The following is a 72,089-nucleotide window of genomic DNA, read 5'->3' as shown; positions in this document are numbered from 1 at the left end:
GAGAAGAAGTATTTTTCTTTAAACGCAAAGGCTATGAATGCCTTATTTTGCGCTTTGGACAAAAATGAGTTCAATCGGGTTTCTTTGTGCGAAACGGCTTTCGATATTTGGCGCACTCTTGAAATCATGCACGAGGGAACTAGTAGAGTCAAAGACTCGAAAGTTAATATTTTACTGCATGATTTCGAGCTTTTTCATATGAAACCAAGCGAAACCATTGTTGACATGTACACCCGTTTTACGGATGTCGTCAATGGTTTAAATTCACTTGGTAAAAGCTTTTCGGATTTTGAACTCGTTAACAAAGTTTTGCGCTCACTTTCTAAAACTTGGGATTCAAAAGTAACTGCTATTCAAGAATCGAAAAACTTGAACCAATTTCCACTTGAAGAACTAATTGGTTCATTGATCACATATGAAATGACGTGCAATGCACGTGAAGAACTTGAGAACCACCTTCCAAAGAACAGGAAGGATTTGGGACATAGAACATTTGAAGACCACTCGAGCATAAGCTCAAGTGATGGTGAACTAAACTACAAATGAAACAAAAATTAAAAAGCAAAAAGAATCGAACTACTTGCTTTAAACGCAAGAAGAAGAATAAAAATTGGGATGAATCGAGCTCCTCTGAAGAAGAGAAAGTCAACAAAAGCAAGGCGGCAAACTACGCCTTAACAGCCTACAATGATGAGGTAATCGAAATCCCCCTAATTTATTTTGAAATTACTTGATACTTTCATGATGTATTTTTCTCTTTTAGTTTAGAATTAATTTTCTTAAAAATTACATGTTAAAAAAAAAAATTATTATGATCATACTAAGTAATTTCGAAAATGATAATATTGCATATTTTATGATAAACAAATAAAATGATCTTGATTGAAAATATGAAATCATGGTTAAGAAGTAATAATGTGTATTACGTTGATTTCCATTGTTATTTCTCGATTTTGATTAAAGATCATGTTTGATTTGAAGAAATGCATAATGATGAAATTAAATATTTTGATTAACAATTTTATGCATGAGATTTTAAGCCGATGATAAGCATGTGTTATTCTCATGAGTATATTTGAAAAACTATGGCAAAAATGTGCTCGAATGCATGAACGTGTTAAGATTATTTTTCGGACATTCTTGATTCAATGTTCAAAACACTTAATTGCCATGATGATTTTACACTATAACATGTTGGAAATTATATGTTTTGGATACATAAATTTTTATGATCATGAGCATGTTTTATCTTCATAATTGAACTTGAAAATCTATAGCAAAATCTTATCCGAATGCATGAAAGTACTAATTTCATTTTCGGATTCACTTAACAATTGGTATCCTAACAATCGGATTTTCTCATACACTTTTGAAAAATATTTTTCTAAAATGGATTTGATGAAATGATTCCTGCTTATAAATTCCATCTTGAAATATGAATGATAGTGTCTTTGCTTGCAAAGATTTGTTTCACATACATATCTCCTATGATTCATGTGCAGAAAAAGAATTTATAAATCATAATACAATGAGATTTCTTATGCAAAAATAAAGTGCTTTTGTGATTCTTTGCTAAAGAGAATACTTATTAAAATCATGATCTTGATAATTATAACATGAAGCTCTTTATAAATCAAGATCGTTCATTATGCTCCCTACATTTATCAAAAAGGAGTTCTTCAAATGAAATGCAACTTGTCTTTTGATTTCATGATATTTTATGAATTTCGAAATTAATTTTAATGACTTGACTATGAGTTTCAAGTTGACGATTTGATTTGAATAAGTTATGTCTAAATCATAATCATGATCTTGTAAAATTGAAATCACAAATAATATCTTTTGGTATTCATGAATTGATACTCACAATATGAAAGTATTGGTATTCATGACTTGATTTTGATTGAAACATTACATGCTTAAATTAATCATTCTTTTATATTTCAAAAATTCTTTAAATGCCTTATGTGATGACTAAAAATTAATTTGCTTTATGATGAATCACGAATCATGACTTGATCTATGATATTGAAATATTTTAATCATGATTCTTGGTTATATAATTCCTTTGCCCTATTAAAAGGATTTGTTGAATGGATCATGTCCTTCTTGAACTTTCTTGATATCATGACAAGATTTTGTAATATGGCCTATATAATAATTAAAAAAAATTTGGCCATTGATTTCTCCCTTCTTTTCGACAAAAATAAAGGGGAGAAAGCTTTTGCTAGTTAAAACATGCAAAGAAAAGCAAGTGCAATCTTGCACATGAAGCAAGTGTTGAATTGCCATGATTGAACCTAAGAATCTTGCTATGCTTTTGTGCTTATATGTTGTGATGAAAATATAGCTTCATGTTATAAAAACTTGCATATATTTTAAAATAGCTAGAGCTACTTCTCCTTTTGTTGATGATAAAGGGGGAGAAATATATGAATTGATACTATAAGTGCCATATTTGAATTTTCATCATGTTAAGATATCAAGAACTTGCATCGTAATTCTACTTGATGATATCTTGCCATGTGATGAAATGCTACGATTTGTTGCTAAAATGATGCATGCAATACTTATGCTTTCTACGTAATGTATTGCATATGATATGAACCTTGATTAAAATTGCCTTGATTTGAATTCAAGGTTTATCTCAATTATGGAATTTTGAAATAAGAATGATTACTCACCTTTGTCATGATTTAGAAATTGACAGAAAGGGTTTTCCCTTCTTTTTGAGAATGACTAAGGAGGAGATAACTTGCATGCACAATTCAAGAAGAAAGCAAATTTTCACTTCTCAAAAGAGAAGAAATTGCTATCTTGAACATCTTAAGAAACAAAAAGAACAAAGGTGCTATCTTGCCTATCTCAAGAAGCAAAACATGCTAACTTGCGCATCTAGCAAAGTGGACAAAATTTTCATATTTCAAGAAGCAAGAGTTGCCTTCTTGAACATCTCTAATTTGCTAGCTTGCATGATGTAGAACTGGCTTTCTTGAACATCTCTAAATTGCTAGCTTGCATGTTCTAAAAGTGCTATCTTGTATACTGTAAAACTTGCATATCTAAAACTTGATAGCTTGAATGTTCTAAGCATGATGTAACATTTGCTAAATTTTCTGGCTTCAAAACTGCATGATGATAAAACTTGATATTATGTTTTTCATGCAATGAGTTGAACCAATATCACAAACACTTGATTGTGATACTTCTCCTTTTTGTTGATGACAAAGGGGGAGAAGTATGTTGATGAAAGTATGTTGATGACATTACATGTTATGCATAAGTTTATGCATAAGTTCATGATGATATGTTGCAAGTATTCATGATGAATATTGCAATGACTTGAATTCAGTTTGAATTCAATGTTCTATCAATATGGCATATTGATAGGGGGAGTTTGTTTAAACTCCAGGAGTTAAGTTTAACTCCGTCATCAAGTGTTGTCATCATCAAAAAGGGGGAGATTGTTGAATCTCGTATTTTGATGATGAAACTACTTGATATATGTTTATGATTTAATCTACGTTTTGAGTGACGCAGGATGCTTCGGTCAGGATGAGACAATTAAAGCAGGAACATCATGTTGTGCCGGAGGAACATGTTAGAAGATTGGACGTCGGGCCGGTGGATCGGTCGACGTATCGACAGAAGGCTTCGGGCCGTGGTCTTGGGCATCGGGCCAAGAAGAGCGGTTATTGTGCCAAGGATATCGGAGTTGCGGAGTCCACTGGCCGATTGGGCAATAGGCCGCAGAAGAGGACGATGCGCCGAAGAATCAGACGAAGCGTCGAGGGACCAATGACATGCCGGACAACTTGGTTAATTGCCTAGAATTAATTGTCTCGATCGAAGTTTTGTTTTAATTGTGCAGGATTAACTATGATAACGATGAAGACATAAAGCGAAACAAAGTGTCGGAGTCAAGCGCAAAGGATTTGTTGCGAGTTTGAGAGTTCGACGGAAGTCCGAAGGTTCGTCGGGAATGCTACCGGAACTAGCCGAGATTGAGTTGGGAGCTTGCCGAAGGGTTTTTCGGAAGCTCGCCGGAAGGTTCATTGGGAGTTCGCGGAGCTCGCCGAGAAAGATCGGAGCTTGCCGAAGAAGCTCGTTGGAACTCGCTAAGAACAAATTGTGAAGTCTAGGAGCTTGCCGGGAGTCCGCAGAATGGTTTCCGAGAGTTCATCGGAAGACCGCCGGAAGTTTACCGGAAGCTCACCAGAAGAAGTCTTGACTTGCGGACTTTGTAATAGCTTAGAAAATGTCTTTAAAATCATAGTTAGCACATTAATTAGGGTTAGGATTAGGTGTTAATCCTATCACCCAAGTAGGGGCCAATTAGGCCCAAGTTCGGACTAGTTTGGGCCAAGTTTGGAGCCAAACCAAGTGAGCTGAAATAGTGAAAGAGGTGGCACCGCCCATGCCAGGAGGTGGCACCGCCTGGGCTAAGCCTCCCAGCGAGACTGGGCGGTGCAACCTCCCTGACAGAGAGGTGGCACCGCCTGAGCTCAGTCTTCGAGCAAGACTGGGCAGTGCAACCTCCCTGACAGAGAGGTGGCACCGCCTGAGCTCGGTCTTCGAGCTCTGGCAGAGAGGTGCAACCGCCTCAGTCAAGAGGTGGCATCGCCTGGGCTCAGTCTTCGAGCTCTGCCAGGCGGTACAACCTCTCCAGTCAAGAGGTGCAACCACCTGATCCCGGAATTACGGGATTTGATCGTTTTGAGCTCCAAATTTGAATTGGGTTGGGGCCTATAAATACCCCACCCATTCAGCACTGAAGAGATACAGATCCACACCGAATTCTTGATCTTTTTAGTGATTCTAAGAGCTCAAATTTGTGTAAAGTCCAAAAGTTCTCCTCTTTTCTGTTCTTCAAGTCTTGAGTTGTAAAGAGAGGAGAGAAAGGATCTGTAAGGGTTGTCTCCTGAGCCCGTCAAAAGGAGAGAAACTGTAAAAGGGCAGTTGGCCTTCGCCCATTGAAGGAAGGCCCCTAGTTGACGTCAGTGACCTCGCCGGTGGAGGAAGCCAAAAGTGGAGTAGGTCAAGACGGACCGAACCACTCTAAATCTCTGGTTTGCGTTTATTTTGAGCACTTTATCATTACTGTAAACCTCCTACATAGCTACTGCTCTCTGCGCTTTTACGAACAAGCTTCTAAGTTCTAATCTTTCCGAATCTGCATTCAGACGTCAAAAGGTGTTTTCGTACGATCTTTACATTGCAGCTTACATTTACGTCTTGAATCTGTTTATAACTGCGAACTGTCTTCTGCGCTTTTACGAACGAGTTTATTTGCAGTTTACATTTACATTTTGATTCTATTTATAACTGCAATCTATCTTCTACAATTTTACCAACGAGTTTCAACATTTAGACGTAAAACTGCATTTAGACGTAAATCGGCTTTCCTCGCACAATCATCATATTTCAGTTTACGTTTATGTCTTGATTTCAATTGCATACTGCCTTCTGCGAATATACAAACGAGTTTCAAAGTTCAGACGTAAATCTACGTTTAAGACGTAAATCTGCGTTTAGACGTAAATCTGCGTTTAGACGTAAATTTGCGTTTAGACGTAAATCTGCTTTGTGCATATTACTCTTTGAGCTGTACAATAGCAGCACATTGTCTTTATACTTCTGCTTAAACTGTGCTTAGACGCAAACTGTGTTTAGACGCAAAATGCGCTTAGACGCAATCTGCGCTTAGACGCAAACTACGCTTAGACGCAATCTGAGTTTAGACGCAATCTGCATTTAGACGCAAACTGCGTTTAGACGCTAACTGTGTTTAAACGTAAACTGCACTTAATCATAAGTAATCTTAGAATTAGCTTTTGCATCAAAATAGTTTTTATCGAACGAACGCAGCTTTCGTTTTTAATCGCTGAAAGATTTCCGCTGCACTAATTCACCCCCCCCCCCCCTCTTAGTGCTCTCGATCCTAACATTGAGCGCCTTCTTCTTTGATGTTCTCTTCTTGGCTTGGGGATAATCATCGACATCCACTAGAGGTCTTCCTTCAATAGGCGAAGGCCAACCACCTTTTTACAGTTTCACTCCTTTTGATGGGCTTAGGAGACAACCCTTACAGAATTTTCTTTCCTCTCTTGACAGATCAAAACTTGGAAGAAAAGAGGAAGGAGAACTTTTAACTCATACAACACTTTTGAGCTCTAAAAATCACAGAGTAAGATTAAGATTTCAGTGGTTTTTGGTTGCTCTTTCATTGTTGAAAGAGTGGGGTATTTATAGGCCCCAACCCAGTTTGAATTCCGAGCTCAAAACTATCAATTCTTGGAATTCCGGGGTCTGGCGGTTGCACCGCCTAACTGGGGCGGTTGCACCTCTGTCAGAGACGGTTGCACCGCCCAGCCAGAGCTCGGAGACTGAGCCCTAGGCAGTGCCACCGCCGACCCAAGCGGTGCCACCTCTGGCCAAGTAATTTGGGTCCGAATGGGCTGATCCATTCGGCCCAATTTGAGTCTGTCAAGGGCCCAATTGCCCCAAGATTAAGTTAATGGGATCACCTCTCATTTCTAACTTAATCATCATGCTAACTATGAATTTCTTAAGACATTTACTGTAACTTGCTCTAGTGCGTCAATCGCTTCTTCCGGCGAGCTTCTGTCGATCATCCGATGAACCTTCGGTGATGCTCCTGCGGACTTCCGACAAACTCCTAGACTTGCAACGATCCACTTGGCAAGTTCCGATGAGCTTCTTTGGTAAGCTCTTGGACTTCTCAGATTTGTTCCCGCAAAACCTCCGACGACTGTCCGAACTTCCGTTGAATTCTCAAACCCCCAACGTGATCATAGTCTTGACTCCGGCGCAACTCCTGCTGCATGTCTTACTTTCATCGTAGTTAATCCTGCACACTTATCTCAACATATGGATTAGATAACAAATGACAATTGATGTCATCATCAAAATCCGAGATTCAATAGTCAGCACGTGAATTAGTGCAACGGTAAAATCGTTGGTTTAATAAAAATTCTTCTACGATTAAAATCGATTCCAGAAATATGCTTAGATTGAAAGCATGTTCATAAGCATATTGATGCCAATTTGGAGTTAATGTAAATTGCAAGAAATAAATGCAAACCATATTTTATAGTGGTTCGGTCGCGTGACCTACATCCACTCTGCTGATTCCTCTTCCGTCGAGTCCACCGGCATCCACTATCGGTCTTCCTTCAATAGGCTATTGAATCTCGAGTTTTGATGATAAAACCAACTGATAGTATTTATGTTTTGATATGTATTTTGAGTGATACAGGATGCTTCGATCAGGATGAGATAATTAAAGTATGAAGAATCGTGTTGGGCCGGAGGAAAATATATCAGAAGATTGGGTGTCGGGCCGGAGGATCGGTCGACATATCGACAGAAGGCTTCGGGCCATGGATTCAGGCATCGGGCCGAAAAGAGCAGATATTGTGCCAAAGATATCAGAGTTGCGGAGTCAACTAGCCGATTGGGCAATAGGCAGTAAGAGAGGACGATGCGCCGAAGAATCGGATGAAGCGTCGAGGGACCAATGACATGCCGGACAACATGATTAATGCTTAGTATTAATTTTCTAGATCAAAGTGTGTTTTACATGTGCATGATTAACTATGATAGCAAAGCATGAAGCAAAATGAAGTTCCGGAGTCAAGGATGCGATTTCTTTGGGAGTTCGAGAGTTCATCAGAAGTCCGGACGTTCGTCGGAAGTTCTATCAGAACCAGCCAAGAAGTCTCGGAGCTTGCTAGAGAAGCTCATCGGAACTCACCAAGAAGATCATCATGAAGTCCAGGAGCTTGCCGAGAGTCAGCTGGAACATTACCGAGAGTTCATCGGAAGTTCACCGAAAGATCGTCGGAAGCTCGCCGGAAGAAAACAAGGCATAGGGACTTGTTTAGCTTAGCAAATGTCTTAGAAATCATAGTTAGCACGTAATTGGGTTTGGATTTGGGACAACCCAATTAGGGGTCAGCTAGGCCCATGTAAGAACTATGTTGGGCCCAATAAGAGGCCCAAGCAGTATCCCAAGAAGTCTCACCGTCATGGCACAGTCTCCAAGACTGTGTCAGGCGGTAGTACCGCCAGTCTGGGCAGTTGTACCGCTCTTAACAGGGTGCCAGGCGGTGGTACCGCCAATCTAGGCAATGGTACCGCCCAGCACAGCACCCCAAGCAGAGGTATCGCCCAATGCAGTGTTAGTGTCAGACTAACACTGGGCGGTGGTACCACACAGCGTAGGCGGTGGTACCACCCGTGCCCAGGAAACCCGGGATGAGATGTTTTTAGTCTCCAAGTTTAGATCAACTTGAAGCCTATAAATACCGCTCTCATCCCTAGTTAAAGTACACAAGCACAGAGAGTTTAAAAGTGAAGAAACGCTGCTGCAATTGTTAGGATCGGGGTCGGCACTAAGAGGGGGGGTGAATTAGTGCAGCGGTAAAATCACGTCTTCAAAAACTTTTGTACGATAAAATCTATTTACGTTGAAAACTGATTTCAGAAACTTAACTTGAAACACATGTTCATAAATATATAGAAGGCGGTAAGCTATTAAAGAGGTTTACAATAAAGATAAATTGCTTGAAGTAAAATGCAAACCAGATTTTAGAGTGGTTCAGTCGTCGTGACCTACATCCACTTCATTGATTCCTCTTCTGTCGAGGCCACCGACATCCACTATCAATCTTCCTTTATAGGCGAAGATCAACCTCCTTCTTACACCCTTCTTCTCTTTTTATCGGGTTTAGGAGACAACCCTTACAAGCACTCAATCTCCTCTCTAAACATAAATCTAAGTTTAAGCTAGAGGAGGGATTTCTCAAGTGATTTCTATAGCATTTCTTCACTTTTAAACTCTCTGTGCTTGTATGCTTTAACGAGGGATGAGAGAGGTATTTATAGGCTTCAAGTTGATTCAAACTTGGAGCCTAAAACTTTCCCACCCCGGGTTCCCCAAGCCACCGCCCAGGTCTGGCGGTACCACCACTTGAGGGGCAGTGCTGGGCAGTACCATTGCCCAAACTAGTGGTACCACCGCCTGGCACCCTGCCAGGGATGGTACAACTGCCTAGACTAGTGGTACCACCGCCTGACATAGTCTCGAAGATTGTGCCATAATGGTGAGACTTCTTGGGGCACTATTTGGGCCTCTTATTGGGCCCAACATAATCCTTACATGGGCCTAGTTGGCCCCTAATTAGGTTGGCCTAAATCCAAACCCAATTACGTGCTAACTACGAAATCTAAGACATAATCTGAGCTAAACAAGTCCGTAAGTCTATTCTTCCAGCGAGCTTCCGGCGATCTTCTGATAAACTTCCGACAATCTCTCGGCAATGTTCCGACGGACTCCCAGCAAGCTCTTGGACTTCACAATGATCTTCTTGGCAAGTTTCGATGAGCTTCTCTAGCAAGCTCCAAGACTTCTCGGCTGGTTTCGCCAGAACTTCCGACGAACATCTGAACTTCCGATGAACTCTCGAACTCTCAACGAAATCGCGTCCTTGACTCCGGGACTTCATTTTACTACATGCCTTGCTATAATAGTTAATCCTGCACATGTAAAACATACTTCGATCTAGACAATTAATACTAAGTATTAATCAAGTTGTCCGGCATATCATTGGTCCCTCGACGCTTCGTCCGATTCTTCGACGCATCGTCCTCTCTTGCGGCCAATTGCCCAATTGGCCAGTTGACTCCGTAACTCCGATATCCTTAGTGCAATATCTGCTCTTCTTGGCCTGATGCCCAAATCCACGGCCCGAAGCCTTCTGTCGATATGTAGACCGATCCACCGATCCGACGTCCAATCTTCTGACATATTTTCCTCCTACCCAACATGATTCTTCCTGCTTTAATTATCTCATCCTGATTGAAGCATCCTGCGTCACTCAAAATATAGATTAAAACATAAACACTTATCAATTGGTTTTATCATCAAAATCCGAGATTCAACAATCTTCCCCTTTTTTATGATGACAACCAATTGATGATGGAGTTAAAACAAACTCTCGGTGTTTAAACAAACTCCCCCTATCAATATGCCATATTGATAGAACATTGAATTCAAGCTGAATTCAAGTCCTTGCAAATATTCATCATGAATATTTGCAACACTTCATTATGCATAATATGATCATACTTCTATCAATAAAAAGGAGAAGTACCAACTATCAAATGTTTGGAAATACAAGTTCAAACATTGCATCATAAATCTCCAGTTTTATAATCATGCAAGCTAGCAAAAATTTTGAGCTTTGCAAGTTTATAAATTTTGCTAGATATGCAAGTTCAGCATGTTTATTTTGTAATGTTCAAGCTAGCAAGTGTTTGTAAAAGAAAGCAAGTTTTGTAACATACAAGCTAACAATAATTTAGAGTTGTGCAAGTTTGCAAATTTACTTTTCTTTACGATGTGCAAGATAGTATATTTTTCCATCTTCTTGAGATTTCAAGCTAGCAATTCTTGGTGAGTTCAAGTTAGCAGTTTTTTCTCTTTCGAGAAGTGCAATTATTTTTGCTTCCTTTGCAAAAACACAAGCTAACAAAATGTTACATTATTTTATAACATGGAAGCTAACAATTTGAGATGTTCAAGAAGCAAGTTCTTTCTTCTCTTTTAAGAAGTACAATTTTTTGTTTTTTTCTTGAATTGTGCGAGCTAGCATCTTTTATCTCCCCCTTTGTCATTGTCAAAAAGAAGGGAAGACCCTTTATATCAATTTTTAGATTATGACAAAGATAAGTATCAATCTTATTTGTGCATCATTATATATTCAAATTAAAACTTGTACAATTTCAAAACCATACATTTCATTTTTTATGCATGATACCGAAAAATAAATCAATCATCATTATGAGCATATCATACATGATACTAAAATATTAAAATTTTGAAGCATTTATCAATATTTTGATCATGATACCAAACATTCATCATTTAAAGCATTCATGATACGTCATTTTGGTAACAAATTATAGCATTTCAAATCATGATAGTATTAATTTTGTCAAATTATATCCTACCATGCATGATCAAAACTTCTCCCCATTTTATCATTGTAAATAAGAAAGAAGAGGGGAAGAACATGATGGTGTAAAATATTTCAATCATTCAAGACATACGAGCCATAAATACAAAAAATCATGTCATGAAGGATAAGACCAATTAAATACCAAAAAACATGATTCATATAGTAAATCTCTTCTTTAAATAAAATATCAAGAAAAATTTGTAGGTGTATAAAGAAGAGATCTTGATAAAAAAAAAATCTCAAGTAATAAATCCAAGAACTCACAAGAAAAAAATCAAGATTCATTTAGAAAATCTCCTCTTATGAAGATAACAAGTATAATCGTAGGAGAATGATTAATAAAAAATGTTGATTCGTAACAAATCTTTCAAGTTATAATCAATTCATGAATACCAAAAGAACATTCATGACTCATTTGGATTTTTTTTCTCTTTTGTAAATGACAAAAGAAAACATGGGAGTTCAAAAAATAATATCTTGATTCATAAACAATTTCAAGTTATAAATCACGAGAAATCAAGATCATGATTTCGATAAAAAAATTTCAAATTTAAATCATCAAAATTATTTTCAAAGTCCAAGAGATTCGTAAAAATGATACAAATGGATTCATTAATCTCCTTTATGGATAAATCGATAAAGTAGAGAAATTTTCCACGAGAAAGCTTTCCTCTTTTTAGTTTGTTTCATACAAGCATGCATAATTTTGATATATCATTAATCGTTTAGGATCGAAAAATAAATTTCATCATAAAAATCATAAAGATCAATAAACCATAAATTACTTAAAAATCATCATGCATAATTTTGAAATTTATTAAGCATGATCATTATGCATGACATCAAAACATGGTTTCAAAATATTTAATATTTTCGTTACATAATTACATCATTATGCATCATCGAGATTGATTTCATAAAGCATTTTCGTTTTTAGGTGAATCAACTTTTCATGCTTAGTTTTCCATACAAAAGCCATTCATCATCATTAAGCATGATATCAAACTTCTTAATATTTTCATTAAGACATCAAGCATGGTTTCACTCAAATTCGGAAATCATCAAGATACACATTATTTATTCTTGAAAAAACATACATATGATCATTAGATTTAAATCCAACATTTTGTTCATTTAACATAACACATGCAATTTTCATGATTATTTTTAAAATTACTAGCATGATAAACATGATTCCTAATATTTTTACATTTTCATATCATTATTAAACATGTAATTTTCAAGAAAAATAATTTTTTTAACTAAATAAATAAAAAAAAAAGTATCATGAAAAGCATCATGTAATTTTAAAATAAATTAAGGGGGTTTCGATTCCTCATCGTTGAAAATCGTTAAGGCGTAGTTTGCCACCTCGCCTTTGTTGATTTTCTCCTCGTCTTCGAAGGAGCTCGATTCATCCTAATTTGTGTTCTTCTTCTTGTGTTCAAAGCAAGTAGTTACGTTCTTTTTGCTTTTTAATTTTTGTTTCATGAACTTTTTAAATTTCATTTGTGGTTCAAGTTCACCATCACTTAAGCTTATGCTCGAGTGGTCTTCAATTGTTCTATGTCTCAAATCTTTCCTATTCTTTGGAAGGTGGTTCTTAAGTTCTTCACGTGTATTGCACGTCATTTCATATATGATCAATGAACCAATTAGTTCTTCAATCAAAAAATGGTTCAAGTACTTTGATTCTTGTATTGCCATTATTTTTGAATCCCAATTTTTTGAAAGCGATCGTAAAATCTTGTTAATGAATTCAAAATCTAAAAACCTTCTACTAAGTGCTTTTAAACCATTGAAGACATCCATAAAACGAGTGTATATGTCTCTAATGGTTTCGCTTGGTTTCATTCGAAAAAGTTTAAAATTATATATTAAAAAATTGATTTTTGAATATTTTAATCTACTTGTGCCTTCATGAATAGTTTCAAGAATATGCCAAATGTCGAATGCCGTTTCACATATAGAAACCCGATTAAACTCGTTTTTGTCTAAGGCGCAAAATAAGGCATTCATAGCCTTTGCATTTAGAGAAAATGTCTTCTTCTCCAAATCATTTCAATTGTTCATTAGAAGAGAAGACATTTCAAATCCATTTTTGACTATGTACCATAAATCAAAATTTAATGAAAGCAAGAAAACTCACATTTGAGTTTTCCAATAAGTGTAGTCCGTCCCAATGAAAAAGGAAGGACGAATGAGAGAGTGACCCTCTTGAAAGCCGAAAAGAGTCATTTCTCTTGGGTGTTAATCCAAGTGAGAAATAACGAGACTCTGATACCAATTGTTAGGATCGGGGTCGGCACTAAGAGGGGGGGTGAATTAGTGCAGCAGTAAAATCACGTCTTCAAAAACTTTCCTACGATAAAATCTGTTTACGATGAAAATCGATTTTGGAAACTTAACTTGAAACATGTGTTCGTAAATGTATAGAAGGCAGTAAGCTATTAAAGAGGTTTGCAATAAAGATAAATTGCTCAAAGTAAAATACAAACCAGATTTTAGAGTGGTTCGGTCGTCGTGACCTACATCCACTTCATCGATTCCTCTTCCGTCGAGGCCACTAGTATCCACTATCGATCTTCCTTTATAGGCAAAGATCAACCTCCTTCTTACACCCCTCTTCTCCTTTTATCGGGTTTATGAGACAACTCTTACAAGCACTCACTCTCATCTCTAAACAGAAATCTAAGTTTAAGCTAGAGGAGGGATTTCTCAAGTGATTTCTATAGCGTTTCTTCACTTTTAAACTCTCTGTGCTTGTATACTTTAACAAGGGATGAGAGGGGTATTTATAGGCTTCAAGTTGATTCAAACTTGGAGCATAAAACTTTCCCATCCTGGGTTCCCCGAGCATGGGCGGTACCACCGCCTGCGTTAGGCGGTACCACTACCTAGTGTCAGTCTGACAATAACACTGCCTTGGGCAGTACCACCACCCAGGTCTAGCGGTACCACCACCTAGGGGGCAGTGCTGGGTGGTACCACTTCCTAGACTGGCGGTACCATCGCCTAGCACCCTACCAAGGGCGGGACAACCGCCCAGACTAGCGGTACCACCGCTTGACATAGTCTCGAAGACTATGCCACGACGGTGAGACTTCATGGGGTATTGTTTGGTTCTCGTATTGGTCCTAACATAGTCCTTACATGGGCTTAGCTGGCCCCTAATTGGGTTAGCCCAAATCCAAACTCAATTACATGCTAATTACAAAATCTAAGACATAATTTGAGCTAAACAAGCCTGTAAGTCTATTCTTCCAGCGAGCTTCTGGCGATCATCCGGTGAACTTCCGATGATCTCTCGGCAATGTTCTGGCGGACTCCCGGCAAGCTCCTGGACTTCACGATGATTTTCTTGGCAAGTTCCGACAAGCTTCTCTAGCAAGCTTCAAGACTTCTCGGCTGGTTCCACCAAAACTTTCGACGAACATCCGGACTTCCGATGAACTCTCGAACTCCCAACGAAATCACGTCCATGACTCCGGGGCTTCATTTTGCTACATCCTTTGCTATCATAGTTAATCATGTACATGTAAAATATACTTCGATCTAGACAATTAATACTAAGCATTAATCAAGTCATCCGGCATGTCATTGGTCCCTCGACGCTTCGTCCGATTCTTTGGCGCATCGTCCTCTCTTGCGGCCTATTGCCCAATCGGCCAGTTGACTCTGCAACTCCAATATCCTTGGCACAATATCCACTCTTCTTGGCCCGATACCCGAATCCCTAGCCCAAAGCCTTCTGTCGATACCTCGACCGATCCACCGGTTTGACATCTAATCTTCTGACATGTTTTCCTCCGACCCAACATAATTCTTCCTGCTTTAATTGTCTTATCCTGATCGAAGCATCCTACGTCACTCAAAATGTAGATTAAAACATAAATACTTATCAATTTGTTTCATCATCAAAATCCAAGATTTAACAGCAATCTCTTTAGAAAATCCCTCCTCCACTCTAAGTTTAGAATTCTATAAGAGAAGAGTGAGTGCTTGTAAGGATTGTCTCCTAAACCTATAAAAAGAAGAAGAGGGGTGTAAGAAGGTGGTTGATCTTCGCCTATAAAGGAAGATCGATAGTGCATGCCGGTGGCCTCGACGGAGGAGGAATCGGTGGAGTGGATGTAGGTCACGACGACCGAACCACTATAAAATTAGCGTGTTCTCTTATTTGCATTTACTTCCTGCCATTTACATACTGCAAACTGAATCTTTACTTGCCTACTGCATTCACTTTATAAACGTACGCTTTCAAAGTTAAGTTTTCGAAATTAGTTTTCATCGGAATCGGTTTTAATCGAAATGAAAAATTTTGAGGACGTGATTTTACCGCTGTACTAATTCACCCCCCTCCTAGTGCCGACCCCGATCCTAACATAGGTGAAGACCAACCACCTTTTACAACTCAATTCTCCTTTTACCAGATTTAGGAGATAACCCTTACACCCCTACTCACTCCTCTCTCGAACTATTCTAACACTTAGAACTTTGAGTGGAGTTCACACAAGATTACAGTAGCGTTTCTTTCTTTTTCACTCTCAAGTCTTGTGTGTATCTTAACTAGGGATGAGAGGGGTATTTATAAGCTTCAAGTTGATTCAAACTTGGAGCCTAAAAATTGTTGAATCTCGTATTTTGATGATGAAACTACTTGATATATGTTTATGATTTAATCTGTGTTTTAAGTGACGCAGGATGCTTCGATCAGGATGAGACAATTAAAGCAGGAAAATCATGTTGTGCCGGAAGAACATGTCAGAAGATTGGATGTCGGGCCGGTGGATCGGTCGACGTATCGACAGAAAGCTTCGGGTCGTGGACTCGGGCATCGGGCCAAGAAGAGCAGGTATTGTGCCAAGGATATCGGAGTTGCGGAGTCAACTGGTCGATTGGGCAATAGGCTGCAGGAGAGGACGATGCGCCGAAGAATCGGACGAAGCGTCGAGGGACCAATGACATGCCGGACAACTTGGTAAATTACTTAGGATTCATTGTCTCAATCGAAGTTTTGTTTTAAGTGTGCAGGATTAACTACGATGGAAGAAAGACATGCAGTAGGAGTTGCACCGTAGTCAAGACAATGATCACGTTGGGAGTTCGAGAGTTCGACGGAAGTTCGGACAATTATAGGAGGTTCTGCGGGAACAAATCTGAGAAGTCCATGAGTTTGCCAAAGAAGCTTGTCGGAACTCGCCAAGTGGATCGTCGCAAGTCCAGGAGTTTGTCGGAAGTCCGCAGGAGCATCACCGAGGGTTCATCGGATGATCGACGGAAGTTCGCCGGAAGCTTGCCGGAAGAAGCGATTGACGCACCGGAGCAAGTTACAGTAAATGTCTTAGGGAATATCGTAGTTAGCACAATGATTAAGTTGGAAATGGGAGGTGATCCCATTAACTTAATCTTGGGGCAATTGGGCCCTTGAAAAACCCAAATTGGGCCGAATGGATCAACCCATTCGGACCCTGATTTCTGTTGGGAGGTGCAACCGCCCAAGCCAGGAGGTAGCACCGCCTGGGCTAAGTCTCCGAGCGAGACTAGGTGGTGCAACCGCCCGAGCCAGGAGGTGGCACCGCCTGGGCTCAATCTCCGAGCGAGACTGGGCGGTGCAACATCCCCTGACAGGAGGTGGCACCGCCTGGGCTCGGTCTCCGAGCACTGGTTGAGCGGTGCAACCGCCTTAGTCAGGAGGTTGCACTGCCTGAGCTTGGTCTTCGAGCTCTGGCAGGAGGTGCAACCGCCCCTGACAGGAGGTGGCACCGCCCAGAGGCTTAGTCTTCGAGCTCTGCCAGGCGGTACAACCCCTCCAATCAGGAGGTGCAACCGCCTGATCCCGGAATTCCGGGAATTGACAGTTTTAAGCTCCAAATTTGAACTGGGTTGGGGCCTATAAATACCCCACCCATTCAGCACTGAAAGGGTATGAACTTACACCGGAATCTTGATCTTTTTCTGTGATTCTTAGAGCTCAAAATTGTTGTAAAGGCTAAAAGTTCTTCTCCCTCTTTTCTTCCAAGTTCTGAGTTGTAAAGAGAGGAGAGAAAATTCTGTAAGGGTTGTCTCCTAAGCCCGTCAAAAGGAGTGAAATTGTAAAAGGGTGGTTGGCCTTCGCCTATTGAAGGAAGGCCTCTAGTTGACGTCGGTGACCTCGTCGGTGGAGGAAGCCAAAAGTGGAGTAGGTCAAGATTGACCGAACCACTCTAAATCTCGGTTTGCATTTACTTTGAGCATCTTATCTTTACTGCAAACCTCAATAGCTTACTGCCTTCTTTGTTTTTACGAACGTGTTTCAAAGTTCAGTACTTTCCGAATCGGGGTTTAAGACGCAAATCAGTTTTATCGTACGAACGTCGTATTTCAGTTTGCACTTACGTTCTGATTTCCACTATAACTGCAAACTGCCTTTATATCTTTGCCTTAATTGCATCTCGCCTTATCTCAAGTTAAAGTGGTTTACGAATCAGCTTTTATACCGAAATCGCTTTTATCGTACGAACATCGTATTTCAGTTTGCGCTTATATTCTAATTTCCATCATAACTGCAAACTGCGTTCATATCTTTGCTGCATCTCTCCTAGTCAAAAGTTGAAGTGATTTACGAATTGGCTTTCTTACCGAAATCACTTTTAACGAACGAACGCAGTTTTTATCGTAGAAGGTTTTCCGCTGCACTAATTCACCCCCCCCCCCCCCCCCCTCTTAGTGCTCTTGATCCTACCAATTGGTATCAAAGCCCGGTATTTCTCATTTCGGATTTACACCCGAGAGAAATGGCTCTTCATGGCTTTCAAGAGGGCTTATCAGTTGTTCGTCCACCGTTGTTTAACGGATTGGACTACACTTATTGGAAATCTCGAATGAGAGTTTTCTTGATTTCTATGAATTTGGATTTATGGAATATCGTTGAAAACGGTTTTCAACTTCCCTCTAAACCGATGAACGAATGGTCGGATTTGGAGAAGTATTTTTCTTTAAACGCAAAGGCTATGAATGCCTTATTTTGCGCTTTGGACAAAAATGAGTTCAATCGGATTTCTATGTGCGACACGGTTTTTGACATTTGGCGAGCACTTGAAATCACACACGAGGGAACTAGTAGAGTCAAAGACTCGAAAGTTAACATTTTATTGCATGATTTTGAGCTTTTTCTAATGCAACCAAGCAAGACTATAGGCGACATGTACACCCGTTTCACGGATGTCGTCAATAGTTTAATAGCTCTTGGAAAATATTTTTTGGATTTTGAACTCGTAAACAAGATTTTGCGTTCTCTTTCTAAGAAGTGGGATTCAAAAATAACTGCAATACAAGAAGCTGAAAACCTAAACAACTTACCACTTGAAGAACTAATTGGTTCATTGATGACATATGAAATTATGCACAATGCACATGATGAACATGATGAACAAAATCACCTTCCAAAGAACAGGAAGGATTTGAAACTCCGGACAAATGAATACCACTTGAGCGATGACTCAAGTGATGAGAACAATGATGAACTTGAACTTCGAACACTAAATCTTAATAAGTTGATAAAACAAAAATCTAAAATAAACAATAAACTTGAACGAAGGAAGAGGCCAAAGAAGAAGAACACAAAGTGGGATGAATCGAGCTCCTCCGAAGACGAGGAGAAAATCAAGAAAGGCAAGGTGGCAAACTACGCCTTAACCACTTTCAATGATGAGGTAATCGAAATCCCCCTAATTTATTTTGAAATTACTTGATGCTTTCATGATGTATTTTCTTTTTTAGTTTAGAATTAATTTTTTTTAAAAAAAATATTACGATCATGTTAGTAATTTCGAAAATGATAATATTGCATATTTTATGATAAACAAACAAAATGATTTTGATTGAAAATATGAAATCATGCTTGATGATATAATGATGTTTTGATACCATGATTTTATTCTATGCATGAGATTTTGAAAATCATGTTTATTGGTTTTATAATTATGGATGATGAATCTTGCGATTTTCGATTTTCACGTTAATGAAAGTGCCTTATTGATCTTTTGCATAATAAAACTTGCACTTTCGATTTTAAAACATACTACATGTTTGGCATAGATGAAATAAAATCATATGAATTAAAACAACAAAAAAGAGAAAAGTATTTTTCTTGAAAATTTATTTTTCTCTACCTTATTGACTTTTTCACTAAGAGATTAATAAAATTATCTATGCCATTTTGAATCTCTTGAAAGTAATGTTGAGATTTTGATAATTTGAATTTAATGGGTTTTATCGAAATTATGATCTTAATTTCCCATGATTTATAACTTGAAATCATTTATGAATCAAGATCACCTACCTTGTGTTCTTATTGAAATTTATTGAAATGAATCGTGATTTCTTGGAATTATAACTTGAGAATTCTTTTTATAAATCAAAATAACTTACTATGATTCTTTCTTTTTGCTATTTGAGTTATCTAAAAAGAATCATAATATGTCTCTTAATATTCATAATTTGTCTACATGATTCGTAAATCTCATTACCAATTCTTCTTGATATTCCTTATGTGATGATATGAATACATGAAATATTCATTAATTTATTTTGATGTATACAAATGAAAAGTTATGATCATGCATGGTAGGATATAATTTGACAAAATTGATACCATCATGATATGAAGCATTTATGATTTGCAATGATGCATGCAATACTTGAGCTTTTTAATTATGATGTGATGTATTGCATATTATGTAAATCATGATTTAAAATGCTATGAGTTGTTACTAAAATGATGTATTATAAATGTTGATTTAATGTCATGAATACTCTAAATGATGAATGTTTGGTATCATGATCAAAATATTGATAAATAGTTAAAAATTTAAGTATCATGTATAATATGCTCATAATATTGATTGATTTATTCAGTATCATGCATAAATGAAATATAAGGTTTTTGAAATTGTACATGTTTGAATTTGAAAATATAATGATGCACAAATAAGATTGAAACCTACCTTTGTCATGATTTAGAAATTAATGTAAAGGGTCTTCCCTTCTTTTTGCCAATGACATAGGGGGAGAAAGAGTTGCTAATATGCATATCTCAAAGAGAAAATTGCTAGCTTGCGTGTCTTAAAATGTTAAAAAAATTTTGCTAGCTTGTATATTGTAAACTTGCTATCGTACTACCATGATGATGAGTATGTCTTATCTTCATGATTGTATTTGAAAAACTATGGCAAAAATATGTCCGAATGATTGAACTTGTTAAAATTAATTTTCGGACTTTCTTGATTGAATGATCAAATCACTCGATTGCCATGATGATTTTACACAATTACATGCCCTAATAACAGGTTGGAAATTATGTGCTTTGGATACAAAAATTTCCATTATAATAAGCATGTTTTGTCCTCATGATTGTATTTGAAAATCAATAGCACAGCCTTGTTCGAATGCATGAAAGTGTTAATTTCATTTTTGGATTCTCTTAACTATTGGTATCCTAACAATTGGATTTTCGAATTATCCTCTTCCAGACTTAATAAGAATATGTCATATCAAGTTTAATTCATATCATTGATTTTTGACATATGGAATCAACTAGCAAATACATCTCTCATACACTTATTATGTGAACAATATTTTGTTTTGAGAAATGGATTTGATGAAATGATTCCTGCTTATAAATTCCTTCTTGAAAAAGGAAGTCATTTTTACGTACAAGGATTTGATTCGCATACATATCTTGATACTTGTAAAAATGAAGCGTGCTTTAATATCTTATCAATTTTAACTTCATTCGAGTAAGCTCAGAAATAACTTTCCTCCTTCATGTAAAAAGAAAATAACAAATAAAATGGAAGAAGTTTTCAAAGCTATCTCCATGTCATGTTTTCCTTGAGATGTTTGAATATTTGGTATCTTATCACTCTTTGTTGAAAAATGACATGAACCTGCTTATGGCATCGCACTTATATTTAAAATTTGCTTATATCGTTCTCCTTTTTGTTGACAACAAAGGGGGAGAAATATATGAATTGATGCTATGATTGCCATATTTGCTCTATGCCATGGTTGCATTATAATAATATATCAAGAACTAGCATCGCAACTTTACTTATTGATATCTTGCCATGTGATGAAATGCTACAATTGATAAACACTTGAAATGTTTGCGTTACGATATCAAAAGCTTACATTGCTATCTTACATGTTGATATCATACCATTTGATAATAGCAAACTTGCATGATGGTAAAAATGGATATTATGTTTTTCATGCAATAAGTTAAACTAATATTCCAAACACAAGAATAGTTGGACTTCTCCTTTTTATTGATGACAAAGGGGGAGAAATATGTTGATGACATGACATGTTATGCATAAGTTCATGATGACGTGTTGCAAGTATTCATGATGAATATTGCAATGACTTGAATTCAGTTTGAATTCAAGGTTCTATTAATATGGCATATTGATAGGGGGAGTTTGTTTAAATTCCGGGAGTTAAGTTTAACTCCGTCATCAAGTGGTTGTCATCATCAAGAAGGGAGAGATTGTTGAATCTCATATTTTAATGATGAAACTACTTGATATATGTTTATGATTTAATCTATGTTTTAAGTGACGCAGGATGCTTCAATCAGGATGAGACAATTAAAGCAGGAAAATCATGTTGTGCCGGAGGAACATGTCAGAAGATTGGACGCCAGGCCGGTGGATCGGTCGATGTATCGACAGAAAGCTTCGGGCCGTAGACTCGGGCATCGGGCCAAAAAGAGCGGGTATTGTGCCAAGGATATCAGAGTTGCGGAGTCAACTGGCTGATTGGGCAATAGGCTATAGGAGAGGACGATGCGCCGAAGAATCGGACGAAGCGTCGAGGGACCAATGACATGTCGGACAACTTGGTTAATTGCTTAGGATTAATTGTCTCAATCGAAGTTTTGTTTTAAGTGTGCAGGATTAACTATGAAGGAAGAAAGAAATGCAGCAGGAGTTGCGCCGTAGTCAAGATAATGATCACGTTGGGAGTTCGAGAGTTCGACGGAAGTTCAGACAATCGTCGGAGGTTCTGCGGGAACAAATCTGAGAAGTCCATGAGCTTGCCAAAGAAGCTTGTCGGAACTCGCCAAGTGGATCATCGCAAGTCCAGGAGTTTGCCGGAAGTCCGCAGGAGCATCACCGAGGGTTCATCGGATGATCGACGGAAGTTCGTCGGAAGCTCGCCGGAAGAAGCGATTGACGCACCGGAGCAAGTTACAGTAAATGTCTTAGGGAATATCGTAGTTAGCACAATGATTAAGTTGGAAATGAGAGGTGATCCCATTAACTTAATCTTGGGGCAATTGGGCCCCTGAAAAACCCAAATTGGGCTGAATGGATCAACCCATTCAGACCCTGATTTCTGTTAGGAGGTGCAACCGCCCAAGCCAGGAGGTAGCACCGCCTGGGCTAAGTCTCCGAGCGAGACTGGGTGGTGCAACCACCCCAGCCAAGAGGTGGCACCGTCTGGGCTCAGTCTCCGAGCGAGACTGGGCGGTGCAACCTCCCCTGACAGGAGGTGGCACCGCCTGGGCTCGGTCTCCGAGCACTAGCTGAGCGGTGCAACCGCCTCAGTCAGGAGGTTGCACTGCCTGAGCTCGATCTTCGAGCTCTGGCAGGAGGTGCAACCGCCCCTGACAGGAGGTGGCACCGCCCAGAGGCTCAGTCTTCGAGCTCTGCCAAGCGGTGCAAACGCTCCAGTCAGGAGGTGCAACCGCCTGATCCCGGAATTCCGGGAATTGACAGTTTTGAGCTCCAAATTTGAACTGGGTTGGGGCCTATAAATACCCCACCCATTCAGCACTGAAAGGGTATGAACTTACACCGAAATCTTGATATTTTTCTGTGATTCTTAGAGCTCAAAATTGTTGTAAAGGCCAAAAGTTCTTCTCCCTCTTTTCTTCCAAGTTCTGAGTTGTAAAGAGAGGAGAGAAAATTCCGTAAGGGTTGTCTCCTAAGCCCGTCAAAAGGAGTGAAACTGTAAAAGGGTGGTTGGCCTTCGCTTATTGAAGGAAGGCCTCTAGTTGACGTCGGTGACCTCGTCGGTGGAGGAAGCCAAAAGTGGAGTAGGTCAAGATTGACCGAACCACTCTAAATCTCGGTTTGCATTTACTTTGAGCATTTTATCTTTACTGTAAACCTCCTTAATAGCTTACTACCTTCTGTGTTTTTACGAACGTGTTTCAAAGTTCAGTACTTTCCGAATCGGGGTTTAAGACGCAAATCAGTTTTATCGTACGAACGTCGTATTTTAGTTTGCGCTTACGTTCTGATTTCCACTATAACTGCAAACTGCCTTTATATCTTTGCCTTAACTGCATCTCGCCTTATCTCAAGTTAAAGTGGTTTAAGAATCAGCTTTTATACCGAAATCGCTTTTATCGTACGAACGTCGTATTTCAGTTTGTGCTTATATTCTGATTTCCATCATAACTGCAAACTGTGTTCATATCTTTGTTGCATCTCTCCTAGTCAAAAGTTGATCCGATTTATGAATCGGCTTTCTTACCGAAATCACTTTTAACAAACGAACGCAGTTTTTATCGTAGAAGGTTTTCCGCTGCACTAATTCACCCCCCCCCCCCCCTCTTAGTGCTCTTGATCCTAACAAAAATATCTCATCTCGGGTTTCCTAGGTACGGGCGATACCACCACCTGTATTGGGCGGTACCACTACCAGTGTCAGTTTGACACTGGGTGGTACCACCACCTGACAGGGGCGGTGCTACCTCCTGGCACCCTACCATTGGGCGGTACCACCGCCCAGACCGACGGTACCACTACCTGACACAGTCTCGGAGATTGGGCCACAATGGTGCCACCTCTTGGGTCACTGTTTGGGCATTTTCATTGGGCCCAACACAATTCATACATGAGCCCAACTGACCCTTAATTTGGTTAGCCCAATTCCAATTTCAATTATGTGCTAACTACGAATTCTAAGACAACTAAGCTAAACAAGTTCGTAAGTCTAGTTTCTTCCGGCGAGCTTCCGACGATCTTCTAACTCTCGACAATATTCCAACGGACTCCTGGCAAGCTCCTGGACTTCACGACGATCTTCTTGGCGAGTTCCGACGAGCTTCTTTGGCAAGCTCCTGGACTTCTCGGTCAATTCCGGTAGAACTTCCGACGAACGTCTGGATTTCCGACGAACTCTCGAACTCCCAACGAAATCACGTTCTTGACTCCGGGACTTCATTTTGCTTTATTCCTTGCTATCATAGTTACTTCTACATACATAAAACACACTTCGATCTAGACAATTATTACTAAGCATAAATCATGTTGTCCGGCATGTCATTGGTCCATCGACGCTTCGTCCAATTCTTCGGCGCATCCTCCTCTCTTGTGGTCTATTGCCCAATCGGCCAGTTGACCTTCACAACTCCGATATCCTTAGTGCAATATCCACTCTTCTTGGCCCGAAGCCTTCTATCGATACGTCGACCGATCCTTCAGCGCGATGTCTAATCTTCCAACATGTTTCTCCGGCCCAACATGATTCTTTCTGCTTTAAATGTCTCTCCCTGATCGAAGCATCTGCGTCACTTAAAATGAATATCAAATCATAAACACTTATCAATTAGTTTCATCATCAAAATACGAGATTCAACAAAACAATCCCAACTCAAGCCCAATGGGCCCCTAATTGAATTAACATTGTTTCACCCCAAAATGACTCAATTGGACGTAAACTAACTCGATCTAGACACACGATTACAAGCATGAATCTTATATTGTCTGGCATATTATTGGTTCATCTGGCACTTCGTCCGATCCTTTGACGTATCATCCTCTCTTTCGACGTATTGGTCAATCAGCATGTTGACTCCCGTAACTTTCGATCTCCTTGGCATAATGTCTAATCCTTCAGCTCGATGCCCAAACTCATGGCACAAAGTCTTTCTAGCACGTTGACCATTCCTTCGATCCGACATCTAATCTTTTGACATTTTCTACGCCCAATATATGATTCTTCCTGCTTTATTTAAATTATCTTTCCTTGATCGAGGTTAGTCCTGCATCGCTCAAACGCACATTAGAACTTAACTTCATCAATTAATTTCATCGTGAAATCTGAAATTCACACATTAGAGGAAGGATCATATCGACTATAGTGAGGATTGTAGGTAGAATAAGGGTTCATCGTGAAATCTGAAATTCACACATTAGAGGAAGGATCATATCGACTATAGTGAGGATTGTAGGTAGAATAAGGGTTGGATCAGATTTACCTGCAATGTGTGAAAGTGGCCTGCTAGATTAGACTTGTCACCATCGTGATGTTGTGTAATGAGGGAACCTGCTAGAGAAGGAAGCAGTTGGGAGGCTACTAGTGATGGGAGTGGGAAGGTAGGCTAGAAGTAGTCACCAGTAGTGGGGTAATGGGTCGCTCAAAGGGAATAGGTTGGCCAATAGAGAATCGCTCATTAAGGAAGAAGTGAAAACGCTAGTATGGGATTATGACATAACCAACTTTTCAGTGCACACACCATGTGTAAATGGGTGGAATCTATAGACACCAGAGAAGAAGATGAACCTATCGATGCCTTGATCGATAATGAGGAGTAGGGTGTCAGTTGTGAAGTGATATCAGGATCGCTTCTTAATGCAATTGGAATGAACAACTAACTGAGAGAAGTATGTGGGGATGGCTGGTATTTGCCCGTAGCATGTGAGGAAGATCGCCAAGAAGATCACTAAGAAGAATGTATCTAAAAGAGCTAGTGGAATACTGCTAGTTGAGTAATTACTGTGGTAGATCAAAGGGATTGCTATCATCGAACAACAAAAAAATGGGAGAATCTTGCTTTGGTACCGTGAATAATTTTTCATGAAAGAGAATTATTTTATTTATTAAGGTAATACATACTTATATTAAACTGATAAGAACAGATACTACCAAAAGGCATAAACTTATGCATAAACTTATAGCAACATATCATCATGAACTTATGCATAAACTTATGCATAACATGTAATTCCACTGTTAGGCGATGACACTGTAGCGGCGGCCAGATCTAGGGTGACCACTGTAGCGGCGACGACACTGTAGCGGCGGCCAGATCTCCCTAGGGCGATCTGACTCCTGCAGCGGCGACGACACTGTAGCGGCGACCAGATCTAGGGCGACCACTGTAGCGGCGACGACACTATAGCGGCGAACAGATCTAGGGCGACCACTGTAGCGGCGGCCAGATCTCCCTAGGGCGATCTGACTCCTGCAGCGTCGGCTTTCTCCCACGGGCGACAGGCGACGACACTGTAGCGGCGATCTGATTTCCTGCAGCGTCGGCTGTTTCCCAAGGGCGACGTACTGTAGCGGCGGCGACGACACTGTAGCGGCGACGGTACTGTAGCGGCGACGACACTGTAGCGGCGACGAGATCTCCCTAGGGCGATCTGACTCCTGCAGCGTTGGCTTTCTCCCACGGGCGACGATACTATAGCAACGATCTGATCTCCCTTACTGTAGTGGTGATCGGATCTCCTGCAGCGTCGGCTTCTCCCCAAGGGCGACGATACTATAGCGGCGACCAGATCTCCATAGGGCGACGGTACTGTAGCGGCGATCTGATATACTGCGACGGTGGTTTTTCCCTATGGAGATGATTCTATAGCCGCGACCAGAAGAGGGATCAAACATGGCAGCGACGGCCCCTAGGGCTGGCGACGGTGGCGGGAGAGTTGATACGATGGTAAGACTCCCTACCGTTACCCCTCAATTGGCTCCTCCTCCATATCCTCTCCAGAGAGAAACTCCTTCGACGAAACAGCATCGAAGTAGATCGCACTCTAGATCACGGCAGCCTGCCCTCATTTCCAGTGACCCTAGGCCTTGGACTAGCCTCTTCAAGGCTCCGGTTGGAAGTCCGGATCTAAGCTTGGAATTCTTTACTCTAGAAGTTCAGGCTGATAAGAAGATTGCTGTATACGAGACTACTGATTCAGCAGAGCTTATTGAGACATGGTCTATGGCGATTGTTGGCTATGTGGTAGGTCTCAAAACATCTTATTTCCCACTATCCTCATTTATCAAAACTCGATGGGGAATATCGTCATTTGATCTTCATATGCTGGAGAACGGATTCTTTGTTTGCAAGCTATACTCTGAAGAAGATTTACAACGAGTCCTCGAAGGATTCTGGACTATTCGCGGCCATCCAATGATTCTACGACGCTGGTCTCCTGATGTCCGTTTGGAGTTAGATAGCCTACAGTCTATTCCATTATGGGTATCCTTTCAAGGTCTTCCTCTACATCTTTGGAGTCGACGTTTTATTGCAAAGTTATGCAGCACTCTGGGACAGCCACTCTACATCGACAAAGCAACAACTGCTCAGACGAGATTAGCATTTGCACGAGCATGTGTACTGGTTTCTTCTGACGAAGATCTTCCAAATGAGGTTTTCTATCGTGATCTTGACGGGAACACTCGGAAGGTACATGTCTCATATTCTTGGAAGCCACAACGATGTCAGCATTGCTTATCTTTTGGTCATGCAAATGGAGCTTGTCAGCAAACTCCAAAACAAATCACAAAGGTCTATCGACCACGTCAAGCGCCTCCGCAACAAAGCGAGTCTTCTCTAATGGCAGTAGTACCGATGGTGGCGAAGACTATTGAGCATTCCGACTCACAAGGACAGCACCGCGGACAGAAGGACAAATCCAAAATTATATCTCTTCCTATAATGTCGGAGCCTTCCACAACAGAGGTTTCCCTTGGTACTAGTGGACAGGAGAAACATAAGTCAGGAACTTCATCTCTTCCAATATCATTGGATCCGTCCACAATAACTCAACTATTGAATCTCGTATTTTGATGATGAAACTACTTAATATATGTTTATGATTTAATATGCATTTTGAGTGACGCAGGATGCTTTGATCAGGATGAGACAATTAAAGCAGGAACATCATGTTGTGCCGGAGGAACATGTCAGAAGATTGGACGTCGGGCCGGTGGATCGGTCGACGTATCGATAGAAGGCTTCGGGTCGTGGACTCGGGCATCGGGCCAAGAAGAGCGGGTATTGTGCCAAGGATATCGGAGTTGCGGAGCCAACAGGCCGATTGGGCAATAGGCTGCAGGAAAGGATGATGCGCCGAAGAATCGGACGAAGCATCGAGGGACCAATGACATGCCGGACAACTTGGTTAATTGCTTAGGATTAATTGTCTCGATCAAAGTTTTTGTTTTAAGTGTGCAGGATTAACTACGATGAAAGTTAGACAAGCAGCAGGAGTTGCGCCGGAGTCAAGTTCATGATCACGTTGGAAGTTCGAGAGTTCGACGGAAGTTCGGACGGTCATCGGAGGTTCTGTGAGAACAGATCCGAGAAGTCCAGAAGCTTGCCAAGCGAAGCTCGTCGGAACTTGCCAAGTGGATCGTCGCAAAGTCCAGGAGTTTGCCAGAAGTCCGCAGGAGCATCACCGAGGGTTCATCGGATGATCGACGGAAGTTCGCCGGAAACTCGCCGGAAGAAGCGATTGACGCACCGAAGCAAAGCTGCAGAAATTGTCTTAGAACTAATCGTAGTTAGCACATTGATTAAGTTGGAAAATGGGAGGTGATCCCATTAACTTAATCTTGGGCCAATTGGGCCCGAATTCGGACTGGTTTGGGCCAAGTTTGGAGCCCAACCAGTGATCTGGAATAGTGCCAGGAGGTGCAACCGCCTAGGCCAGGAGGTGGCACTGCCTGGGCTAAGCCTCCCAGCGAGACTGGGCGGTGCAACCTCTCCAGCCGGGAGGTGGCACCGCCTGAGCTCAGTCTTCGAGCAAGACTGGGCGGTGCAACCTCCTTGACAGAGAGGTGGCACCGCCTGAGCTCAGTCTTCGAGCAAGACTGGACGGTGCAACCTCCCTGGCAGAGAGGTGGCACCGCCTGAGCTCGGTCTTCAAGCTCTGCTAGGCGGTGCAACCTCTCCAGTCAGGAGGTGCAACCGTCTGATCCCGAAATTCCGGGATTTGATCGTTTTGAGCTCCAAATTTGAATTGGGTTGGGGCCTATAAATACCCCACCCATTCAGCACTGAGATACAAAGAACTTACCTGAAATCTTGATCTTTTCAGTGGTTCTTAGAGCTCAAAACTGCTAGTTTTCCTCCTCCTTCTGTTCTTCAAGTTTGAGTTGTAAAGAGAGGAGAGAAAACATCTGTAAGGGTTGTCTCCTAAGCCCGTCAAAAGGAGTGAATCTGTAAGAGGGTAGTTGGCCTTCGCCTATTGAAGGAAGGCCTCTAGTTGACGTCGGTAACCTCATCGGTGGAGGAAGCCAAAAGTGGAGTAGGTCAAGACTGACCGAACCACTCTAAATCTCTGGTTTGCGTTTATTTTGAGCACTTTATCATTACTGCAAACCTCCTACATAGCTACTGCTCTCTGCGCTTTTACGAACGAGTTCTGTGCAGTTTACGTTCACGTCTTAATTCCATTTACAAACTGCAAACTGCTCTCTGCGCTTTTACGAACGAATTCTGTGCAGTTTACGTTTACGTCTTGATTCCATCTACAAACTGCAAACTGTCTCTCTGCGCTTTTACGAATGAGTTCTGTGCAGTTTACGTTTACGTCTTGATTTCACTTACAACTGCAAACTATCTTCTGCGCTTTTTTTTACGGACAAGGTTCTGTGCAGTTTACGTTCACGTCTTGATTTCATTTACAACTGCAAACTGTCTTCTGCGCTTTTACGAACAAGGTTCTGTGCAGTTTACGTTTACGTCTTGATTTCATTTAGAACTGTAAACTGTCATCTGCATTTAGACGCAAACTGCGTTTAGACACAAACTGCGTTTAGACGTAAACTGCGCTTAGACGTAAACTACGTTTAGACGCAAACTGCATTTAGACGTAAACTGCGTTTAGACGTAAACTGCGCTTAGATGCAAACTGTGTTTAGATGCAAACTGCGCTTAGATGCAAACTGCGTTTAGACGTAAATCTGCGTTTAGACGTAAATCTGCGTTTAGACGTAAATCTGCGTTTTAGACGTAAAACTGCATTTAGACGTAAACTACGTTTAAACGTAAAACTGTGTTTTAGACGTAAACTGAGTTTGGACGTAAATCTGCGTTTAGACGTAAATCTGCGTTTAGACGTAAATCTGCGTTTAGACGTAAAACTGCGTTTAGACGCAAACTGCATTTAAACGTAAATTGTGTTTAGACGTAAACTACGTTTAGACGTAAACTGCACTTAGTCATAAGTTATCTTTGAGTCGGCTTTTGCTTCAAAACTGATTTTTATCGAACGAACGCAGCTTTTGTTTTTAATCGCTAAAAGATATCCGCTGCACTAATTCACCCCCCCCTCTTAGTGCTCTCGATGCTAACATCAACAAACTCAGGCCCAAACAAATCTCGCCAGCAAGGATATTCTTCCTCAACAAACTCAAGCCACAACAAACATCGCCAACAAGGATATTCTGTCTCAACAAACTCATGCCCCAACAAACCTCTCTAGCCAAGCTACTCCAACAAGTACTATCCAGGAAATTGTGCTGCAACAATCTTATCATGCTTCAACAAACCCTGCCAATCAAGACCACATGATTCAAGGTATTTTAAAGTTTAAAAATCTGCAAGCTGTAGATGAAGTGGATAAATATAGAAATAAAGTCATAAAAGGTAAGGATATTGTGCGGGAGGAAAATACAAAAACGAAGGATAAGAAAAAGGATGGTACAGTCCATCCAAAGTCGTAGGATGAATACCTTACCACCTTTTCATTTCTTTATTACTGATGAAGATAACATGTTGGAATGTTCGCGGACTTAATAAGCCGGAGAAATGTCGGGAGCTCAATAGAATAATCAAGTCTGCCGCATGTGATATTGTTATTCTAGTAGAAACGAAAATTAAACAATCGCGCGTTCAAGCTCAAAAGAATTTAATATGGTCGGACGCAGAACTGTTTACCAATGACTCAAATGAAACTTTTGGTAGAATATGGGTCTTATGGCATCCTAACTCTATTAATGCTTGGTTTATTTCTGCTACTAATCAATTCATTCAACTTAAGGTAGAGGACAAAAACAATGACTGTCAATTCAATTTCATTGGTATATATGCTTCAAATAGTATGCAAGAAAGAAATACTCTTTGGTCTGACCTGACTAATATTGCAAATGGCTGTCTCAATGTACCTTGGATTGTTCTTGGAGACTTTAATACTGTTCGGTACACAAATGAAAAAGAGGGGGGTAGACAACTTTCAGAAAGCCAGCTTCAAAGTTTTAATGATTACATTGACACTGCAGCTTTGTTTGATATGAAATCTGTGGGTAATTGGCTCTCCTGGAGTAATCAAGGTGCTGCTAACAGAAAAATAATGGCTCGACTTGATAGGTGTTTGATTAATCATGAATGGTTAATAGTTTACCCAGATTCACTTCTTGAGTATGGTGCTCCTTTGTTTTCTGACCATTCTTTAATGTATATACACGCAGACAAAGCGACACCAAGAGACAAGAAACCGTTTAGATTCTTTAACATGTGGAGTACTCATCCTCAATTTCTTGATGTTATCAGATCTGCTTGGAATGTTAATGTGCATGGATCTCCCCCTTACATCTTATGTCAAAAGCTCAAAGCCTGTAAAGCAGCACTAAAGGAGTGGAATACAAATACCTTTGGCAATATTACCACCACAGTTCAATTTTGCAGGAAGGAACTAATGTCATTGCAACATGAGCTGCAACTTCAGCCAAATGATGAGAATATTATCTACAAAGAGACAGAAGCCAGAAATAACTTCATGCAAGCCTTAAAACAGGAGGAAAGTTTTGTAAAGCAGAAGTCTCGACAGCATTGTCTTACACTAGGAGATTCCAATACTAAATTTTTCTATGCTTCAATTGCTACTCGAAGGGCTGTTAACCGTATCAGCAAATGCAGAGACAAAGATGATAATCTTATTGAGAATTTAGAAGAGGTTAAAGCACACACAGAGTAATTTTTTTATTCCTTACTCAATCAAGCTGGGAAAACTAATAACATTCATGTGGAGCCGACTAGAAAACTTGATTCGGAAGCTATTTCAATCCTCAATGCCCCAATTACTGACGACGAAATTGTATGTGTTGTCTTTTAGTCACCAAAGCACAAAAGCCTAGGTCCAGATGGATTTCCAGCTGAATTTTACCAAACTGCTTGGTCTATTATTGGAAATGATGTGATCAAGGCTTGCCAATATTTTTTCTCTTCAGGTCATATTCTTAGAGAGATGAATTGCACCTTTATTTCTTTAATTCCGAAGAATGCAGGGGCTGATTCACTAGAGAACTATCGACCCATATCATTATGCAACTTTATTTACAAGATCATCTCCAAAGTATTAGCAAATAGAATGCAAAAGGTAATACACAAGATCATTAGCCCAAATCAAGCTGCTTTCATCAAAGGGAGAAGTATACATCATAACATTTTGCTTGCTAATGACTTGGTCAAAGATTTGCATTCAAAAGCAAGAGGGACAAAAATATGTTTTAAAGTTGATTTACGGAAAGCCTTTGATTCAGTTAATAGGAAATTTATCTATAAGATGCTCCTCGATATGAACTTCCCACAGCAATGGGTTAATTGGATTCAATCTTGCCTGGAAACTCTAAAGTTTTCGATACTCTTTAATGGCTCACCTATTGGTTTTTTTGGGAGCACGAATGGCATCCGACAAGGTGATCCACTCTCTCCGTATCTCTTTACTATTGCGATGGAAGGACTTAGCTGTATGTTGGAACATGCAGTCTTAAATGGCAGCATAAAGGTACCCAATGCTGGCTCTATTCATATATCACATATAACATTTGCAGATGATTTACTTATCTTTCTCCAAAATGATCCAACTTCAGTAAAGAACCTGGCTACTATTATGAATGACTTTGGTATGGTTTCTGGACTTCAGTTAAATCATGCGAAAAGTAAAGTATATATGAGCCCTTACGTTGAGAATAAGGTCTTTATTGCACAAACTTTGGGGGTTAGTGAGGGAAGCCTGCCAGTTCCTTATTTGGGTCTCCCGCTCATATCCACAGGCATTCACAAAACCCACTGTCAGCCTATCCTACAAAAAATAAAGAATAGAATTTCTTCTTGGAAAAATAGGCTTCTATCAAAAGCAGGACGACTCGAACTCATCCGTTCTGTATTGCACTCCTACTCTATATATTGGTGTAATGCATTTCTTCTGCCTGCTGGACTTCTCCAAGATATTGAACGGTTATTAATGAACTTCTTCTGGAATGGCACAAATGATAAGGCAATGCATATGGTAAATTGGGATAGCATTTGCAAACCGAAAGATGAAGGGGGGCTAAACTTGAGAAATACTAGAGATTGGAATCAAGCATGCCTGGTACAACAATTGTGGGATCTTTTGCAAAACAAATGTTCCTTATGGTCACAATGGGTTTCTGCTAGGTATCTTTCAAAGGAATCAATCTGGGAAATTTCAACAAGAACATACCACTCTTCAGCTTGGAAAGGAATTTTAAAGGCAAGGAATTGGCTAATCAAACACATTTCTTATGCAATCTCTTCTGGAACTAGTACTAATATGTGGTACGATCCTTGGGTGAATGGGAAGAGTATATTTCAATTATATGACGACAGAATACGAAAAGATCTTGGGGCTCCCAAAGTTTGGAAGGTTTCCGAGTTCATTGCTAACGGTACCTGGTGTCTCCCTAATCCTATTTCTCCCGAAATGTTATCACTTTGGCCGACTATCATAGCTATTCCAATCAGGAACAACTCTTCAGATATACTTATTTGGCCTCATGACAATGGCAAATTTAGTGCCACATCCGTATGAAATCAAATTAGACAAAGAAATAACAAGTGGGTCCCAAGTAGTTGGACATGGGATCGACCGGGATCACAAAGACACTCCTTATGTACATGGCAGGCCCTTCTCAATAAACTACCTACAATAGACAATATGAAAAGAAGAGGTATCTATCATGTTAACCGATGCTCCCTTTGTTTGCAACAAGAAGAAACTGTTGACCACCTTTATTTTGCTTGTAATTATACAAAATGGATATGGAAGGAGATTCTCCAGCGATTTGAACTCAATAGACTGCCGCAACCAAACTGCTCAGCTCTTGAAAGAGATTATTAGAGACTCAAGATCCTGGAGCATGATCTCAAAATCGAGCACTTCACCCGAAAAGAAAAAGATATTTTTATCAAATTTAATTTTGCTATTAGTTAAAGATCTTGGGAATGATGTCAAATAATATACCCACAGGTAGTTATAGTCTACAGCATGTGTAGTCATAACTATCGCATTCGCACTCTATGAGTTAATTGGCTTTGTCTATGACTTGTATAGATAAAGCTATTTGTAGAATCTTTACACATAATCAATTTACTTTTACTTACCAAAAAAAAATACATACTTATAATATTTGAGGTAGAGATTTTTCTCAATCAAATACTCAAATTATACATATATATTATTATGATTAATTCTTAAATTATAAATTATATATATATAGATATTATAAATTAATTATAAATTAATTAAAAATATAAAATTATCATTTCATATTTATTTCTATGATGATCTTCTACCGGTACTTATGTTTTACCACTTACACTAAAAGTCCTTTCTTGTTTAATATTCTAAAACTAAAAAGACTCTTACTTACATTCATCAATAATAAAATAAATAAATAAATAAATAAGATAAAATTTACGTGATTCAATACTCCATCTTACGTCCATGAATTCTCTAAACTAGAATAATAAAAAGCATTGAATAAAACATTCTTTGAAATTAACCAAAAGAATTTTTTGTTGCCGGTGTTTATAGATCTAGATCTACTAAGAAAAATATGAAGTAGAATTTTTCTTCAATGCCTTTCCTAGCTAAGACCGTGAGATATATAATGTATTTATATGAAAAACACATCTTAAATCCCAAGAATTTTTTAAATATTCTAAATAGTTATTTTTCAAAATAAATAAAACATTATTATAACTCTAAGAACACAATGTGGTGTTAAGGAAACGAGTCTAAGTCATCAAATTGGGTGATGACTAATTTAAAGGTGGTGGTGGTTCACCTAATGACACAAGAGAAGCTGCCATACAAGAAACCAAGTGTTTAGATCACACATGATTGCTTTATAGTTCAAAGAGAAAATCAATTGAGTCCTCTCTAAGTTTGATGCAAGCATCATTTGATGCAAACACAATATCCACATGAAGACCAACATGCAAAAACACAGTTTAGACCTCAATCAATGGACCTACTCATAACAACAGGTGTTAAAATACTGTTTATGAGATTGCATCTCATGGTGTATAGCTCACTTCAATACCAGTAAAATACTGCCTGATGGATAGTATTCTCTTTCACTGCCGTGGCTCATTCTTGATCATCGTTTGCTTCAATTTGATGTCTCACCACGATGGAATGTGACCACCAAATCCAAAAAAAAGAAAAAGGGGTATTATGTATCCTAATCATAATTATTTAGAACTCAACCGACATAAATATAATCAAATCTCGAATCACTAAAATATTGATTGCAGCAATGGGTTAATTGATCGGATCATAATTTTAATATTTTTATTAAAAATATAAAATATATGAATAATATTATAAAAAATAATTCTTATAATTTGGTGAAAGATAGTCATAGGCTTTCTTACCTTACCTTAGATTCTTGTAATAATTTTAAGTAATAAATAAAATGTTAAGAAAAGTGAATAAGATCAAGCGATGGGCTGGATTCGGTTCCTGATTTTTTTCGATCCGAACCAAATGGATCGATTTGATCCAGATTTTATAACTAAATTATAATTATAGTTATGTAACAAATTTAGATCTCAATGTTCTTTGCCTTCCTAAAGAAAAAGATTGAAGGCTTTAATGGTTGTTGTTGGCATTGCACTCCATGAAATTATATGCCTTCGGTGGGAGGGAAGTGGTATGTCCAACTTTATTCAATCCCATCTCATTAAATACATTATATATATATATACAAGAAAATCAAGCAAATTAAAAAAGGTAGATTAATTATTTATCTTTTTTTTTTTCCTTTTCGACAATCAAAATAATAGGAAGGAGAGGTAGAAAAATATATATCATGCAGACCACATCTGCTGCCATATCAGTTCGGCGTGATGGACGGTCCAGCTTGCAAGATTTCGGCCTCTCCTCGCGTCCCTCCGTATGCTGAGCGGCGCAGAGGGAAACCCGCGCCAAAGCTGTGTTCCCCTTGCTCGCGTCTCTGCCATTGATAGCATTCCCCCCGAACGAGACCACCTATTCTTGACGCAGAGGATAGGATTTAGCAGATGTTCTGGGTGGTGGATAAGTAATAAGAAGGCGAGGGACTCGGTTCTTCGCAGCAGAAGAGAAGGAAGAGCAGAGGATTCCAAGCAGCGATCCCGACTGGTCACTCTGCCTTCTAATCTTCCTGCAGCAGAGATCAAATGGAGGAGCTCGGTGGCGGCGGCAATGGCTCACCTCCGAGGTTTGTCCGTCTTTGCTTCTCGAGACTTTCTTCTTGTCCTACTGAAAAATCCCTTCTTGCTTTCGTTCGCAGGGTGTCCGCAGGGAAACCCCCGAGGCATGGAGGAACGGTGCATTCCGCCCGCGACAGGCACTCGGCCATGTCGGTTCCCGCCTTCGCCTCTGCTCAAGGTGGTGTGGAACCTCAGGTTTGCCGTCTTTTGATCGTGTCCATGCTAATGTTCTGCATCTGATCCGTAGATCTGCGGTGCCTCGACCTGGAGAAGGAGGCCGGCGAGGTCCTCGCGGAATGCTCGCCCCGGGGTGTCCTCGACGACGGTCTGAGGTGTTTGGACTCGGAAACGACCTCCAAGGCCAGCACTTCCTACACGGAGACCCAAATGATTCGAAGCAGCTTCGCGCTGTGGCACGGCTTCTTTCGGCTGTGGAAGCACAAGTCCATGAGGCGCCTCTCGAGCTTCCCCCCCATCGGGTTCCGGAAGCGGTCGAGGAGGAGGAGGAGCAACAGGGACTCTCGTGTCCCCATGCCGGACTCCACCTCGGCTGCCGATAACGAGTCCTCCTTTAAGCCCACTTGGAGGAACTTCACCATTTCGGAGCTTGAAAAGGCCACCAACAATTTCAACTCTGGTGAGTTTTGGCATCCGTCGAGCGCTTCTTCTCTACCATCAACAACTCTTGTGCTGTTCGATGCTCTGTTCCAGCTCCTTGATCCAGCCAAGTTACTTGTTGTGAACCAAATCCATCAAATCTAGCAATCATTTGCAGGGTTTTTGTTGTTGAAGAAGCTATAGACATCAAATTTAGCTGCCACTCTTCTTGTTGCAGAGAACATGATAGGGAAGGGTGGCTCTGCCGAGATCTACAGAGGATGTCTGGAAAATGGCCAGCTTGTAGCAGTCAAAAAGATCACCAGAGGAACAACAGAAGAAAAAACTCACAATTTCCTCTCCGAGATGGGAGTTCTTGTCCATGTAGACCACCCAAACACTGCCAGATTGATCGGAGTCGGAGTCGAAGGAGGCATGCACCTTGTTCTTGTCCTCTCACCTCATGGAAGCTTAGCAAACCTTCTTCACGGTAGCATCGGTAGACACTGCACTGACTTGTTCTCACCCTCATCGAGATTCTTATGGCTCAGCTGTGACAGATTCGAAAGACAAACTTGCGTGGGGAATACGATACAAGGTCGCCGTAGGGACAGCCAACGGACTCGAGTACCTCCACGAGAGGTGCCACAAGCGCATCATTCATCGAGATATCAAGGCTGCGAATATACTGCTCACCGAGGACTTCGAGCCACAGGTATCATCAGAATCAGCATCACTTATAGTCGTCCTACCGCATCAAATTGACGATGGATGCTCTTGCAATCCAGATATGTGATTTCGGCCTCGCGAAGTGGCTGCCTGACGAAGTGACGCATCACACATTGCCAAGCTTCGAAGGCACATTTGGGTGTGTATAGCTTCAACTCTCAGTTCATGCATGATTCATGATTCACGCTTCTCATGCTTTGCTCTAATGTGTCGTCCATCTTCTCGATCGGGCAGATACCTTGCTCCCGAATACTGCATGCACGGCGTGGTCGATGAGAAGACCGATGTGTTTGCTTTCGGAATCCTGCTGCTTGAGCTCATCAGCGGACGCAGGGCAGTGAACTCTTCGCAGCAAAGCTTGCTGATGTGGGTACGTACATACGTCCATGACACTGACCTCGATCGCTCTCTTCTTCTTGAGCTTCTTCCCTTTCTCTTATGATGCCTCAGGCGAAGCCATTGCTCGAGCAGAACCGCATCAGGGACCTCGTCGATCCGTCTCTCGGTGACTCTTACGACTCCAAGCAGATGGATCGAGCAGCAAAGACGGCGTACATATGCATTCAGCACTCATCAGTTCTGCGACCTCGCATGAGTGAGGCATGCCTACTAACGCCTTCACTCCCCTAAAACAGGCAGAGGATGATTGAGTCAAGTTCTTTGCTGGGTTCAGGTTCTAAAGCTATTGAGTGGAGGAGACGAAGGCCGAGCTGAGAACGGAAGAGCGCTTCACAGGTCGTTCTTGAGGAGGACATACTCCGAGGAGATCTTCGATGCAGAAGAGTATAATGCGACGAGATACCTGAGCGACATTAGTCGGCACAAGCAGATTGCTTTCGATTTCTAGGGGGAGGAGGACACCTGCCCCTGTGCAGGGCCTGAGGCCATGTTCATCCATGTCGATTGCATGCTGGGCTTGAGCAACTGTGTATATATAAGAGCACTTATCGAAGGTTAAAAGTAGGATGGCAAAGAGATCAGCGTTTTATGATTGTTGTTGTACTTTTACGAATCACCTCAAATACTTCGTCTCCGATGAGAATGAGCATTCAAAGACATGTCAACTGGTTTAGTCGGTAAAGATATCAATTCGTAAATAATAAGATCGTGAGATCGAATTTTCGATCTTTGCGACATACTTTTATAAGAAAAAAAAAGTCTAAATAAATATAATTATCTAAACAAGCGTTTGTAAAAACTATTTTTTTTTTTTATAGATAATTAAAGGATGTTTGAGGTAATTTAGTAAAAGGGAAAATAATAGCTCCTACGGCAAAAGACCTGCCGCGACCGAAGCCGATCAAATCCTTTTGCGGCTGAGGGAGCGAGTCGTAGGTCTCCTCTTCCCCGATCCACTGAGTTGGACGACAGCATGCTTATCCGAAGGATCACCTGCGCCCGCGCGCTTCCTCTCTCCATCCCTATGGCCACTTCCCCTCTCTTCTCCCACCTCAAACCCCCCTCCCCTTCCTCCCCGCTTCCTCCCCGCGTCCTCTCCTCTTCCCGTTCTTTCCCTTTCTCGTCTCTCGCCTCCGCCTCTCCCAGCAAGCCCTCCTCTAAGAGGGCCAACCCGCCGATCGCAGCTCTCGTCGAGGTTGGCGGCGTCAAGATCGCCAAAGATGGTACGTTTTCTTTTCTCTCTCCATTCTTGAGTAGCGTCCCCTTTCGCATGACGTATTTAGGTTTCGTTTTCTTCGGTGGATGGGCCAGATGTGGTGCGGGAGAGCGATCCCACGAACAACGTGCCCGACAATATATTTTCCAAGATTGGCTTGCAGCTGCACCGGAGGGATAACCATCCAATTGGGATTTTGAAGAATGCCATTTATGATTACTTCGATACCAGTTACTCCTCCAAGTTCGTCAAGTTTGACGACCTTTGTCCCATTGTTTCAGTCCAGCAGGTAATTCTTCGACATATTATTTCTTTTTTGTTTCTTTTCGGGGACTTTAGTGTTGTGGCGTCTGCAAATGTTAAGCTCAATGCTGTATTTAAGTACATGGTGATGAAAAGTTCGTGTTTTGTGCCATATATTGGGTTTTGGTTTTGATAACAAGCATCTCTTAGATATAAGGGTTCAGTTTCTTACATCTTTTTCTGTCTCCTAATATTTGGCAAGTAGATTCCTTACTTGTCATCTATCTGTTCCGCGTCATGTTTGATTCTAATATTTGTCCTGATCTCCACAGTCCTGTAGTCACTCTTATCTTCCACTAATATGAATGGGTAATTAGGATAGCATCTGCTGATGGAGCTTCATAACCAAACCACACCATGGACCATCAAACCTTAGTCTTGGCTCACATCTATACTTACTAGTAAGCATAAATTTTTTTGATTCTTCCTACTGTAAACACAATTTTACAACATTAAGAGTTGCCACCAGACAGACCATTCCTTTAAGCTTGGATAATCAAGTTGGCAGACACCAATATAGTGGATTTCAATTATGTTTTCAGAATGTTGGAAAGGATTCACATGCTTTACTGTGTGCTTTGAAGTTTACAAGGCACCACAGTTTTTCTTGAAGCTTGATGAAACCATATTGCCAAGAATCCAAGTTTGGAGCTTATTTATCGGAACATAGTTGGAACTCTTTGTGCACTTGAAAGACCAAATGGTAGTTTCTTGTCGGTTAATACAGCCATCAAAATAGCATCAAACTGTCACAGGATATTGTATCAATCAAAGAACATTATTTTAAACAGCTTCACAGCGCATGGTTAACATGTTATCACTTGTGCATGGTCATGTTAACACTTGTGCATGGTCAAAACCCAATTCACTGACTATGCTTTTATTATAAACTTTCAATTGATAATTCCATATTTGTATGAAAACTTTGCACAAGGAAGTTGGCTCTTGTTGTGATAATTTAGGTTTCATCCTCTTGTGGCTTCTTTTAGGCATCTTGTTAGAACCTATTATATATTTTTTTCATACGATATTTTACTTTTACCTTCAACTGAGCCTATAGTCTTTAGCTCTTGTAAAACTATTTCTGCATGCCGAAAATTTAGTTCATATTCATCCAATGTTATCATGAACGTCACCAAAACTATTTCTGCATGCTGAAAATTTATTCATATTCATCCAATGTTATCATGGATGTCACCAAGGCAGTGCCTATGTCATTTAGCTCGGCAGCTTTTTATTTTCAGATCAATCAACAGCCCAAATGTCTTCATGAGGCTTAGGAAGCTATATGCGTGACATATCACTTTTTATTGAGAACTTATAGATTGTTAGAAGTGGTTGCACTTAATCTTTATATGCATGACAACTTTTTATATGACACATGTACTTGGAAGTTTGTCAAATTGAATTGTGTGCAGTTGAATGAGTAAGAAAAGAAGGCTGTTCTAAATGTTATAGAAGGAATTTATTTTAATTTTGTTGTGACATTTTGTGATGAACAGCAGTTCGATATTCTTTAAGAGGCGAAAAGAGAAGAAGCAAAAACAAGTACATTAATTGAATCACAAAGAAGAAGGAGCAATGGGAGAAGGAAAAATGAGAGAACTTATCCCTTGTGGACTATTCTTCCCCTCCACAGGTTCAATTTGATTGGATCAAGTAGAGGCAGGGTTCCTACATCTTCACCTTGTCGTGAAATAGAGAAAAAGAGGATTGTGCAGTCATGGTATGATGTGAGAGATAATAGCATCACACTTCTTTTTATTCTTCTTTCCTTCATCCATAGTGATCATTGTTCTCGTACACTAAAAATTACTAGGTTGGTCAATTCCCCTTCGAAAGGCTGAAAGCCCATACATTTTATTACTAAAATTCATCATACATAGTACAATGTTGTCTTTGACAGCATTGAAGGTGTTGTAGAAGTTGTCAGGGTTGGCAATTGATACTCGGACATGTAGGAAAGTCCAACTAATTATTCTCATGGCTCATTATGCTTCCTTTAATGGAGAAGCCCCATAATATGAAGGATGTGGCTGATGTTCAGACTTTTGCTGTGGTGGATAAAACCATGGCTTTATTTTATAGATCTTATAGACATTAAGGATGATGCCAATTGTTGGCTGTCATGGTACATCAATCCCACTTTGGGAACAATTATTTCAAGACTGATGTCTTTGACAAGCTTTTCTTTAATATGAGGACAAAATGCTACTTAAGCATATTAATTAAACTAATTTCATTATGCATAAAATAAAAAGATATTCAAGCATGAGCCTCCTGGTTTACAATCCTCTCATATGTATAGGGTTGTTGGAGAAAAGTTAGTCTCATTGCCCTGTTAATACTTACTAAAAGAGGCATTCAGACTCTCAAAATACAGGTCCTTATTGTAAAATAGATTCTTTAACCTGTATTATAGTCATATTAAGATTTTAGGACATGAATTTGACTCAAAACATGACTTTTTTACCCATGAAATAAGTTACTTTGTATAGTGACGAAAATCAGTCCGAAAATAACAGTAAAATTCGGAAAAACACCCCTTTTATTGCTAGAATCTGATGAGGAGATTCAGTTAACCCATTTGTTTTCTAACTTGATTAGGAGAGTTTTGAGGAAGAAAAAGGGTTTCTCCACTCTAGTCCAACCAGAATTGTACGGTCCACTCTCTTGCAAAGCTGGATATTTGTCCTTTCAGTATCTAAAACAAAGTAGGACGTTCTTAGGCTGAGGGATTGCTGTACCAGGTTCTGAATATACTTCACATCAAGCTTGATTGCACTCCTTTATGCTAAAACATGGTGGATCAACTTATTAAAAAACTGTATTGATTTGTCCTGAGCTGAACCAACCTTTATTTGAGCTCTCTTAATCATCAAGAAGGCTATTCTATAGCTATGTCTGGCCTGGCTATGCCTTGGGCTAATGGGAGGGGGTCAATGAGTCTGCCACATTGTAAAATTCATTTATATGCTTAATATTCTGTCAACTGCAAACAAGAAGCTTGATTTTTATATTGTTTACATCATATTGGAACAGTTCCAATCTTTGTAATAGATGTGCTATCTACCATGAGACCTTAGAGCTTACTGTTTTTTTAATTAAATTGCTATTCTCTTTCCCTTTTGTTGTTTGTTTCGTTAAAACTTTCTGTTCAAATTCTTGGAATATATTCCTTTTGTAATTCACAGAGTTTCGTGCATCATATGCTCATGGTTGACTGTAAATCTGCTTGTTGCAGAATTTTGATGAGGTGTTGGTTCCTGCTGATCATGTAAGCAGGAGTTATAATGATACATACTATGTTAATGCAGACACTGTTTTAAGGTGTCATACAAGTGCTCATCAGGCAGAGCTATTGAGGGATGGACACAGCTATTTTCTTGTAACAGGGGATGTCTATCGTCGAGATTCCATTGATTCAACTCACTATCCTGTGTTTCATCAGGTTTTTGCCTGTCAGTTTAAAAGCATAGAGTTTAAGTGGATATTTGCAAATTCTTATCTTTAAATACCCAGCATGCAGATGGAAGGGGTTCGTGTCTTCTCTCCAGATGAATGGGAAGGTAGTGGTGCTGATGCACCATCTTATGCAGCCATGGACCTAAAGAAGTGTCTTGAGGGGTTGGCAAGGCATCTTTTTGGTATTTTGGAAGCGATAGCATTTCTCTTTTTTATTTCTAAATGGAAGATGCTAGTTACCGCCATACAATGCTAATACCAATTTTGGAGCCTATAATCTGGTGTCCAATGTCTAATGTACATAAATGTGCAGGTGCTGTGGAAATGCGGTGGGTTGATACTTATTTTCCCTTCACCAACCCATCATTTGAGTTAGAGATTTATTTTCAGGTCTGCTGCTTGTTCCAAAACCTTCTTGATGGATCCTGCCCTTATCTTCTTTTTTTTTGTATTTTCTTATTAAAGCTATAACATACTGTTAATTGGATCATTAAAATATGCTTTAGATATTTAAAAATCTGATCTCATTAATTTTTGGACAGGATTCCTTAAATTATTTACATATTTGTATTTGTGTTTCTGATCATGTGCACAGGAAAGATGGATGGAAGTGTTGGGATGTGGAGTGACTGAACAGGAGATTCTTAGTAGAAACGGTAGAAAGGATTGTGTTGCATGGGCCTTCGGGCTTGGATTAGAAAGACTTGCAATGGTTCTCTTCGATATACCAGATATTCGGCTTTTCTGGTCCACTAATCAGCGATTTACTTCACAAGTATGTCTTATTCTGGCTTTGCTGCTGATAGAACTGATGCTAATTTTTTTGTAGAACTATCTGCCTTGATTTGGACTATATTGTTACCTTAGCTCCATATTCGTTAAAGATGACAACAAAAGATATATTTCTCCAATTATTAAATGAGATACATCAATGGATCTTTCAATTAAGATTTAGAGGTTATCTGATACTGAAAATCCTTCTTTCGCTATAATCAATACAAACTGAAGTCCTAATAATGTTGAATCCATTATCATTGATTTCTTCTGTTGATGATGTATGAAATATGAATGTTTATCATTGCAAATATATTCTCAGCATCTTATATGTTTACGTTTAATATTATTCATTGATATAAGATTCTGGTACAAGTGCTCGTATCTAGAACTTATTGCTCTAGCTACTCTTCACTATCAACCATCATACCAAAATGAGAGATGAAGAGAGTTAAGGCTTTGAATTAAACACTTTCGGTCCCTTTCATTGTTGTGCAAGTGATAAATAGCTGAACTGGATGAACTCTATGTATTCCTGCAACCACATACAGTATATGCAAGTTGCATATGTGGCCGACCACATATTTATGCTGCATATAGCCAGTGCGGTGTGAATTAGTGTGGATTTATTGCCAAACCATATGAGTGGCCTTCTAAACCACATATTAAAACCTTGATCATCATGTTCTTTTGTTTTTCTAAGTAACTGAATGACTTTTTTTTAATTACATGATGCTCGCTTTTGGTCACCATTTTGGAATAAACTTCCATATTATCGAAAACAATCTACCTCACAAATTAAAATACTACTTACCTGAGTGCACCTGTCTCGATGATCAATGTATAAATATCTGCTAAATTGGCTTCTATCTTTAGTTAAATTTTAAGCTTTATGATCTTTATTTATAAATTCTAACCTCCTTTGAACAGTTCTCAGAGGGCAAGCTTGGTGTCAAGTTCAAACCTTTTTCAAAGGTACTGCTTGAACTTAATAGCTCAATTAACTCTTTCTAATCAGCTGATGGAACAAAAATATAGACAAATTTTTGGTAATGTTATTCATCCCAGGTCATTGAACATACATCTAAAGGCATTTCTACCGTTTTTGAAAAATATCATTGGAGAATTGAGATTCTGGACTAAACCACCTTCACATGTGAAAGATGAAAAACAAAAGAAATTGAGAATAAAAAATTGCTTTATTAAATAAATACTTGGGGTCATAAAGGAGACATTTCATCGTTTAGAAATGTGCTGTTATCGAAGCTCATTAAATCTTGGTGTTCTTTTTCCAACTCCATGGTGATATTTTTTGCAGTTTCCTCCCTGCTATAAGGATATCAGTTTTTGGATCACCGACTCCTTTACGGAGAACAATTTATGTGAAGTCGTTAGAGGAATTGCTGGGGATCTTGCAGAGGAGGTGTGGCTCTTGGTGACATTCATTGGAAAAGATTATTGTCGTTGACTTTATATTTTCTTTTCTTTTTCTCCTAATTTTTATATTTCATAAGCTGCATTTCTATATGCATATTTGTTTCTTTGGAGATTCTTATGCCTACAAAACTTGCCATTGAGCTAAATAATGTTGCTGCAGGTGAAGTTGATCGACAATTTCACTAATAAAAAGGGCATGACCAGCCATTGTTATAGAATAGCATTCAGATCGATGGAACGCTCACTTACAGATGACGAGATAAACCAGTTGCAGGTTTCAAGAGAGTTTTGAAGTAGTCTTTCTTTTGGAATCCAAACTTATTGATGTCAACTGATATATCCACACTATTTTCTTGCAGTGGAATGTTAGAGAAGCAGTGCAGAACAAGTTACATGTCACACTAAGATAAGAGCCAAGTCTAATAGCCCAATGTTCTTATTTTATATGAAGTTGCATGATCGAGTTGAATTTTGATATTATTAAGCTCATTACAAAGTATTTTTCATTCAATAATGCTTGTAAGGACTGTGTTTAAATGTAATACCCCCTATTATTTTTTAGTGACAATGATGTTAAGACAATTTGCATGATTATGATAATGATTTCTATTTGAAGTAGAGACATGGTATAAAGATTAAGACTGATTTATAATGATTTGATGGACATTATTATTAACTTCATCTTAGTTCTAGAGTCATTAGTTTATGCTCAACGATGTTATCTCATCAATTGATATCAGAATCGATTGGACATGATAAAAGACTTGGAGAAAGGATTATTGGTGGTGTAAAAAAGGTCATAACATTCTAATTTAGTCTCACGTCTAAAATAGACAAAGGCTGAGATTGATAAGTTTATTATTATTAATTTTAATTTTAATATTTTGAACAAACTCAACAAAATTAATAAACATAATATAATTTATATAATTATTAAATTAATAAACTCAACGAAATTAATAAATCAATAGTTCAAGCTTAACGGGATAAGATGGAGATTGGTATCAAAACTGAGCATGATGAAATGTTGAAATGTTTGAGTAAGAAAAAACTACTTATGGGCAAAATTAAAAAGTACATTACTGGCATAAGAGAAATTATTAATTAATTGAACAATCACCAAAATCGAATTTTGATTTAATAAATATACTATTGTTAATTTTAACTTAAGTATTTTGATCTAATAATTCAAATTCAACAAAATTAGTTTGGTTGGTTATCCATCGGATCACCACGACTAAAATAAGTCTGCATTTTGGGTGTAATTTGGATGTAGACTCATTAACTTAGCAGAAATAGTGTCAGCAATAAGAATGGATTTAGTAGAGCCAATGGGCATATATATCTTGAGATTAATAAAAAGTTAGGAAATTATAACAGTTACATCCATACATATGTATCAGATGAATGTCCAAATTCAATTTGACTTGCATGATGCACATATGCAGAAACAAATACAAGGATACTACAAACTTTCCTCAACACTCTACTCATCTAAAACACAGTTCAAAACAAGGTATATAATACCATACCGTACCGATGTTTCAATATTGACTCGATACGATATGATACCGTGTATCGCTCGATACACCAAGGTATATCGAACGATACACCAGGACGTACCGAATGATTTTAAATATTTCTTCCTTTTACTGTAGTATTGTAACAATGCTACAATATAAAACTATAACACTGTAATACATTCCGTCCGGTAACGAGCGATCTATATACCGATATGTTGTCGGATCGATACATATCACCAATACCGAACGATACTATTCAAAATTACATACCATAGTTCAAAATTCAAATAAAGGGATAATTGCCCACCAGCTAGCTCCTAAAACACAGTTCAAATTACACGCACACATCATTTACATGGCACTGACTGGATCCAGCATGCATTAAGAATGAAGTGATTTATTCATAAACCATATTTCTCCATGATCCACGGTTCCTTGGAGTTGGTAGTAAACTAAAGCGGCAGGGAATGTGACCATCCTCTTGCTATGTTGCTTAGTCTTTCTGTACGACACAAGAACATCTCAAGATATGCCTGATCTGAAGCAGAATGAAGCTTCTCCGGAGCAATCTCGACTTGTTACCAGGCACTTGAATCCAAAATTGCATAGGCAACAAAGAAAAGATGGGAAGAGTGATCATCCTGGGGGCTAATTGGAGAAATGTAATTAATGCTCAGAAAAAGTATCATCAATCTGGCTTATTTTTACCTCGAGATTGGGTTTTCAATGAAAAAGGCAATATGATCAACATACAGTATTCAACTCGAGGCCAATAGGTTTATTAAGAGCAAACTGGACTCCAGGCCTTGTACAACAACAGTGGGAATATATTTTTGCCTCCATTGCAGAAAATGAGGAACCATCATACATGATATTATGAAACATAGTAAAGAATTTGATTGAAACAGGCAGATACACCATAAAACTTAGCTGTCTCGTGTTGCTGCATTGGACTGCAATTATCTGAGGAATAGAGAATACAGAATATTTTTGTTTGGTTAAAATATATCACCTACAATTTTAAGGCATTTCAAATAATCTTTAAATATGCTCATTTTCAATAGTAATCATGCTCTAGTTTTAAAACTAGCATGAATTATCCCTAATGAAGGGCTATATATAATTAGGAAAACTAACCATTTCATGTGTATTTCTTCACAATTTCATGGATCAAGTTCTCAGGGGCTGCAAAACGAAAAAAAAAAGAAAACAAGCAAGGCAAACCAAATTATTCAAGGACTCCTACAAACATATAAAGTTTGTCAAGTTATGATAATAAAGTTTACCTGCCAGATTTGTGAACAGTTCAAATTGTCCCATTGCTTGCCTTATGAACATCTCAAGTCCGCTAACAACAGTGGCTCCAGATTCTTCTGCTTCCCTCAAAAGTCTAGTCACTTTGGGGGTGTAGACGGCATCAAAAACCACAGCATAAGCCCCAAGAGCTTGCTGTAAATTTAGGAACACATTTAATCATGGACCATGAATTGGATCCATCAGAATTTCGTATTTATAGTCACATTCTAGCAGCTAAAAATTGTAGAGTAACTTTCAAGTTTAATATGTTCAGTGTTCTATTTCGTCATATTACAAAAGATAGACAAGAAATATTGTTTCCAGCCTTCCAGATGCATCAAACTTGAAGGTGCTACATATCCCTTTAGAATATCTATATGAAGGTTTTATGTGATGGGAAGACAGAAAGAGATCAGATCCAGCTATATTAAAATGAACAAGGTCATTTCAAATAACAGAATATTTAAGATGATGATTTAATTGACACATGCTGATTATATATCTAAGGTCACAGACTTCATTGGAGGCCATCTCCCTGAATGATATACTGAAGGGCACACATAATTTATTGCAAAAATTTGGAAGAAATGGTTGAACTGTTGAAAATCCTAGTAGCCAACTTGAGAAGAAAATATTACAAACCTTCTTGAGGGGGGTCTCATCAACATTTGGCTGCATTCCGATCGATGTTGTGTTTGCAAGAATCATTCCATCTTCTGGATGGAACTTTTCCAATTCAGAAAGTGTCAATGCATGACCCCCGATCAAGTTTGCAAGCTCTCTAGCTCGTTCTGACAATCATACAAGTTTAAATAATTCATGTGCACGCAACCACAGAAATTCATTTTATAAAAGAGATTTACAGCTGATTCAAGTCAGAATTAAACAAATTATAACCAACATCGTAAAAATAACCAGAAGGATGTACAAATATATGGTAACTGTGAACTATAGAATTAAAATTCTTTATGATCAGAAGGATTACAGCAGAACCATATTAGTGGATTTTATACATATGCTTTTGACAGATTCACTTCATAGAAAAAAATAATGATTAAAGATTTCAATGTCAGAATGCAAATTTGCACTTGAAAATGATGGGAACTATAAAAAATATATTCCCAATTTCACAAGGAAAATCTCTTATTAAGGTATCCAAACTTAATCAACCAGATCTAATCAGCTATTTCGAAAGGCAAAAATATATATACAGAAAATAATTTTTTAGTGGAGATGATGCCATTGAATCAAACAGGCATGGACCTACATAAGTCATATATTGTAAGCATAATAAAGAGGATAATAGTGAGAGCATAAGGATATTATATATGTGGATGTTATGCTGCTTCTTTTCTCAGTCAATATGCACTGCTCTGTTCTTTTAATACTATCCCATACAGAACCTAAAAAGTGGTAAGAGGACAATAATTAATTGTGCTTTAGAAAAAAATTACCATATGTCCTATTTGCAATCACAACCTTTGCTCCTTTCTCCTTTGCTCCATAAGCAAGAGCCTTACCAGCACCACCAGCACCTATGACAACAAAAACCTTACCAGCAAGGGGAGAAACAGTCTCGTCCTTTCCCACCCCCTTTGAACCTGCCAAATAACATACTTGGGAACTTGATATGCTGTTACCACTGAATGTAATCTACCTTTGCCATTTTTTACATTCATAAAACAGAGATATATGAGACTGGTGAGTATGCCATACACCTCTTATTCCATCCTCGATTGCAGATATTGCACCAACATAGTCAGTGTTGTAACCAATTAATTTCCCATCAGTTGGCCATTTAACAATTGTATTTACAGCACCTATAGACTGGTAAAGAAATGCAGAAACAAAAAAAAAATAAAATGACATAAATCATAACCAACTCATGATATGTAGCTATTTAAATTCTTGAAAAAGATGCAAAGACGTTCAAACTGGGAATGCCATCACTCACCTTTGCAATTGGATCAACCTCATCACAACATCTAACTGCAGCTTCTTTGTGGGGAATTGTACAACTGCACCACAAGAAGTAGAGTTGATATTGAAGACATGATTGGATATGTTCATCAAGCATAACAGTTCATTGTCCAAAAAAGAACATTCTTCATTAAGTGGAAAATTTGTCAACTACAGGCAATTCAAAAGTATATCCAAAACTGATTCTGGCCATACTAAACTTAGAGCCTTGCATCTTTTGATGATATTGGCTATCCTTTTATTCTTGACAAAGACTATTGGCTAGTTGTGTTTGCTTGGAATCAATATTCTCTTTGCCAGACAACACTCAGATATTGATGTTGAATCTCGGATTTTAATGATGAAATCGATTGATGAAGTTAAGATCTAATATGCGTTTGAGTGACGCAGGACTAACCTCGATCAAGGAAAGACAATTCGATTAAAGCAGGAAGAATCAGACGTTGGGCCGAAGTGGAACATGTTAGAAGATTAGACATCGGGCTGGAGGAAAGGTCAACGTGCCGGAAGGACTTTGTGCCATGAGTTCGGGCATCGGACCGAAGGATTGAATATTGCGCCAAGGAGATCGGAAGCTGCAGGAGTCAACATGCCGAATGGGCAATACGTCGAAGGAGAGGACGATGCGCCGAAAGATCAAACGAAGCGCCAGATAAACCAATGACATGCCGGACAACATAGGATTCATGCTTGTAATCGTGTGTCTAGATCGAGTTAATTTAGGTCTAATTGAGTCGGTTTTGGGGTGAAACAATGTCAACTCAATTAGGGGCCCATTAGGCCTAAGTTGGGACTGTTTTGGGCCAAGTGGAAGGCTCATTCAGTGACCCAAGGTTAGGTAGAACCACCTATGAGCTAAAAAAAGTCAATAGCATACTTTTCCAAGTTGTCAGGCGATGGTACCGTCTAGTGTCAGTGTGTCAGGCGGTCGTACCACCAGACTGGGCGGTGGTACCGCCAGACACAATCTCCCAAACTATGTCAGGCAATGGTACTGCTCAGTGGCAGTGCTACGGGAGGTGGTACCGCCCAGCACAGGCGATGGTACAGTTAGGACCCGGGAAACCCAGGATAAGACCTTTTTTTGCTCTATTTTTGAAGTCATTTGGGGTCTATAAATATCCCATTTATTTCTGCTTGGTAGAGCACGAAATTGAGTAGAAAAGGGGAAAAGAATACTTGAGAAAAATTAAAAACTCTCTTAGGATTTAGAGTCTCTTCCTCCTAGAGTTTGAAGTTTTCTAAGGGATGAGTGAGATCTAAAAGAGAGGTGTAAAGGTTCTCTCCTGAGCCTGTGAAAAGGAGAAAGAACTGTAAGGGTAGTTGATCTTCGCCCATTGAAAGAAGATCAATAGTGGAAGTCGGTGGCCTCGAGTGAAGAGGAATCGGGAGTGGACGTAAGTCACAACGACCGAACCATTATAAATCTGGTTTGCATTTACTTTATGCTTTTCATTTACATTACAAACTGATTTCTTACTCTCACTATGCTTTCGTACGTTTTTAAGTTAAACATCTTTCTGATATGATTTCATCGAACGAAATTTTCAAATCTACGTGATTTTACGACCCCCTCCTCTCTTAGTGTCGATTTCGGTCCTAACAATTGATAGTAAGACTTGAAGCACATAATTAAATAATCAGGCAAGAGAATTTATATCCAATCAACAGTTCCGCATCCTTAATAACTCAAGAGAAATCAGTATACAGGCAATTGATCAAAGAGATGGTGGATAATCCATCAAGTATGATTATCTGTTCCTTTTACGTGACCTGACCACACAGCAACTGAAAAAAGGACAAAGATAGCCCAGTATATGAAGTTCACATGTTGTGGCATCTGGAAAGGGTTAAATATTTATGCAGCCTTTAGTCTTTTTCTGTATTTGAATCCATAACATAAAGTTCACTATAGAGCAACCTTAAGCACTGGGCATAGTCCACCCTCTACTTCAACTTTTCACCTAGGAGGTTGGAAGTAGAACACCAATTGCAACAGACCATATATTTGATTCACTTACCATACTGATGAAGATAAGATAAACGATGTTAGTTGGATTAATATTAAGTTTATTCATTTACCAAATTTATAGGTGTTTCCCATTCTCTTCTAGTATCTTGATGATATATGTCTGTCTCAACAGGTTTTCTTTTACTTGTTAGGGTGGTTGGTATTTTTTGAGGTAATCAGACTTGTATTTTACCAATGCCCTCCCAAATGGACTGATCATCATATTCTTTGAATATTGTAATGCACGTAACTGATACAAAATTAAAATCAAAATATATTAGGAAGTGTGAAAGGTGGCATGAGAAATTAAATATCATGTATTCTTTCTTATCTATTTAAACATATTGCATACATAACCAAGTGTTTCTCTGTGATGCAACAATATTTTGTCAAGAATTCCTCAACAGTCTAAATTGAAACCAAGTTCTTGTGAAGGAAATTCTTGAGCAGGAGAAGACCTGCAATAGTGCCTAGAAATCTATAGATATGGAGCCACATGAAATGGATATAATTGTTACTTCTAACATAAAAATACATGCATAAAGAAAAACAAAACTTTCCATGTTGGAAGGTTGCATGAACAGATGTCATTTCAACTTCCAAGAGTTGTTGACATCCCTATCAATGTCAGCCGTATATTAGCACAGGGTAGTAATTCCCAAGCCAACACGAGGGCAGCTGCATTATCCAAAAGTAAAAGACAAGGAAATTGAGAAGAAAACTAAAATTCTTCCCTACTTCTCTGGCCTCAACTCCAATAAGAAGTGGTGGCACTGATGCAACATGGTAACTTTTTGTATCATCGAAGCCCTAACCCAAAGCCAAAAAAAATATTGTGATCAGTTTTATGATTCCATGGACCAATCTAGTCAAGTTTGTGATGAGAAGGCTGGTTTGACAATTGGTCACGTATCACGGCGCACAAAATCCTGGTTTTGGGTCTCAGCATGAGATTTGAACAGAATACTGAAAATTTAAGTCCTTGTGAATGGCATTTTGCAGGAAAACCAAATGGAAAAAGAACTTAAGAGTCACATATCCATGACTATTTGGATATAAACCTTTAATAGCAATGACATGCAATGTTTTCTGGGCCTTAAATTGTAATTCAATTGCAATTAGGCATTCCAATGCCTGTCAAGCAAAGTTTCAGATGTTTGTGTTGGCAATCAGAATGTTCATGCTACACCATGCCATGCTAGTCAGGTGCAACCTGCCAGTGTATCACTTATAGAGGAGTGGAGCACATGCTAATAATATTAGAGAATAGTTGTAACACTGACATATATAAAGCTTGAAACAGAAGAATGAAGCACAGTTTTGGTTTAGCATTTTAAGGCTACAACCTGTTAGTGAAGGTAAATTAGATTACAAAGATGGAGACAATCATTACCAATAATATAAAGGCAAACAACTAGGAAGTCAACAAACCTTACCACAAAATTCTTGTAAGTGAAACAATTTCTCTTTTTCTATTTTTTTGATGTTCTGATTTATTAATACATATCAAAATAAAGTAAGAATAATCTATCGAAAGAAATTTACTTGCAAACATTTGAAAAAAAGAGACAGTATCAAAAGTTATATTCTCAGAACCCAGCTGTACCTGAACCCAGCAAAATCTGCTGATGAGTAGGCATTTAGAAAATCAGCAAGGACATCTACCAAAAATGGCACATAAACTGCATTGAGACCAACTGACTTGAATGCAGCATTATGCAAAATAGGGCTCTTACTGTGGCCTACAGGCTTCCCTATAATCCCAAAAACTTTTGTATCTGTTCCAATCTGCCTAATATTGTACACATTCAACAAGTCTGATATCGTTGGTTGTCCTGGAGCTGATTCCTTTCCCGCGCCAAGGGTGGCAAATGTTAGATATCCACCATATTTAGGGCAAAGCAACCTCGAGATTAGGCCTTTCTCCTCCATAACCAATCCTATCATCGGGACCTGCTATTCCTATCCATTAGTCAAAATACAAGACATTCTATTATAAGTAATATACTAGAGCTGTCTTCAAATAATTAACTGGATCATCGACAGGAACTTGCAACATTTATATATAAACAAAATTGTCACAGTAGTGATAGGAGATAAATTTATGCTAAAATATGAGCAACACCCAACAAGCAAAGAAAAAATAATAAAAAAGAATGAATAATGTGGAACACTATATTTTTAAAAAGAGATTCAGAGTTCATTCAGAAATGGAGCAGGGCAATTACAAGCGAGGAGATGCTGTTCTATAAAGGAAAGCAGGAAATGGAGTACATAGAAAGCAACTAATAAGTTACCATAACCACAGCCAGTCAAACAAATCCTCGTTACTTCAGGTTTTCAATCTGAGCCCTTAATAAAAAAATGTACGGTTGATGACATACATTTTTCACCACAAAACCATTCCAACTAGATACTGAAGAATCGTAGAAAGCCAGTTGCCTACATCCATGGTTGATATATTATAACTATATCACAATTAACATGGCCATACAACAAGGCAGAGATATTAAGGTCATAGAGACCTTTGCTACTAACAAAATAAGAACCAAAAGATAAGAAAGAAGGTCATGATAAAAAGTCATAATGAAAAATTAACTAAGATAAATGGGATAAAGCTGGCTGTAACTGAGCCCTAATCTAAGAATCCATTTCTCCAGAATCTTTCCTTATCCTTCATTCCATTAAAATGCTCTTCTTCTTTCAGATTTTCAGCAACACGTGCTTAAATTGAGTCAGCATCGCAGACCTTCTGCTCCAACTTTGCATTTCGGCTGAGCCTGCAGGCAACATCCAACAAAATAGGGCCCCAGCAACTAACTGCCCTCAACTAGCAACATGCCACCAACAGTTGAAAGCATGAATGAAACTGAATGCCCATTTCAGTGCAACCATATTAATCGACCACAAGGTGCAGTGGAACAGCACCTCACAACATAAAAATAGGACACATGCCTCAGTTAACTCCAGTTACAGATTGAAATAATATTCCGGTACTCACTTGGCAATGCACAATTACTTGGAACATGCGTGCAACATCAACAATGTCCACAGCAGTGGTTGCAATCTTTACAATGTCAGCTCCAGCAGCTTGAATTCTTGCTACAAGGCTACTTAACTCCTCATTTGATGGGGTGCTTTGATAGTTATGAGAAGAAATAATAAGCTTAAAGTTCTCTGGCTTCTTTTCAGATATTAGTCTAACAAAATCATCAGCAACCTGCGAGAAAGAAGTATCATATAATATGTCAAGCCAAGAACAATACCAGTTGAGCATATAGATAATGATAAAAAGAAAACCATGAGCCATATTAAGTTATAACTAAATACAAAATCAATTGAATGTTTTATGAAAAGGAATTCCAAATTAACTCAGGTATTTATACTTCCTAAATAGAAAATTCCTTAGAAGCATGTGATAATTGATGATAACTGCCATATGATTCCAGTTATAGTAGACCTGGGTTTTTTCAGTAGCAGTACAGAATCTTCAGATTAGCAGAAAGAACATCAAAATGGATAAATATCAGTTTTTTTCTTTCACTAAAACCAGTATAGTAGAATGTTTCTTAGTCGTACTACATAGCATTGACCCCAATCAGGGACTAGGTGTGTCTGCTTATTGAGTGTCATAAAATTTTAAAAAACCAACCTTAAGCTCAACATCGACATATTCAGCACCTAATTCCATGGCTAAGCACAGTGCCTGGAATCTCTGTTTATCATTACCTTCATATTCACCTCCTTCCCATTTTGGCCTAAGGAAGATGAAAATGTTAGAATCAAATTCAATAATATGAGCATAATACATAGGAATAAGATCTACCAAGTTCCCGGAGACATATTTTAAGAAGCTTCAAGCAAAAGCTTGTTAGAGAAGCAATATACAATCTGAAAGGAATTATTCAGACCAGAATGCATACTACCAAATGGAAATCCAAGAGATGCAAGGGTACTGTATTTCTCAGAAAAGATATGCATGAGCATTCTTGATTGACAAAGGCTAACTCTTCTTTTAATGGATATCACATTTCATGCTAAGAGAATAAATGTTTGATAGCATTTGGTTAGTAAAATATGCACTCATGTAAAACTTCACCCAGAGAGAAAAGCTGAGGATCTCATATCAAGCACCCAAATTTTTGTGTTTCAATACACCTTCATCCATTTTAGACAGAAATTCATAGATGAAGTAGCTACAAGTCATCAATTCAGCATCATCATCTGATGAAGTGGACTAAGAAAATGGGCCAGTGCAGATCATTAATGGTTGCTTAATAAAGACAATTCCCTTCCTGCATTCAAATTCGAACTGAAAAAAACAATATTAGAGTAATTACAATAATATAGAAGATTAATTGAAAAGTTTGTTTCTTTAATGTAGATTTATTGGGCATAGTTATCAAAAAGCAAATCAGCGCAACTCTCTGCTGCTTCTTCCCTAGCAAGCGTCCAAAACCCCTCATTTCCATAATCATTAGCCTTCCAATTCCGTCAAAAGTACAAGAATACAAACAGAATGACAACAAAAGCGAAAGTAAACATCAAAGTAATTAGCGGCCGAAAACGGGCCAGCCAAAATCTCGTCTCCTGGATAATTCAATGAGAATAATGGGGGGAAAAAGAGAGACGAGACCTGTAGGTGACGAGGGCCGGGAGCGGCCGGTCGTCAAGGAGGAGCTGGAGATCGCGGCGGGGATCGAAGTTGGAGAGGTGGTCGAGCCGAATCTCGACGAGGTCGGCGCCGCAGGCCTTGGCGGCGGCCATGTCGGCCACCATCTGCTCCACCGTCTTCGACACCAGCGGTACGCACAGCAGCGTCATTCTCTCTTTCTCACTTTCCCTCTCTCGATATGGGAAGGACGAATTCGATCTCGCAATGGAGAGCTGGGATGAGGAAAAGGTTGGGCGATCAATCGAGAATTCCTCGACCACGGGATCGAATCGCTGGAGGCAATCAACTAGATCGAACGGTCCACGGCATTGCTGGCGATCAACAGCTGTCGTGTCGGCCGATGAGAAGGCTACAGAAAGCAGCGGCCGATGTCGGTGCACGGCCCCGCAACGCGCACGATCCTGTGCCTCAGCCTAGGTAACCGAAAATAAAAGATCTTCCACTATTGGTCACCACAGCAGTCCCATGTGTGGGGCCCACAATCGATGACCATTGAAATGTTTCTTTTACGTGTTTGGTAAAAGACGCAGAACTCAATCCCATAAGGGACCGTTCACGCGAATCCTGTGCGCATAGGAAAATAATATAAATCCATCCAAAATTATGCACGTGATGTGATACCAAAAAAAGGTGCAAATTTCCTTAAAATAATACAACTAAGCATCATGTAAGAAATTACTGAGACCGGTGGATCATTCATGCATGGTGTAAAGAGCATTCGTTGATGACCTAAATTATTCCAAAACGAAGAATATAAAGCTAGAAACAAATGAACTTAACTATTACTGCTTGATTGGGGAATCTCCGTATCAGCTAATGCATAAACTTCAAAGATCACATCATTATTGCTGGCATATTGCCAACATACAAAGATTAACTTCGTTCTCAGTTAATTTATTCTACTAGATCTACAAGTATGACAGTAATCAACAACACAGCTCCCTATATAACTTGCAGTTCTTGAAGGGAAAACCGAGTTCTTGCATGCATGGGGGATGCAAAGGAAGCATAGAGTCAAAAAGAGAGGTAAAACGCTACCTGATCACAGGAAAAAGAAACTCCAAATCTGGTTCTAAGCATCAGAAGCTTCCATTGTATCCATCATCAACATTACTAATCTGCAGATATGATTAGTGATGCACTTCTACCAACTAGGGGTTTCCTCTTCCTGGTCATCAATCTCAATCTCCTAATGGATAAGGTTTTCTTGTTCCTGGTCACCACCCAACTGTTGAATCTCGGATTTTGATGATAAAGTCAATTGTCATTTGTTGTCTAATCTATGTGTTGAGATAAGTGTGCAGGATTAACTACGATGAAAGATAGACAAGCAGCAGGAGTTGCGCCGGAGTCAAGTTCATGATCACGTTGGGAGTTCGAGAGTTCGACGGAAGTTCGGACGGTCGTCGGAGGTTCTGCGAGAACAGATCCGAGAAGTCCAGAAGCTTGCCAAGCGAAGCTCGTCGGAACTTGCCAAGTGGATCGTCGCAAAGTCCAGGAGTTTGCCGGAAGTCCGCAGGAGCATCACCGAGGGTTCATCGGATGATCGACGGAAGTTCGCCGGAAACTCGCCGGAAGGAGCGATTGACGCACCGAAGCAAAGCTGCAGAAGTTGTCTTAGATTTAATCGTAGTTAGCACGTTGATTAAGTTGGAAAATGGGAGGTGATCCCATTGGCTTAATCTTGGGGCAATTGGGCCCCTGAAAGACTGAAATTGGGCCGAATGGAATGAACCATTCGGACCCTGATTGCACCAGGAGGTGCAACCGCCCAGGCCAGGAGGTGGCACCGCCTGGGCTAGGCCTTCCAGCGAGACTGGGCGGTGCAACCTCCCCAGCCGGGAGGTGGCACCGCCTGAGCTCAGTCTTCGAGCTAGACTGGGCGGTGCAACCTCCCTGACAGAGAGGTGGCACCGCCTGAGCTCAGTCTTCGAGCAAGACTGGGCGGTGCAACCTCCTGGCAGAGAGGTAGCACCGCCTGAGCTCGGTCTTCGAGCTCTGCCAGGCGGTGCAACCTCTCCAGTCAAGAGGTGCAACCGCCTGATCCCAGAATTCCGGGATTTGATTGTTTTGAGCTCCAAATTTGAATTGGGTTGGGGCCTATAAATTCCCAACCCATTCAGCACTGAAAAGATACAGACCTACACCGAAATCTTGATCTTTTCTGTGATTCTAAGAGCTCAAAAGTGTTGTAAAGCCTTTAAGTCTCCTCCTTCTGTTCTTCAAGTTTTCAGTTGTAAAGTGAGGAGAGAAAGGTCTGTAAAGGTTGTCTCCTGAGCCTGTCAAAAGGAGAGAAATTGTAAAAGGACAGTTTGGCCTTCGCCTATTGAAGGAAGGCCCCTAGTTGACGTCGGCGACCTCGTCGGTGGAGGAAGCCAAAAGTGGAGTAGGTCAAGGCTGACCGAACCACTCTAAATCTCTAGTTTGCGTTTATTTTTGAGCACTTTATCATTACTGCAAACCTCCTTCATTACTACTGCTCTCTGCGCTTTCACGAACAAGTTCTAAGTGCTGTTCTTCCGAATCTGCATTCAGACGTAAATTCGTATTTTCGTACATTACAATTTACGTTTACGTTTGATTCTGCAGAACTGTCTTCCGTGCTTTTACGAACGAGTTTCTTTGCAGTTTACACTTACATTTTGATCCTATTAACTACAAACTGTCCTCTACAATTTTACGAACGAGTTTCAACATTTAGACGTAAAACTGCATTTAGACGTAAATCGGCTTTCCTCGCACAATCATCAGATCTCAGTTCACGTTTACGTCTTGATTTCAACTGCATACTGCCTTCTGCGAGTATACAAACGAGTTTCAAAGTTCAGACGTAAATCTGCGTTTAAGACGTAAATCTGCGTTTAGACGTAAATCTACGTCTAGACATAAATCTGCGTTTAGACGTAAATCTGTTTTTTGCAGATTACTTTTTGAGCTGTACAACAGCAGCACATTGTCTTTATACTTCTGCTTAAACTGCTCCTAGACGCAAACTGTGTTTAGACGCAATCTGCGCTTAGACGCAATCTGCGTTTAGACGCAATCTGCGCTTAGACGCAATCTGCGCTAAGACGCAAACTGCGCTTAGACGCAATCTGAGTTTAGACGCAATCTGCATTTAGACGCAAACTGCGTTTAGACGCTAACTGTGTTTAAACGTAAATTGCACTTAATCATAAGTAATCTTAGAATCGGCTTTTGCATCAAAATAGTCTTTATCGAACGAACGCAGCTTTCGTTTTTTTTTAATCGTTGAAAAATATCCGCTGCACTAATTCACCCCCCCCCTCTTAGTGCTCTCGATCCTAACAATTGGTATCAGAGCCCGGTTAACTCTCAAAAGGATTAAAACCCAAGAGAGATGGCTTACGCCGGAAACCAAGAGGGCCATTCCATTACACGTCCACCCATGTTTAATGGGACGGACTACACCTATTGGAAGACCCGAATGAGAATCTTTCTTATTTCTATGGACATTGATCTTTGGAATCTTGTCGAGAATGGTTTTTCAAAGTCTTCTCTTCCAATGATCGATTGGAATGATTTGGAGAAGAAGGCTTTCGCTTTTAATGCAAAGGCTATGAATGCCTTATTTTGTGCACTTGATAAAAACGAGTTTAACCGTGTTTCAACTTGTGAAACTGCGTTTGATATTTGGCACACGCTCGAAGTGACCCATGAGGGCACAAGTAGAGTAAAAGAGTCAAAAATCAATTTGCTGTTACATTCTTTCGAACTTTTTCGGATGAAACCGAGTGAAACCATTGGCGACATGTTTACCCGTTTCACGGATGTCGTCAACGGTCTAAAAGAACTCGGAAAAAGCTTTTCGGATTTTGAGCTTGTTAATAAGATACTAAGATCCCTTCCTAAGAGTTGGGATCCTAAAGTCACCGCTATTCAAGAGGCAAAAGATCTGCGAAATTTCCCTCTTGAAGAACTAATCGGGTCATTAATGACCTACGAAATGACTTGTAAAGCTCATGAAGAGCAAGAAGACATCCTTCCAAAGAACAGGAAGGATATGGCACTCAAAACTTCAGAATGCCACTTGAGAGAAAACTCAAGTGATGAGGACTGTGATGATGACTTGGCACTTCTAACAAGAAAGTTTAAAAAGTTCTTTAAAAGAAACAAGTTTAAGAATGATGCAAAAAATAAACTTGAACCCAAAAAGGACCAAGTAATCTGCTATGAATGCAAAAAGCCGGGACACTACAAGAGTGATTGTCCCCAAGTCAAGAAAAGAACAACAAAGAAGAAGGCGCTCCAAGCAACATGGGATGATTCGAGCGCATCTGAGGAAGAGGAGTCCAACACCGAGCAAGTTGCTCATTACGCCTTAATGGCCATCGAAGATGAGGTAACAAATTCAATAGATGCTGATTTATCTTTCGATGAATTATTAAATGCTTTCAATGACTTATTTGACGAATGCAAGAGTATAAGTAGAAAATATAAATTGCTGAAAAAGATGCATGATAGTCTTACTTGTGAGTTTGATAAGTTAAAAGTCGAACATCATGATAGTCTAAATTCATGTATCAAATGTCATGATTTAGAAACTTTGCAAAAAGAAAACCTGCTACTCAAGGACACCTTGAAGAAATTCGAGGTTGGTAGCAAGTCATTAAACATGATCCTTGCAAACAAGGGTCACATTCCAAAAAGGAGCGGAATTGGATTTGTGAGAAGTCCTCACCAAAATCCAACCACCTTCATAAAAGGCTCCATCTTACATGTTCAACACCAAACCAAGTGCAACTTTTGTTGCAAATCTGGACACAAGACACATTGTTGTCCATTCAAGAAAATAAGTCCAAACAAACTAATCTGGGTTCCTAAAGGAACCATGACAAATTCTATGCAACATGATAAGAAATGTAGATCTATTTATGAGGCACCCAAAAGCAAATGGGTTCCTAAAGATCATCCCTTCCTATAAAAACATTAAAATTTTAGGCCGGAGCAAGAAATAATATTCTGCTCCTTGACTCTCGATGGTCAGAAACCAAGAATCAAAAAGGAACTCGCAACGCTTAAGTAACAAGTGGAAGTTATGAAATCACAAATACAATTTGGATACAACCTTATTAGAAACATATGATATCCAAATTAACATACCCTCTTGATCTTCAAAACCCGTTAACACTATCATCTACGAATTAATTCTTGTATCATGAAGAAACTAAATATGTCATGATCTTAAAAGGGATACCAAACAAACTATCAACATACGTATGCACGTTAAAAGATCTATCTTGATCATACAAGAGCTTCTTCCTTAAATAAAAACTCATACGAAATCATGTAACAAACATTAATTGCTCTGAAACTCTCCTCAAGGCAAAGGCTCCCTGATCAAATCATATTAGGTGCTCACTGGCTGCAGGCGGTGGCACCTCTCCAACTGGCGGTGGCACCTCCAGCTATCACGGGTTGCCAGAGGTTGCACCGCTCCAGCCAGAGGTGCAACCGCCCGCAACTCTGCCTTTTTAAACCCACACTAGGGCCGGCTATGGAACCAACCCCAACTCACTCCCATTTCCTCCTCTACTCTTCCAAGTCTCCTCCATTCCCATTTCACTCCTCTAAGCCTTCCAAATACCTCCCATTTCGGAGCAAAACATCAAGAATCCTTCCTTCTCTTGAAGATCTCACAAAGGTACTCTCTAAGAAGCTCTTAAATTCTGTTTTGTTCTTCATTTACTCTAGCTCATCATCATCCCTCTAAACAGCAGTAGTTATGGGATCTAGAAGATCCTCAAGGGACAAGGGAAAGAGGAGATTAGTAGAAGAGTTTGATTTCACTCTTTTCGATTCGAAATACCATGCTGAAAAATTTTCCTCTTTCGAACTTAGATGTATCAGTAAGGGAAAATACGTAGATCTAAATGAACTAAGAGACTTAGAGACCATCCAATGGTTTGCAAACCTAGGTCTACTTCCAATCTTGCAGATTAACGAACCCATCTATCCTAGGCTTGTTAGATTATTTTACAATAACATACAAATAGATGATGAAGGAAGGATGTCCACCTATCTTTTGGGACAACACATCTCAATCACTGATAGGTTCATTTGTGACATGATAGACATTCCCATAAAAAGCATAGGACTCTACTTTAGAGGATCATGGGATGATGAAAGTATTGGAACATCCTATATTGAAGCCTTAGGAACAATCTTTGCCAATCCTAACATAGCATTGATTCCTAAAAGTTGTGAACATCTATTGCCTTTGAACACTAAGATACTTCATTATATCATGACTAGTATAATTCTTCCTAAACAATACCATCATGATGAAATAAGTCAACTAGAATTAGGAAATATGTACTCAATCATGAAGGGACATGACATCTGTCTTGGCTATCTTATTCAACAAAATATGTTAGAATTATCTAAGAAAGATATGATGCTCCCATATGGTGGTATAATCACTAGAATAATAAAAGCTTACGACATTCTAATATCACCAGAAGAAGAAGTAATGAAAGTAGATCGATTCAGCATAATAAACAAAAATCTACTTCACCGACTAAGATGTTACTATAGAAACGGTAACTGGGTTAGACTCCCTAGAAGGACTGATCACCCTCAATCTGAACCAGAACCGGAAACACCAGTATTTAGGGGCACTCAATCTCCTCTGACCCTTCCCTTTGAGGAAACACATCCAGTTGAGCAAACTCATACATCCATCGAAGAAATTGGGATTCGAATGGATCGATTCGAACAGAGACAAGAACGGATTGAACAACGACAAGATCAAATCCTATCTGAGCTGCAGCAAATTCATAGTCAATTTGACTCCTTGTTTAGGCACTTTAATTTTTCACCTCATCAATGAACTTGTTGAACACCTGTTGTTGTTGTAAACTTCTTACTCACTTCTGATGTGCTGGCTGTAAACATCTATCGTGGTAAACATATATCTTGCACATTGTGGTAAAAGTTATCTCAGATTTTTATGGTATCATTACTGTTTGGTATGTGATGTGTCCAAATTAAGAATGTTGTGCTTTGAAACTAAAAGTTTTGAAAACCTTGTGCCTTGATTCTGAATTAGGAATGTTGATGTGTCCGAATAGATAAATTTGTTAAAATTATTTTTCGGACTATGTTGAATAATCAAACCACTTGATTGCCATGTTTCTATGATTATATGTGAAAATCTGCAACAAAATCTTGTCCGAATGCATCTTATTTCTGGAACAGATTTTCTCGTACACTTTCATAAAAAATGAGTTTCTGAAATAGATTTGATGAAATGATTCATGTGTATTCCATCCTGCAAAATCTTTACATAGACATTGGATTATAACACAAAGGGGAAGAAGTATTTAAAGCAATCTATGTAAAATTCCTCTATAAGCTTGCTATTATTATTTTCTGGTATCATAGTTACTATGCTTTTTGTTGATGACAAAGGGGGAGATATATATGAATTGATAAACACTGCCATGATTAGAAATACTATGAATGATGCTATAAACACTGCTATGATTATGCCATCCTTGCATCACCAAGAGATATATGAACATGTGCTAAAGTTTGCATTATGCCCTGAGTTGATATCTTATCATGTGAAGAAAATGCAAAACTTGCTAGAATATTTCAAATGTGTGCATCATGTAATAAGTTTCACAGCTTTATATGATAATGTTCAAACTACATGATGAATAGTTACAAACACATTCATACAAACTTGTTGATGTATGTCAAACCCTGACATCATCCTTGAAGAGATACATCATGATGAGTATCATGATGGGAGTATTGATAAGTTTAACTGATCTAACTTATCAATACGTCACTTGAATTCTTAGGTCTTGAATTCAAGGTTGACTTATCTCATCTATGGCATATAGACAGGGGGAGTTAAGGATAACTCCATTATCAATTGATTGTCATCATCAAAAAGGGGGAGATTGTTGAATCTCGGATTTTGATGATGAAGTCAATTGTCATTTGTTGTCTAATCTATGTGTTGAGATAAGTGTGCAGGATTAACTACGATGAAAGATAGACAAGCAGCAGGAGTTGCGCCGGAGTCAAGTTCATGATCACGTTGGGAGTTCGAGAGTTCGACAGAAGTTCGGACGGTCGTCGGAGGTTCTACGAGAACAGATCCGAGAAGTCCAGAAGCTTGCCAAGCGAAGCTCATCGGAACTTGCCAAGTGGATCGTCGCAAAGTCCAGGAGTTTGCCGGAAGTCCGCAGGAGCATCACCGAGGGTTCATCGGATGATCGACGGAAGTTCGCCGGAAACTCGTCGGAAGGAGCGATTGACGCACCGAAGCAAAGCTGCAGAAGTTGTCTTAGATTTAATCGTAGTTAGCACGTTGATTAAGTTGGAAAATGGGAGGTGATCCCATTGGCTTAATCTTGGGGCAATTGGGCCTCTGAAAGACTGAAATTGGGCCGAATGGAATGAACCATTCGGACCCTGATTGCACCAGGAGGTGCAACCGCCCAGGCCAGGAGGTGGCACCGCCTGGGCTAGGCCTTCCAGCGAGACTGGGCGGTGCAACCTCCCCAGCCGGGAGGTGGCACCGCCTGAGCTCAGTCTTCGAGCTAGACTGGGCGGTGCAACCTCCCTGACAGAGAGGTGGCACCGCCTGAGCTCAGTCTTCGAGCAAGACTGGGCGGTGCAACCTCCCTGGCAGAGAGGTAGCACCGCCTGAGCTCGGTCTTCGAGCTCTGCCAGGCGGTGCAACCTCTCCAGTCAAGAGGTGCAACCGCCTGATCCCAAAATTCCGGGATTTGATTGTTTTGAGCTCCAAATTTGAATTGGGTTGGGGCCTATAAATTCCCAACCCATTCAGCACTGAAAAGATACAGACCTACACCGAAATCTTGATCTTTTCTGTGATTCTAAGAGCTCAAAAGTGTTGTAAAGCCTTTAAGTCTCCTCCTTCTGTTCTTCAAGTTTTCAGTTGTAAAGTGAGGAGAGAAAGGTTTGTAAAGGTTGTCTCCTGAGCCTGTCAAAAGGAGAGAAACTGTAAAAGGGCAGTTTGGCCTTCGCCTATTAAAGGAAGGCCCCTAGTTGACGTCGGCGACCTCGTCGGTGGAGGAAGCCAAAAGTGGAGTAGGTCAAGGCTGACCGAACCAATCTAAATCTCTGGTTTGCGTTTATTTTTTAGCACTTTATCATTACTGCAAACCTCCTTCATTACTACTGCTCTCTGCGCTTTCACGAACAAGTTCTAAGTGCTGTTCTTCCGAATCTGCATTTAGACGTAAATTCGTATTTTCGTACATTACAGTTTACGTTTACGTTTGATTCTGCAGATCTGTCTTCCGTGCTTTTACGAACGAGTTTCTTTGCAGTTTACACTTACATTTTGATCCTATTAACTGCAAACTGTCCTCTACAATTTTACGAACGAGTTTCAACATTTAGACGTAAAACTGCATTTAGACGTAAATCGGCTTTCCTCGCACAATCATCAGATCTCAGTTCACGTTTACGTCTTGATTTCAACTGCATACTGCCTTCTGCTAGTATACAAACGAGTTTCAAAGTTCAGACGTAAATCTGCGTTTAAGACGTAAATCTGCGTTTAGACGTAAATCTGCGTCTAGACGTAAATCTGCGTTTAGACGTAAATCTATTTTTTGCAGATTACTTTTTGAGCTGTACAACAGCAGCACATTGTCTTTATACTTCTGCTTAAACTGCTCCTAGACGCAAACTGTGTTTAGACGCAATCTGCGCTTAGACGCCATCTGCGTTTAGACGCAATCTGCGCTTAGACGCAATCTGCGCTAAGACGCAAACTGCGCTTAGACGCAATCTGAGTTTAAACGCAATCTGCATTTAGACGCAAACTGCATTTAGACGCTAACTGTGTTTAAACGTAAACTGCACTTAATCATAAGTAATCTTAGAATCGGCTTTTGCATCAAAATAGTCTTTATCGAACGAACGCAGCTTTCGTTTTTTTTTAATCGTTGAAAAATATCCGCTGCACTAATTCACCCCCCCCCCCCTCTTAGTGCTCTCGATCCTAACACCAACAATACTGTTAAGAGAGAAGACAAGAATTAGCGAAGAAGCTATTTTACATTGACATATTCTCTTTTTATTTATACATAGGGAGGATTTTTCTCAACAGAGTAGAGATATTTCTTCATACAGTTAGGAAAATCTTATATGCTATCATGCTCCCACAAGATAGTGCTCCTATCAAGGATACCAATCTTAGATCGATGCAATGCAAAAAGTTTACGAGTGAGAGGCTTCGTGAGTGTGTTGGCTAATTGATCAGCTATATGCACATGAGAAACACGAAGTTGATGGCGGACAACTTAATCTCTAGCAATATGTTTCATGCGGGAATGGAATACCGGATTAACACATAGATAGGTAGCTTCGACATTATCACAATATATTATATAAGTGGAATTGATGTTGAGTTTCTTGAGTGGATTTATGACCCAATTGAGTTTTGCAGTGGTAGTGGCGATGTCATGGTATACAGCTTCAGTTGTAGACCATGCGACTGTCTTTTGCTTCTTAGAACAACTGATTGAATTAGCGCTAAGGAAGACAATACACCCCGATGTGGATGTTCTATCATCAAAGTTGCTTGCCCAATTGACATCGACAAAGGCATGAAGATGAAGTGGAGGGTGTTTACGAAAAAAGAGACCATGATTGAGGGTCCATTTAAGATATCATAAGATTTGTTTGATCACAGACCAGTGCATAGTAGACGGTCTCTACATAAACTATGATAATTTATTGATTGCAAAGGAGATGCTCGAATGGGTAAGAGCTAAGTACTATAAAGAGCCAACGACTTGTCGGTATTGAGTGGGTTCTATAGCAGGACTTCCATCAGATATTTTGAGAGAGCCACTAGTAGAGAGAGGAGTTGTAACCGCATTTGCGTCCTACATGTTTGTCTTTGATAATAAATTTTGAATGTACTTTCTTTGTGATAGAAAGAGACCTGAAGATGTGAATGTAGCTTCTACGCCCAAAAAGTAGTTCAAGGGTCCTAGATCTTTAAGTGAGAATCGATCTGCCAACTGTTTGATGAACACTTAGATTTCTATGGGATTGTTACCTATGACAATAATGTCATCCACATATACCAGAATATATATTATGTCTCTATGGTGTTATCGTAGAAATAACGAGGTATCAGATTTAGAGTTGAGAAAGCTAACTAAGGTAAAAAAAGAGCTAAGTTCAGTGTACTAAGCTCTTGGAGCCTGACGAAGTCCATAAATTACTTTTCGAAGTTTGTAAACATGCCTTGGATACTGAGGATGAGTGAAACCAGGAGGTTGTTGTATAAAAACATCTTCAGTTCTAATAAAACGATATTATTAACATCCAATTATCGTAATTGCTAGCCCTTAGTGGTGGCTAAACTCATGATAAGTCAGATTATAGTGGGCTTAACAACGGGGCTAAACGTCTCAGTGAAATCAACTCCAGGTCGTTGATGAAATCCTTTGGTAACGAAGCGTGCCTTATATCAGGCAATAAAGCCATCTGAGTTCCACTTAATTTGAAATGCCCACTTACACTCGATGATATTTTATATATGATGAAAGGGTACTAGATCCCATGTTGAGTTGTGAAGGAGGACATTATAATCCTCACACATGGTGGTATGCCAATGTAGAGATTTTTGGACTTGAGTGAAGGTGGTGGGTTCAACGATAGTAGATGAGGAATCCATGATAGTATGTAGGTCAAGGACTCGACGTGGTTTGAAAATACCACTTTTAGAGCGTGTGATCATAGGATGGTTGGAGACTATTGTTAGGATCAAGAGCGGCACTAAGAGGGGGGGTGAATTAGTACTTTGGAAAACTTTCGTGATTTCAAAAGACTTGTTTCGATTAAAACTGATTCTGACGAAAATGGTTTCGATTCAATCAGTTTCGGAGAGAATTTGAACTTGAAAGCTTTCGTAAAAGTGCAAGAGAAGATTAAGGAGATTTGCAGTAATGTAAATTACACAAATAAAAAGTATCGATTTTGTAAAGTCTTTGTATGATTAAAGCCGATCTCGGAAGATATTTACTTGAAAGCGTATATAGGCATAGTAAAAGCACAGTAAGGCAGTTTGCTATAAAAGTAAATTAATCAAAGTAAATGCAAACTGAGTTTTAGAGTAGTTCGGTCAATACAATCTACATCCACTTTCGGAATCCTCCTCCGACGAGGTCACCGGCGTCCACTAAAGGCCTTCCTTCAATAGGTGAAGACCGAACACCTCTTTATAGCACTTTCTCATTTTCCTAAGTTTAGGAGACAACCCTTACAAGTCTCACTCCTCTTTCTTGGATGGTTACAAGACTAAGAGATGAAGGAGGTGAACTCATCACTTTTACAATATTAAGATTATGCCAATAGGTCTCGTGCCCTTTCATGCAGAAAAGGGTGGGGTTTTTTTAGGCCCTAATGACTTTAAAATTAGAGCCAAAAAGTGTCATATCCCCGAAATCTAGGGTACTGGCGGTACCACCACCATTACTCGGCGATACTACCACTATTGATATGACACTAGACGGTACCACCGTCGAACAAGGGCTGTACCACCGTTGGCAGCACTACTACCGATGGTACCACTGCCTAGTCTGGGTGGTACCACCGTCCAGATATCCTGGGGCGCTGCCTTCCAGGCGGTGCCACCGTCGGCCAAGAATTCAAGGGCTGAATTGGGTGCTCAATTCGGCCCAATTCAGCCCTGTTAAGGGCTCAATTGGCCCATAATTAAGTTAGTGGGATTACCTACCAATCCTAACTTAATTTATGCTCTAACTATGATAATTAAGACACAATTTATAGTGCTTCTTATTTTGATGCGTCAATTGCTCTTCCGGCGAGCTTCTGGCATACTTCCGGCGAACATCCGATGAACTCTCGACAATGTTCCAGCAGACTCCCAGTAAGCTCTTGAACTTTACGATGATCTTCTTGGCGAGTTCCGATGAGCTTCTATAGTAAGCTCTTGGACTTCTCGGTTGGTTCCGGCAGAACTTCCGACGAACATCTGGACTTCGGTTGAACTCTCGAACTCCCAATGAGATCTCGATCTTGACTCCTGCATAATACTTGCTTTATGTCTTACTGCTATCATAGTTAATCCTGCACACTTTTCTCAACATATAGATTAGATCAAACAAATTATAATTGACTTTATCATCAAAATCCGAGATTCAACAATCTCCCCTTTTTGATGATGACAATCAATTAATGACAGAGTTAACCTTAACTCCCACTATCTATATGCCATACTTGAGAAAAGACATTCTTGAAGGCCTTTGAATTCAAGAAACAAACCGATAAGATAAGTTAATTAAACTTATCAATATGCACATCATGATTCCTATCATGATCTATCTTTCTCAAAATATGATGCCAAGTATTTCTCAAAATGATGTCAAGGCATGACATCCATTTTCAAGTATGATATTTCAAATATGAAAGATGACAAAGATAGCAATTTATCATTCTATGGCAAGATATCAATTACTAAATAGCAAGTTAAGTTCTAGATATCTTATCATAATGAAAGAAATTTATCAAGCAAACATTTCAAGTATATATGATGAAATACATTGCATACATTTGTCATCAACAAAAAGGAGAACAATTCAACAATACAAGTGTGGCAAAAAAAATCAAGCAAGTTTAACACTCAAAAGTTCTCATCATTAAATGTTATCAACATTAAAATGATAGATTCCAACAACTTCTCCCCCTTTGTTATCACATTTTGCATGAAGAAGAGGAAAGAAGGTAAGGAGGGAATTCATTAAGAACTAAATTTGTGAAATGATTTGAATCAAGTCAAAAACGTTAAAACATGCTTTCATTTTGACAAAGAGAAGAGATTCATGAAAATGATTGAGATATCCATATGAAATCAAATCCCTACGAAAATTATCACACAAATGCTTTCATTATCACACACGAGAATTCATCTTTCAAGGATTAATATATCCATTAGAATTCCTTCACTTTTCATGAGAAGAATTCATGGGAGAGGAGTATCACATGAAGGAGAAATTCATGAATAAAACTTCATAATGGGAAGAGCATTGCATCAAATTCATTTCTCATTAAAAATTCATAAGAGTGAAATCGATAAGAGATGCATTTGTCAATTACTTCCATGTATCAAACATCAAGATATGTATAAATACTTCATGCATTTATAAAATATTTCATCATAGCCTATCATCACTACTTGTATGAGATAATATCATTAGTGCTTGTAGCACTCAAAAGTTAAGAATATGATATTGCATCATGTATGATTAAAACTTCTCAATATTCAATAGAGATCATAATAATCAAAGTAAATATGATATTGCATCATTATATGATAACATGCTTATCATTTAAAGAGATCACAACATCATAGAAACTTTCAGCATCAAAGCACAAAATTCCAATATCAAAGTAAACATATTATTGAAGCACACAACCTTATCATCATGTAAAATTCGCATCATAAAATTATCAGCACAGAATTTAAGTGAGTGATCCAAAGAATCAAGAAAGTCCGAAAATAAAATTTAATAAATTCATGCATTCAGACAAATTAACATTCATAATTCTCTTCAAATAAAATCAAACTATTCTTCACTTAAGGACTTTGTAAAAATATCAGTTAATTGATGTTTCGTATCAATAAACTCTAAGATTACATCATGATTATTGACATGATCTCGTATAAAGTGATGTCTGATATCAATATGTTTAGTTTTAGAGTATTGAATGAGAGTTTTTGTTAAATATATTGCACTTATGTTATCACATTTTATGGGAATGTTTTTAAAATGAATCTTATAATATTCTAAAGTGTTTTTCATCCACACAACTTGTGCACAACATGCACTAGCTGCAATATACTCAGCTTTGGTTGTAGATAGTGCAACCGAATTTTATTTCTTGGAAGACCAAGAAACAAGTGCGTATCCTAAAAATTGACATGTTCCGTATGTTCTTTTTCTATCTAATCTACATCCATCAAAATCAGCATAAGCAATTAGCTCAAAGTTATCAGATTTTAGATGCCATAATCCTAGATTTATGGTTCTTTTAAGATATCTAAGTATTCTCTTAACTGCTTTAAGATGAGATATCTTAGGA

At 39.2% G+C, this 72,089-nt stretch overlaps 3 protein-coding genes across 3 annotated transcripts; 2 read left to right on the top strand and 1 right to left on the bottom strand.

Moving 5' to 3' along the window:
• Nucleotides 1-36,388: 36,388 nt before the first annotated feature.
• LOC135610115 (receptor-like cytosolic serine/threonine-protein kinase RBK2) lies at nucleotides 36,389-38,860 on the top strand. Its single transcript, XM_065104190.1, has 9 exons — nucleotides 36,389-36,560; nucleotides 36,633-36,730; nucleotides 36,800-37,189; nucleotides 37,388-37,639; nucleotides 37,710-37,864; nucleotides 37,938-38,017; nucleotides 38,113-38,248; nucleotides 38,329-38,478; nucleotides 38,552-38,860. Exons 1-9 carry the CDS (start codon nucleotides 36,520-36,522, stop codon nucleotides 38,723-38,725), a joined length of 1,476 nt encoding a protein of 491 aa, XP_064960262.1. The 5' UTR covers nucleotides 36,389-36,519; the 3' UTR covers nucleotides 38,726-38,860.
• Nucleotides 38,861-39,164: 304 nt separating this feature from the next.
• Nucleotides 39,165-46,090, top strand: LOC103973449 (phenylalanine--tRNA ligase, chloroplastic/mitochondrial). Its single transcript, XM_009388014.3, has 10 exons — nucleotides 39,165-39,500; nucleotides 39,589-39,782; nucleotides 43,041-43,247; nucleotides 43,326-43,443; nucleotides 43,575-43,651; nucleotides 43,857-44,036; nucleotides 44,966-45,010; nucleotides 45,354-45,458; nucleotides 45,633-45,746; nucleotides 45,832-46,090. Exons 1-10 carry the CDS (start codon nucleotides 39,251-39,253, stop codon nucleotides 45,880-45,882), a joined length of 1,341 nt encoding a protein of 446 aa, XP_009386289.1. The 5' UTR covers nucleotides 39,165-39,250; the 3' UTR covers nucleotides 45,883-46,090.
• Nucleotides 46,091-47,634: 1,544 nt separating this feature from the next.
• Nucleotides 47,635-57,194, bottom strand: LOC135610114 (bifunctional 3-dehydroquinate dehydratase/shikimate dehydrogenase, chloroplastic-like). Its single transcript, XM_065104189.1, has 11 exons — nucleotides 56,919-57,194; nucleotides 55,935-56,040; nucleotides 55,284-55,502; nucleotides 53,889-54,235; nucleotides 50,246-50,309; nucleotides 50,010-50,118; nucleotides 49,746-49,892; nucleotides 48,934-49,082; nucleotides 48,282-48,444; nucleotides 48,133-48,180; nucleotides 47,635-47,958 (listed from the first exon to the last, which is right to left on the bottom strand). The coding sequence occupies exons 1-10, from the start codon at nucleotides 57,104-57,106 to the stop codon at nucleotides 48,137-48,139; spliced, it is 1,536 nt and encodes a 511-aa protein (XP_064960261.1). The 5' UTR covers nucleotides 57,107-57,194; the 3' UTR covers nucleotides 47,635-47,958; nucleotides 48,133-48,136.
• Between the last annotated feature and the right edge of the window lie 14,895 nt (nucleotides 57,195-72,089).

Source organism: Musa acuminata, chromosome BXJ2-4 (assembly GCF_036884655.1).
Source record: "Musa acuminata AAA Group cultivar baxijiao chromosome BXJ2-4, Cavendish_Baxijiao_AAA, whole genome shotgun sequence".
Lineage (NCBI taxonomy): Eukaryota > Viridiplantae > Streptophyta > Magnoliopsida > Zingiberales > Musaceae > Musa > Musa acuminata.
Note: the sequence above shows the minus strand (reverse complement) of the source record. Positions and strands in the feature narration are given on the sequence as shown.

Coding starts and splice junctions, on each gene's coding strand:
- LOC135610115 (XM_065104190.1), top strand. CDS start 36,520: ATGGAGGAGCTCGGTGGCGGCGGCAATGGCTCACCTCCGAG. Junction 37,865..37,937: donor CCGAGGACTTCGAGCCACAG/GTATCATCAGAA, acceptor CTTGCAATCCAG/ATATGTGATTTCGGCCTCGC. Junction 38,018..38,112: donor AGCTTCGAAGGCACATTTGG/GTGTGTATAGCT, acceptor TCGATCGGGCAG/ATACCTTGCTCCCGAATACT.
- LOC103973449 (XM_009388014.3), top strand. CDS start 39,251: ATGCTTATCCGAAGGATCACCTGCGCCCGCGCGCTTCCTCTCTCCATC. Junction 39,501..39,588: donor CGTCAAGATCGCCAAAGATG/GTACGTTTTCTT, acceptor TGGATGGGCCAG/ATGTGGTGCGGGAGAGCGAT. Junction 44,037..44,965: donor ATCAGCGATTTACTTCACAA/GTATGTCTTATT, acceptor TCCTTTGAACAG/TTCTCAGAGGGCAAGCTTGG.
- LOC135610114 (XM_065104189.1), bottom strand. CDS start 57,106: ATGACGCTGCTGTGCGTACCGCTGGTGTCGAAGACGGTGGAGCAGATG. Junction 55,503..55,934: donor ATGTCGATGTTGAGCTTAAG/GTTGGTTTTTTA, acceptor TCTTTCTCGCAG/GTTGCTGATGATTTTGTTAG. Junction 50,119..50,245: donor AGGTTGATCCAATTGCAAAG/GTGAGTGATGGC, acceptor TTTCTTTACCAG/TCTATAGGTGCTGTAAATAC.